Genomic DNA, 72,089 nt, shown 5'->3' with positions numbered 1-72,089 from the left:
TGGATCCGTCAAGTCAGCGGCAGTCCTTAATTCCATCCTTATCACAGACTTAAATTCTGGATCTGGACAATCAACAAACATATAATGACAAATCAAAGAGAAGCACATTTAGATAAAAACCAATAAAATGAGCTATACAAAATCTATTAAAGGAAGGGTTGGTAATTTTCCCTCAGTGCTCCGTCTACACCCACCCTCTCCCCTCTGTGCTCCCTCAAAAGCCACGCCCCTCACTTACACACATGAGCGCCGACCTTGCTCCAGAAGTGGACCTCAGCTTATTGTTTGCATTGTGCAGAAACTAAATCATCTCATGTATCATTCTGCGGTAAGTTAACTCACAGTATAAACGCCGTCATCGGTGACACCTTTTGAGTGTGGGATAGTGCACGCAATGGGTAGAGAACGAGCAGGGAGACAGGAAGGCGTGTGATTGGTTCATCAGATTGGTACCTCTTGTCAGACAATGGTCAAAATTTTTAGAGACTTACAATTGCTACAGATGACAGATTCTCTTTGTTTTTTTCAGGGCAGCTTAATTATTCATTTCTGTCAGAACCAAAAGACAATTTCAACCAAAATCTTAAAAAGTGTATCTGGAGGAAATTGCCATCCCTCACATAATCAACATATTTTAGGTTTTTTACTCTACTCTTAAGGCATATTTTAATTTTAGGTTTGTATTTATATCAGAGTTCACCTCGCGTTTTGAAAAGTTCCACTCGATATTCCGTAATTTACAAGCATCAGCAGCAAGTAGCTGTACATTAACATTTTTAAAACAAAGCCATGAGATGCAACAGTTTCATCAGAGCAAGGCAATCGCTGCATTTACAAGAAGGGTGTACGGACAGTGGGCCTTCTCTCTATCTCTCTCTCTTTCTTTGAAGGTGATGGGATTCTGCTCTTGTGATTTTGCTTTTTAACAAGAGTTTTGTTGCTCGGAGCCGTGAGGCAAATTGCAAGCTCCTGCACTCTCTTGCACGCTCTATTTCTTCCCCGTTCTCGCGCTATCATTCATGCAGCAATTTTATGAATAAATGAAAAATGAAATAAAAAAAGGTCGGCAATATACTTGGGTGGCCAGAAATGTACTTTGGCGGCCCGCCCAGGTATCGTCTATTGTGTTGGAAACACTGATATCAAATGCAACACACAAAATTTCATGTTTGTGTTAGCAGGCTTGTGCTCGCACATTTTTGTTAGCTCGTAGCTTCACATTGCTTGTACATTTACACAGAATGACTGTGATCTAAAAACTCTTACGTGACAAATAAGCAGTGAGTAGGCTTTGTTATCCTCTCTTTTCTCCTTAGTCCTTGACTAAAACAGCTTTAATACCCCAGGGGAGGAGCCGGCTGTCCCGTCCATGTTTATACACCTCGGACAACACAGCCAGCGAGACTCATGCTTCTGAAAGCAATGTCCTACTCCAGTTGTAATGTTGCCCTGAATTTAAGCTTGTTCTGATTATATTTGGCTCTCAACCTGTGGTCTTGTGCATACAACTAAGTCAAAGCTGATATCAAGTTCTGCATCTCTCCCTGTCGAGGTATATTGCCTAATTTGTGATGTATTGAACTATTACCTTCTTGGCAGATGAAAGAGAACTCAGTAGCACAGGGAACATCTACCCACAGATGTTCAGGAGTCTCAACCACACAGTATTCATTTCTACCATTTGGTTCTCCACCACGCCAATTTGTGAATGAGCTGCTGCTGTTATCAGACCAAGTCCATGGCACTCTGTACAGACCAATCCAAGCAGTAGATGAGGAGTTTTTTGCTTGGTAAGCATTTGTGTTTTCATCTTCGCTCTCAATCAGAGCCAGGTCCTTGTAGTTTTCTCTGCAGTAGTCACGAGCATCGGGCCATGATAGCGGGGTTGAGATGTGCACGTAGGTTTTCAATCCTCCCGTCTCTGCAATAAAGTGAAGCAAGTGTTAAATAAAAATAATTTAATTGAATGCAATCCACTTCTTGACAGGTATGTTTAATGAAAAGCTCCACTGTGATACTATTAAGGACACAAAGCATTTAAGTGCTCCCAGTTCAAAATATCTGAAATTTCAAAAAGGCCATTGGGCCATCAAGGTGACGGGCTTACAGAGCAAAAGTTGTCACCCTGGTAACCAAGATATGCCTGCACTGGCTTAGCCTATTATAAGGTTCAATAATTCATTAATTTGGACAGAAAGTTGCATTAATTGAGGCGGATCAACTTTAATCAGTACTGCACGGTCGTCGTGTCTTTTCTGTGTGGAGGTTGCATGGGAGGGGCGTCTTAAAGAGACATCGGCTGAAACAAACTGTTTCAGGCAAAGGCTAAAATGAGGGTTTTTACTGGCACCAGTATTAGGTAAATAAAGCCTTTATTTTGAGCTGCAAATCATGCAAAGCTTCTCTATAGGTTTCACAGACTGACGACATGAAGGGTGAAATTGAAATTAGATATGGGATCTTTAACGTTAAATATAACAAGTGAGTATTTCTACAGATATTATTTGGATGATGCTTTTTAAGAGTGCATCACTATTTAATATCCTTGTAAATGGACTACCTGATTAATTGATTGGTAAGGTCAGAGGGTCAGAGTAACTAAAAAACAAAACACATTTTCTTACCAGTATAACATACGAAACTCAGCAACGTGTCACAGTTCACATCATTCCATGTTGCGGCACCATCTATCTCAACGCAGTACTCCAAATACATATTATCTGGTGCTGTGGAAAACCAGTTTTGGTAACCATTTTGGCTCGTTTCACCGGTTACCGACCATCTCCAGGAATTGGCGTCAATGCCCATGACTTTGAACCAAGAATTTGGGTCATCTCTAAGTCCGATCCATGCAGCTATCCATGCAGAAACTTGAACTTGGTTTTTCAGCTGGATTATGTCCTCCATGCTTTGGATGGTAGCCAGGTCGTCGTATTTCTCTCTGCAATAATGCTGAGCATCCAACCAGTTCAACTTTAGATCGATGTAATGGAACTGACGAAGGACTTTGCTTGAGGAAATGCAAAGTCCTGGGAAATAATGACAGAGAGCATATATATGATCATTAGATATTTTGTCTGTTTTAAATAAAGGTTATAATAATTTGTAGAACAATTGGCTTAGAAACAAGTCTGCATACAGTCTTGGTGTTACAGACACCACGCTGCAGTGTTTTAGAAGTTAAACTCTGTATTTTAGATGCTGGGTTTCTCCTCAAGCTTTACGAAGGTGTCCTGCAACAGATCCTTGACCCACTGACCAGACAGTGAGTAGAGATCAGGAAGCATTGCTAAGAGGTCACAACTTATATTCACAATCAGCTTTACTGGCAGGTATGCTCACACACACAAGTAATTTGACTTGTGTGAACTGTGCTCTGTACAACATTTTTTACAAAAAGTAACACATTAAATATCAACAATAAACACAAAATAAGCAAAGACTAAGGGCGCGGTCATACTGTCCATCTGTACCTTTCCACACTGGCCGGCACAGCCTGCGGTTTCACTACACAGGAGGTAATCCGTGCTTAAGCACGATTACCTCTTGTACATAATGTTGTAATACAACGCATGCATGCTTCATATTATTATGAAGTGTGCTCAGTTAACAAACAGGCAGATGAGAGAGCAGACGAGAGGGAGAGAGAGAGAGAGAGGAAGGACGCACATCGGAGAACAACTCAGAGAACATGACAGCTACTTTGTAGCTTATGTTAAGTCATTTTAGTCAGATACAGCCATGAAACTCCGGATTTCTCCATAATGAAGGCTATCAGCGTTGTGTACCCGCGTGCTTGTGCTCGTGCATGAAGTGTACCGTGCCGAAGCGCACCTCTCTGAAGTGTGCCAAAGCCAAGGAAATGTACACGGAGCGGTCACATTGACCAAACGAACTGGACTTTAGGGTTGAAGTGTGCTTTGGCACGGTACGGATGGCCCGTAATATGTTCAAGACTAAATATAGATTTTTAAAATTTGGTTCAGCAACAAAGACCACGCCTCCAACACAACCCATTTCTGTTTCAAACGTATTTGAGCACGCCTTAATTACTTCCATTCCTATGTCGCTGATTTCACATCCCTCCCCCCAAACCCCTCTGTGATTTTTCACTTCTCTCTTCATCTAAATAAAGGAACCACAGTGTCCATAGAGACAGCAACGAAGAGAAGGCTTCACCACCTAGAGTCTCGACCCCTCTGGCTTCCTCACGTCGTACCTACAAGTCCATTATCCTTCAACTTACTTCCCGTCTCTTACATTTATCCATTCATCCCTCTACCTTTACCCTAATCCCTCATTCCACATATCTTCACCCTGACCTCCATCTCTTTGTCCCTCAACTCTTACCCCCCCTACCTCCATCCCTTCGACCCTTACCTTCATCTCACATCCCTTGACCCTTACCCACATCTCTTCATCCCTCAACTCTTACCCCACCTACCTTCATCCCTTCGACCATTACCTTCATCCCTTCTTCCCTCCACCCTAACCTTCATCCTCTTCATTCATCCACCCTCAATCTTCTGATCATCCAACCTCGCTCATCGTTTCGATCATGCATATTGTAAGAAAATCTTCTAAATCAATATTTTCTTGGTGTGGTCTTTGTTAGTGAAATGAGACAATAGTACAGTGGTGGATAGTGCAAAGATGCTGAGGGATGATGATAAAATATGTCATTATGTAACAGATGGGTTAACTTACATGAGGTGGAGAGTTTTTACAGTATCTACAATAATCCTTCACTATTATCGTCTATTTGCCATTCCTGAGGTGTTGAGATCCTCTCTTCAGGCTGTGTTGCAACAGGCGGCTCATATTCATAGCTCATTTCTGTATGCAGATGTTTGTTAACAATTTACAATACTTTAAATTGTGGCTTTGGAGATACATATTGTTTTTAGTCCATGAATAGTTCAAGTAAGAAGATGTATATGTTGGTATTATCATTATCTTGTGTTAATTAAAAGTTGATGCATTTAGTGCAGACAGGAGGGGTAAAGGAATGCTCTTCATTCAGCTGTGTGCACAAACTTCAGGCCCAAGTCAGTGCACCAATTGGCCCAGCCCAGTCCAAAAAGTCTGGACACGCCCCTGATGTAAAGAATCTCAAATTTACTTAGAGTCTACTTTAAATTATTAATTTATTCAACCTTTATTAATGATTTTAAAGATTAACCTCTTTAAAAAGTATTTTTCTTTTCTGCAATTGGGTTCCAGTTACTTGTTTCCCAATATACGTGACATCCTCTTAAAAGCATCCAACGAAAGCAGGCTGTTGTTGGTCTTTTTAGATAATATAAGAGTAGAGTAGCATCTTTTACCTGCTCTTTTATGTCTTGAGTGTCTTGAGATAACATTTGTTATGGATTGGAGCTATATTAAAATTGATTGATAAATTTGATCGTAATATTGAACAAAAGTCTGATGTACTTGTTGGCTGAGAAGTAACAGGACATCATGGTGCTGATATGTGGACAATCTAAAATCAATAAACCAATCAGTTACTCTGAACAATTAGATTAGGTAAATAAAGCCCCTGAACTTACCGAAGAAGAGGAAGATCAATGACATGAAACGATCCATCTTTACTTCTGAAAAAGGAGATAACTGGTATGGTCAATGTGTACAGTATATCAAAAAATGGTTTTAGTTATTCTAAGTTGCCAGGTATGACAAAGCATTTATGGCTGCTCAACGTGAGTAAATAACACCTAAACAAATAACAAAAGCCCTGCTCATCGTCAGAGAACATGTAAATGGTTTATTGCTCCCCTAAACTGCTCTGCATAGCAAATTATGTCTAAGGGATCTTGTGCAGTTTGCATGAATTTAAATCGAGAACAATTTACATTTAATATTAACATTTTTCCATGCTGATGAGCCCAGTGCAACATATACCCAATTTCAATAACAGCTGATGATCACTGGCAGCAGAAAGCGGTAGATGCTGCGAAAATTGTTATTTAAGTATTGCTGCCGAAAAGCTGTACCTTTGACTTTTAGTTAGTTTTTTCACAAGCTGTGGGTACATCATGAATCATGAACAATTGAAGCTGCGTGTGCTGAATAGAAATGGCAACAGAAACCATATCAAACTAAAAACAAGCAGTGTCTAAAGACTTAAGATGGTTTGCTTTTGTTCTCTGGGAACTATCAATGGTTCAGAGTTATCATGGGCTTGTTCTTTTGCAAGTAAAAAAAAAATGTATTTATCTAATTAAACTACATCAGTCACCATTGGTAAAATCATTGTCATTACCTGTGGGTTACCCCTAGACGCAGTTCTTGAACCCCTCGTCAAATGCTTCCACTTGGTAGTTTAATCCGTCCAGGGTGTGTCTCTTTTCTTCGCTATGCGGAAAACACAGTTTTAACCTCCACTAACACACAATACTCCTGAACGCCTTGATTCTCTCAGAGACTGCCTCAAGTTTATAAAATTGGTAGATACAACCAAAACACACTTCTGATAAAGGGAAGCAAGACTGTTTTTGTCATCTTTGGGCAGTAAAAAAAAACAAGAATAGATCAGCAAATGTCTTGCCAACAGACAGAAATTTAGGATTCGACAGTGACCTTTCCCTTTGACGGGCAGAAAGTTGTGAGGTCCTGTTTTCTTCAGCACAAGAATCTTTCTGAAAATTGCAAAATACTTCTGTGCCTTGCTGATTAGGAGGTGATTCATGACTTTCTTTCATTTCCTCTGGTCAACTGCAACTCTCAATATACCTCTTAATTCAAGGAACTGCCCCATGTCTCATTCTTGTCCAAAATGCAGCTCTAACATTTGTAATTTGCACTCAACATGCAGACCATTTGTCAGTTACCTTTACAGTTTAGTATTGATTGTTAAGATTGCACTGATTTCTGTTAAAGAAACAGTGAATGATCCTCAGTATTCTTCAGGTAGAGACATAAAACATGTCACCCTTGTATAGAAGTTTGTAAATGTAAGACATAAAATACTGAAAAACATATATAAATGGTCTTTTTTGTTTTTAGAAATGTAAAATGATTCCATGAATGAATCCAAACTGGGAGTATTTTTTTTATAATAGAAAATACATTTCGATGTCAACACTTAAGTCAATCTAGGACAAAAAACATTTGACTGGATTTTTAAAAGTTTGCATTTAAAGCTTGCCCTCTTTCCCTGGTCTTGACAAAAAATAAAAAATCATGAATCATGAATCATTAAACTGCATTTCATGTCTTCCCTGGCCGTCATAAAGTCAAGATACTTACAGCTTTAAAACCAGGCTGTTGATTATCACGTCTAAACTCTTGGCTGTAAATCCTCTAAATAGATGAGAGCTAATGTGTTCAGATTCACACTGCTGATATTGAGTGTGGGTGTGTTAGCGGGAGAATGGCAAAAGGCTTTTTCCATATGCAAATCATATTACCAAATTACCCATTTTATCAAAGCAGCTAAGCTGAGAAGCAGCCTCCGGTGTTGAAGAAAGAAGCCAATGTGGAAGTGCAAAACTCTGCAGTTCTTTGGCCAAACATGTTAACATGTTTACAGTCTGGTTCAAAAAGCACTTTGTTCGGAACAGCTACATTCTTTATCAGCTCACACTATAAGTTGTTGATTTCCGTTTTGCATAGCCTTTTTCTGGAGAAATTCCAGAAAAGGGTTATGTAATTCCCTTCTGCCCAAAGAGTTTAAATACTTCAACATCCAGAATGCACTGGGCGTGTTGCCTTCCACTCCCAGGTTGTTCCCCATTGGACAGACCAGATCTTCCCCCCTCTCATCACCAGCTGGTGTTGCTTCAACCTCTGCTGGAGCGGACCTTTTGATCCTCTGCACTCTGTGATTCTTACGCACTGTTTTCTGACTCATTTAAGTCTTACTTTAAAATCAAAAACTTGCATTTATGGGGTTAACTTTCAGAAACACAATGAATATTTGCTATGCATGATGAGGACTGCAGTTAATAATAGTATCCATAAAAATTGGAATTATGCATCACTAGATAATATTGCTATGGCAGTCTTTATTCAAGCATTTCTCTGGGATGTTAGGTTGAAAGGTGTGACACAAATCCTAGGGTTGTAGGAGGGTTAAAGAAACATGCTATGTTGAAGTGCTGGCTTCTTTGACAACAACGCAGCAGCCAGTATGTCCTCCTTCTGAGTTTAGATTCTGGTCCTGAATGATCTGTGTGCCATATATGAGACCAGTTATCAAGTCAAACCAACAGGTGTTGCAGCGATGGAAGCGGGCAAGAGAACTAGTTCTGTCACGGGTGTGGAAAAATCAGGAAATGGACCCAAGTGCAGAATGAATAAATAAAAATATTTATTTAAACAAAAACTTACTTTCTTGAAAAGACGAAATGCAATAAAAGGTAGCCACGAGGAATCACTGGGCGCACAAGGAAAACTAACATCTGACATAACTCCAAACAACACCGACAAATGACAATGAGCTGACAGAGGGCAAGAAACACAGAGACTAAATAGACATGGGGTAATCAGACACAGGTGAGACTAACGACACAGGTGAAGACAATGAGGGCAATCAACACTGGAGGGAAACACAGAGGCAGGACAAGAAACACTGAGGACAACTGTGACAAATACATGAAACGCTGAAGACACTGTTAAACATCAAGACACACTAGAACAGAGAGGGTCACAAGGATTTGAAATTACAAAATAACACAGGAAACACTGAAGACTAAACTAGGAAACACACAAGGGAAAACCGGACCATCTGCCTCCGGACCGTCAGGCGGGAGGCAGGGCACATAGCCTGGAAAGTTCAGGTGGACGGCCAGGAGGCCGACCAAACTCAGAACAGCTCTGGTGGACGGCCGGGAGGCCGACCGAACGGGCAGACTAGTTCAGGGGGGAGGCCGGAGGTTTCATTCTGGACTCCGACAGGCCACAGGGACCTCGGATGAGGACACAGGTGTGGGCAGAGTTAGTAGGATCTCTGACGAGGGCGCAGGAGTCAGCAAAACATCTGACATGGGCGCAGGAGTCAGCTGGACCTCAGACGACGGCGACGAGGGCGCAGGAGTCACCAGGGCCTCAGATGAGAGCGCAGGATTCGCCAGGGCCTCAGACGAGGGCGCAGGAGTCGGCAGGGCCTCTGACGAGGGTGCAGGAGTGGCCAGGGCCTCTGACGAGGGTGCAGGAGTGGCTAGGGCCTCTGACGAAGACACAGAAGTGGGCAGGACCTCCAACGAGGGTGCAGGAGTTGGCAGGGCCTCCAACAAGGAAGCAGGAGTTGGCAGGGCCTCCCACAGAGACACAGGAGTGGGCGGGGCTGGCAGGACCTCCAACCAGGAAACAGGAGTGGGCAGGGCCTCCCACAGAGACAGGGGAGTGGGCAGAACCTCCCACACAGACACAGGAGTCAGACGGTGCTCTGCCGTAACAGGGGGCAGACGGCGCTGGGCCAGAACGGGGGGCAGACAGCGCTCTGCTGGAACGGGGGGCAGACAGCGCTCTGCTGGAACAGGAACGGGGGGCAGACAGCACTCTGCTGGAACAGGAATAGGGAGCAGACGGCGCCCTGCCGGAACTGGTGGCAGACAGCGCTCTGCGGGAACAGGAATAGGGAGCAGACAGCTCTCTGCCGGAACTGGTGGCAGACAGCGCTCTGCTGGAACAGGAATAGGGAGCAGACAGTGCCCTGCCGGAACTGGTGGCAGACGGCACTCTGCGGGAACACAGGGAGGCTGTGGCTCTGAGGCACAGGGAGGCTGATGCTTGAGCTGAGGCTTGAGCTGGGCCCGGGTTGAGTCCTGAGCTGAGACTTTGGCTGAGGCTGAGGCAGAGACTCTGGGGTGCCGAGCAGTGGAGGAAGGAGAGGATGACGGGTTCCGTGGTTTCTAGTCCTTCTTCTTTGGCCTCCACGGGTTCCATTAAAAATAGCAGCCGAGTCCCAGTCCAAGGAGACTGCTCGGCCTGAGCGGTGTTTCTGGACAAAATGAAAAAAGTTCTGAAAATAATTTATTTTCGAAAAACAATCCATTTCCACTGAAATCACTACTATAAATTAACAACAGAAAATAAAACAAATGCATTATTATAAAACCTTTCCCCATCTATTTAAATAATGATGAAAGCTAAATAAAAAAAATGGGTGAATGCGGCCGGTTCGGGTAACGTAAATGACGTCACTTCCTTACTGAATGAATCAGACGAAGTAGAAACAAATATCTGCCTACTGTGCGTGCCTACTGAATAGTAGATCCTAAACAGTATACAGCACGGATAGTAGGTACTGCCTACTGCCTACTGCCAGATTGAGTAGGTACTTGGCAATTCAGATACAGCCACTGTTAAACATCAAGACACACTAGAACAGAGATCTAGAAACACAGATCAAAAACATAATAAAAAACAACAAATCAATTGATCTAATTTTATTTGTATACAGGGATTAAAGTTCTCTGTCGCTACGATGGAGAACCGTCAATTTCAAAATTGTAATATTTTCAGTCAGTGTCAATCAAACAAAAAAAGTCAGAATGTGGGTTAGTGACAAACGTGCAAACTGCTGTTTTAAATGTCAGGCATTTATCTGAACCCTGTAACACAAGTGTAGTTTTGCGTCTGTGTGGCATTTCAATGTAGTCAGAACTTTTATCTGCTACGTGAAGTCCGCTCTGTGTAGGAGGCTTTTATTCTGGTAGTGAGCAACAGCGTGCACAGATATAATAGCTGAAATATCTTGAGCACATTTTATTGAGCTTCTTATGTTGAAATAATAATGTGACTCTAAAATAATAAAGTGCACAGCAGACTGAAGTCGACCCTAAAATAAGAACCTCTTCGTAACAAATAGGGACTGTATTGTGAATCTGGAATCAGTTTGAAGCGAAAGTCAATTCTGAACTGAATCGTGAACCCAGGAATTGAATTGAAGCGTGACAATTTGGAAGTTTCATAACCCTGGTGATGAACCCACTGTAGAGAAACTGGAGAAACTAAAAGGGAAGTTCACCTGAGCCAGAAGCTTTGCGTTGATAGCTGGATCCGTCATGTCAGCGCCAGTCCTTAATTCCATCCTTATCACAGACTTAACTTCTGGATCTGGACAATCAACAAACATATAATGACAATTCAAAGAGAAGCACATTTAGATAAAAACCATTAAAATGAGCTATACAAAATAGCACATTTAGATAAAAACCATTAAAATGAGCTATACAAAATCTATTAAAGGAAGGGTTGTTAATTTTCCCTCAGTGCTCCGTCTACACACACCCCCTCCCCTCTGTGCTCCCTCAAAAGCCACGCCCCTCACTTACACGCATGAGCGCCGACCTTGCTCCAGAAGTGGACCTCAGCTTATTGCTTGCATTGTGCAGAAACTAAATCATCTCATGTATCATTCTGCGGTAAGTTAACTCACAGGGAGGAGGGAGACAGGGAGGCGTGTGATTGGTTCATCAGATTGGTACCTCTTGCCAGACAATGGTCGAAATTTTTAGAGACTTACAATTGCTACAGATGACAGATTTTCTTTGTTCCTTTTTCAGGGCACATTAATTATTAATTTCTGTCAGAACCAAAAGACAATTTCAGCCAAAATCTTAAAAAGTGTATCTGGAGGAAATTACCAACCCTCACATAATCAACATATTTTAGTTTTAGTTTAGGTTTGTATTTATATCAGAGTTCGCCTCGCGTTTTGAAAAGTTCCACTCGATATTCTGTAATTTACAAGCATCAGCAGCAAGTAGCAGTACATTAACATTTTTAAAACAAAGCCATGAGATGCAACAGTTTCATCAGAGCAAGGCAATCGCTGCATTTACAAGAAGGGTGTACGGACAGTGGGCCTTCTCTCTCTCTCTCTCTCTCTCTCTCTCTCTTTCTTTGAAGGTGATGGGATTCTGCTCTTGTGATTTTGCTTTTTAACAGGAGTTTTGTTGCTCGGAGCCGTGAGGCAAATTGCAAGCTCCTGCACTCTCTTGCATGCTCTATTTCTCCCCCGTTCTCGCGCTATCATTCATGCAGCAATTTTATGAATAAATGAAAAATGAAATAAAAAAAGGTCGGCAATATACTTGGGTGGCCAGAAATATACTTTGGCGGCCCGCCCAGGTATCGTCTATTGTGTTGGAAACACTGATATCAAATGCAACACACAAGCGCAAGCTGCTGGAACAAAATTTCATGTTTGTGTTAGCAGGCTTGTGCTCGCACATTTTTGTTAGCTCGTAGCTTCACATTGCTTGTACATTTACACAGAATGACTGTGATCTAAAAACTCTTACGTGACAAATAAGCAGTGAGTAGGCTTTGTTATCCTCTCTTTTCTCCTTAGTCCTTGACTAAAACAGCTTTAATACCCCAGGGGAGGAGCCGGCTGTCCCGTCCATGTTTATACAGCTCGGACAACACAGCCAGCGAGACTCATGCTTCTGAAAGCAATGTCCTACTCCAGTTGTAATGTTGCCCTAAGCTTGCTCTGATTATATTTGGCACTCAACCTGTGGTCTTACATACAACTAAGTCAAAGCTGATATCAAGTTCTGCATCTCTCCCTGTCGAGGTATATTGCCTAATTTGTGATGTATTGAACTATTACCTTCTTGGCAGATGAAAGAGAGCTCAGTAGCACAGGTAATATCTGCCCACAGATGTCCAGGAATCTCAACCACACAGTATTCATTTCTACCATTTGGTTCTCCATTTTTCCAATTTGTGAATGAGCTGCTGCTGTTATCAGACCAAGTCCATGGCACTCTGTACAGACCAATCCAAGCAGTAGATGAGGATTTTTTTGCTTGGTAAACATTTGTGTTTTCATCTTCGCTCTCAATCAGAGCCAGGTCCTCCTCCTGCTTTTTAACAGGAGTTTTGTTGCTCGGAGCCGTGAGGCAAATTGCAAGCTCCTGCACTCTCTATTTCTCCCCCGTTCTCGCGCTATCATTCATGCAGCAATTTTATGAATAAATGAAAAATGAAATAAAAAAAGGTCGCCAATATACTTGGGTGGCCAGAAATATACTTTGGCGGCCCGCCCAGGTATCGTCTATTGTAGTTTTTCTGCAGTTTTCTCTGCAGTAGTCACGAGCATCGGGCCATGATAGCGGGGTTGAGATGTGCACGTAGGTTTTCAATCCTCCCGTCTCTGCAATAAAGTGAAGCAAGTGTTAAATAAAAATAATTTAATTGAATGCAATCCACTTCTTGACAGGCATGTTTAATGAAAAGCTCCACTCTGATACTATTAAGGACACAAAGCATTTAAGTGCTCCCAGTTCAAAATATCTGAAATTTCAAAAAGGCCATTGGGCCATCAAGGTGACGGGCATACAGAGCAAAAGTTGTCACCCTGGTAACAAAGATATGCCTGCACTGGCTTAGCCTATTATAAGGTTCAATATTTCATTAATTTGGACAGAAAGTTGCATTAATTGAGGCGGATCAACTTTAATCAGTACTGCACGGTCATTGTGTCTTTTCTGTGTGGAGGTTGCATGGGAGGGGCGTCTTAAAGAGTTTCTCATGGTTAAATGTAGACCTTTCTATCAGCCAAGGGAGCTCAGCTCCACTATTGTAACTGCAGCCTACATCCCCCCTGATGCCGATGCTAAAGCTGCTATGAAGAAACTTTACACCGCTATCAGTAAACAACAGACTGCTCACCCGGAGGCTGCATTTATAGTTGCAGGTGATTTTAATCACTCAAACTTAAAGACAGTGCTCCCTAAATTTCACCAGCATGTTTCCTGCAATACAAGAGGAAACAAAACTCTGGACCATGTTTACACAAACATCGCAGGAGCCTACACCACGACCCCCCTCCCCCACCTGGGACAGTCAGACCACCTTTCTTTGTTCCTCATCCCCAAGTATTCCCCACTCATCCAACGTGTGAAGCCATCAGTGACAACGATTAAAGTGTGGCCAGTGGGGACAGACTCTGTACTTCAGGACAAGTTCCATCACACAGACTGGAGTATGTTTGCTTCTCAGGCTACCTTGGGCTCTCACACAGACATTGACACCTACACTTCTTCTGTGCTGGATTATATCAACACCACCATCGACAGTGTTACAACATGGAAGCAAATCACCACATACCCAAATCAGAAGCCATGGATGAACAAGGAGGTGCGTCTCCTGCTGAAGGCCCGCAACACCGCCTTCAGATCAGATGATGCAATGGCCTACAGCGTATCCAGGGCAAACCTGAGGAGGGGCATCATCAAGGCCAAGCACTGCTACAAGCTGAAGGTTGAGGAACACTTCTCCAACTCCGACCCCAGACGCATGTGGCAGGGCATCCAGGCCATCAGTGACTATAAACCCAGAAACTCCACCCCGATAACCACAGATGTCTCCTTCCTGAACGAGCTAAATCACTTTTATGCTCGTTTCGATAGAGACAACAGGGAGACGCAGACCATGACCAGACCTCCTGCAGACAACCAGCCCCTCTCACTCACCTCCACAGACGTCCACGCTGCACTGAGCCGGATCAACGCTCGAAAGGCTGCTGGTCCAGACGGCACCCCCGGGCGCGTGCTTAGGGCATGTGCGGAGCAGCTCACTGGGGTTTTTACGGACATCTTCAACCTGTCCCTCGCCCAAGCAGCTGTGCCAGCATGCTTCAAAGCCACCTCCATTGTCCCAGTGCCGAAAAACTCCAGCCCGACAGGCCTGAACGACTACCGCCCTGTGGCACTCACGCCCATCATAATGAAGTGCTTTGAGCGACTGGTCCTAGCACACCTGAAAAACTGCCTCCCACCCACACTGGACCCATTCCAGTTTGCCTACCGCAGCAATAGGAGTACAGAGGATGCAGTCTCCACTGCGCTGCACTCTGTGCTCACTCATCTGGACAATAACAACACATACGCACGAATGCTGTTTGTTGATTTTAGCTCAGCATTCAACTCTGTCATCCCCTCCAAGTTAAACACTAAACTCGGAGACCTGGGCTTCAACACCTCCCTCCGTCACTGGATAATGGACTTTCTGACCAACAGACCCCAGTATGTTAGGTCAGGACACACCTGCTCCACCACCATCACACTCAACACAGGCGTACCACAGGGCTGTGTGCTGAGCCCATTCCTCTACTCCCTCTTCACCCACGACTGCAGACCTGTAAATGGATCCAACACCATCATCAAGTTTGCGGACGATACAGCGGTGATTGGCCTCATCAGCAACAACGATGACACAGCCTACAGGGAGGAGGTACAGCATCTGGCCGCCTGGTGTGCTGACAACAACCTGCTCCTCAACACCAGCAAGACGAAGGAGATCATTGTGGACTTCAGGAGAGAAAGAGGAAGCACGCACAACCCCATTCACATCAACGGGATGGCTGTTGAACGTGTCTCCAGCTTCAAGTTCCTGGGGACCCACATCACAGAGGACCTCTCCTTGTCCACAAACACCTCCAGTCTGGTTAAGAAGGCTCATCAACGCCTCTTTTTCCTGGGGACACTGAAGAGACACCACCTGTCTTCAGCTGTACTGATGAACTTCTACCGCTGTGTGATCGAGAGCATCCTGACCAGCAGTGTCTCAGTCTGGTACGGAAACTGCTCTGTCGCAGACCGTAAGGCGCTACAGCGGGTGGTAAAAACTGCCCAGCGCATCACAAGGTGTCCACTTCCTGCCATTGAGGATGTCCAAAGAACACGCTGTCTGCGGGGAGCTCATGGCATCCTTAAAGACTCCTCCCACCCTGCCCACAGACTGTTTACCCTCCTGCCCTCTGGCAGGCGCTTCAGAAGCCTCCGGACCAGAACCAGCAGACTGAGGAACAGCTTTTTCCCCAGAGCTGTTTCTCTACTGAACTCTACCCCCCGAACTCTGAACTCTGTCTCTCTCTCTCTCTCCCTCTCTCTCTCCGCACCCTGCTGACCCCCCTTTCCCCTGCATATCACCTCACACCCATCATCCCCCCACCACTCCTCCTGGTCACACACACATCTCTCATCCATCTGTATTATTGTATTATAGTATGTTCATATTATGTCCATATTCTTTATATTATCTGTAAACTAGTATAGCATGCTCACTGCATCTTAATCTGTATATTATTAGTATAGCATGCTCACTGCACCTTAATCTGTATATTATAATCCTAAGAACACACTTATTTTGTAGCATTACTTATTTATAGCATTTATTTATATTTATTGCATCCCATTAATCCAGCCATCCAGATTTACCTAATAATTCACTTTTTTTGTCTACATCTGTAAATTTTGCAATTACTGTACATAGCACAGACTCTTGCACTTTCTGCTTATTTGCACTTCTGGTGAGATGCCAAACCTCATTTCGTTACTCTATACTTGTATATGTGTAATGACAATAAAGTTGAATCTCATCTCATCTCATCTCATCTCATCTCAAAGAGACATCGGCTGAAACAAACTGTTTATGGCAGAGGCTAACATGAGGGTTTTTACTGGCACCAGTATTAGATAAATAAAGCCTTTATTTTGAGCTGCAAATCATGCAAAGCTTCTCTATAGGTTTCACAGACTGACAACATGAAGGGTGAAATTGAAATTAGATATGGGATCTTTAACGTTAAACATAACAAGTGAGTATTTCTACAGATATTATTTGGATGATGCTTTTTAAGAGTGCATCACTATTTAATATCCTTGTAAATGGACTACCTGATTAATTGATTGGTAAAGTCAGAGGGTCAGAGTAACTAAAAAACAAAACACATTTTCTTACCAGTATAACATACGAAACTCAGCAACGCGTCACAGTTCATATCATTCCATGTTGCGGTACCATCTATCTCAACGTAGTACTGGAAATACACATTATCTGGTGCTGTGGAAAACCAGTTTTGGTAACCATTTTGGCTCATTTCACTGGTTTCCGACCATCTCCAGGAATTGGCGTCAATGCCCTTGACTTTGAACCAAGAATTTGGGTTATCTCTACGTCCGATCCATGCCTTTCCCGAAACTCGAACTTGGTTTTTCAGCTGGATTATGTCCTCCATGCTTTGGATGGTAGCCAGGTCGTCGTATTTCTCTCTGCAATAATGCTGAGCATCCAACCAGTTCAACTTTAGATCGATGTAATGGAACTGACGAAGGACTTTGCTTGAGGAAATGCAAAGTCCTGGGAAATAATGACAGAGAGCATATATATGATCATTAGATATTTTGTCCATTTTAAAGAAAGGTTATAATAATTTGTAGATCAATTGCCTTAAAAATAAGTCTGCAGACAGTCTTGGTGTTACAGACACCACGCTGCAGTGTTTCAGAAGTTAAACTCTGTATTTTAGATGCTGGGTTTCTCCTCAAGCTTTACGAAGGTGTCCTGCAACAGATCCTTGACCCACTGACCAGACAGTGAGTACGGATCAGGAAACATTGCTCAGGGTTAGCAATGAGGTCACAACTTATATTCAGAATCAGCTTTATTGGCAGGTATGCTCACACACACAAGTAATTTGACTTAAATATCAACAATAAACACAACATAAGCAAAGACTAATATGATCAAGACTAAATATAGATTTTTTAAATTTGGTTCAGTAACAAAGACCACGCCTCCAACACAACCCATTTCTGTTTCAAACGTATTTGAGCACGCCTTAATTACTTCCATTCCTATGTCGTTGATTTCACATCCCTCCCCCCAAACCCCTCTGTAATTTTTCACTTCTCTCTTCATCTAAATAAAGGAACCACAGTGTCCATACAGACAGCAACGAAGAGAAGGCTTCACCACCTAGAGTCTCAACCCCTCTGGCTTCCTCACGTCGTACCTACAAGTCCATTATCCTTCAACTTACTTCCCGTCTCTTACATTTATCCATTCATCCCTCTACCTTTACCCTAATCCCTCATCCCACATATCTTCACCCTGACCTCCATCTCTTTGTCCCTCAACTCTTACCCCCCCTACCTCCATCCCTCGACCCTTACCTTCATCCCACATCCCTTGACCCTTACCCACATCTCTTCATCCCTCAACTCTTACTCCACCTACCTTCATCCCTTCCCTTCCCTGACTTTGGAGATACATATTGTTTTGAGTCCTTGAAGAATTAAGGTAAGAAGATGTATATGTTGATATTATCTTGTGTTACTTAAAAGTTGATGCATTTAGTGCAGACAGGAGGGGTAAAGGAATGCTCTTCATTCAGCTGTGTGCACAAACTTCAGGCCCAAGTCAGTGCACCAATTGGCCCAGCCCAGTCCAAAAAGTCTGGAAACGCCCCTGATGTAAAGAATCTCAAATTTACTTAGAGTCTACTTTAAATTATTAATTTATTCAACCTTTATTCATGATTTTAAAGATTAAACTCTTTAAAAAGTATTTTTCTTTCCTGCAATTGGGTTCCAGTTACTTGTTTCCCAATATACGTGACATCCTCTTAAAAGCATCCAACGAAAGCAGGCTGTTGTTGGTCTTTTTAGATAATATAAGAGTAGAGTAGCATCTTTTACCTGCTCTTTTATGTCTTGAGTGTCTTGAGATAACATTTGTTATGGATTGGAGCTATATTAAAATTGATTGATAAATTTGATCTGATGTACTTGTTGGCTGAGAAGTAACAGGACATCATGGTGCTGATATGTGGACAATCTAAAATCAATAAACCAATCAGTTACTCTGAACAATTAGATTAGGTAAATAAAGTCCCTGAACTTACCGAAGAAGAGGAAGATCAATGACATGAAACGATCCATCTTTACTTCTGAAAAAGGAGATAACTGGTATGGTCAATGTGTACAGTATATCAAAAAATGGTTTTAGTTATTTTAAGTTGCCAGGTATGACAAAGCATTTATGGCTGCTCAACGTGAGTAAATAACAACTAAACAAATAACAAAAGCCCTGCTCATCGTCAGAGAACATGTAAATGGTTTATTGCTCCCCTAAACTGCTCTGCATAGCAAATTATGTCTAAGGGATCTTGTGCAGTTTGCATGAATTTAAATCGAGAACAACAGCTGTGGGTACATGTGGAATCATGAACAATTGAAGCTGCGTGTGCTGAATAGAAATGGCAACAGAAACCACATCAAACTTACTTTGGTTCTCTGGGAACTATCAATGGTTCAGAGTTATCATGGGCAAGTAAATAAAATGGTATTTATCTAATTAAACTATATCAGTCACTATTGGTAAAATCATTGTCATTACCTGTGGGATACCCCTAGGCACAGTTCTTGAACCCCTCTTCTTCTCCCTACAAATGCTTCCTGGTAGTTTAATCCGTCCAGGGTGTGTCTCCTTTCTTTGATATGCGGAAAACACAGTTAGAACCTACACTAACACACAATACCCCTGAACGTCTTGATTTTCTCAGCGAATCAAGGCGTTCAAGTTTATAAAATTGGTAGATACAACCAAAACACACTTCTGGTAAAGGGAAGCAAAACTGTTTTTGTCATCTTTGGGCAGTAAAAAAAACTCGACAATTGATCAGCAAATGTCTTGCCATCAGACAGAAGCAGTGAATGATCCTCAGTATTCTTCAGGTAGAGACATAAAACATGTCACCCTTGTATAGAAGTTTGTAAATGTAAGACATAAAATATTGATCATACATAAATGTTGTTTTCTTTTCAGAAACAAAATGATTCCATAAATGAATCCAAACAGGGATTCTTTTTTCGTAATAAAAAATATATAGTGTCAGCTATCGTTCAATGTCAACACTTAAGTCAATTAAGGACAAAAAGCATTTGACTTAATTTTTTTAAAGTTTGCAGTTATAGCTTGCCCCCTTCCCTGGTCTTATCAAAAAAATCTCATAAATCACGGAACTGCATCTCATATCTTCTCTGGTTGTTATAAAGTCAAGATACTTACAGGTGTAAAACCAGGCTGTTGATTTTCACGTTTAAACTTCGCTTTAAATCCTCTAACCAGATGAGAGCTAATGTGGTCAGATACGCACTACTGATATTAAGTTTGGGTGTGTAAGCGGGTGAATGGCAAAAGGCTTTTTCCATATGCAAATCATGACCAAATTACCCTTTTTATCAAAGCTGAGCTGCAGCCTCCGGTGTTGAAGAAAGAAGCCAATGTGGAAGTGCAAAACTCTGCAGTTCTTTGACCAAACACCCTGGAAGTGACATACACACCCAATGTCGTTTGTTTACAGCCTGGTTAAAAAAAACATCAGTTTTCATTACAAATCAGTTTCGCATAGGTTTTTTCTGGAGAAATTCCAGAAAAGGGTCATGTCATTCCATTCTGCCCAAAGAGTTCAAATACTTCAACATCCAGAATGCACTGGGCGTGTTGCCTTTCTCGACTACTCCCAGGTTGTCCCCTATTGGACAGACCAGCGCTTGAGGCAGAGCTTCCCCCCTCTCATCACCAGCTGGTGTTGATTCAACCTCTGCTGGAGCGGCCCTCTTGCTCCTCTGCACACTGTGATTCTTACGCACTGTATTATTGTGTTTTACTGTACATATTTTGACTACATTTCAAAGTTCTAATCAAAACTTGCATTTACAGGTTTACATTTCAGAAATACAATGAATATTTGGTATGTATGGTGAGGACTGAAGTTAATAATCTTATCCATTTAAATTGGAATTATGCATTACTAGATAATATTGCTATGGCAGTCTTTATTCGAGCATTTCTCTGGGTCATTAGGGTGAAAGGTGTGACACAAATCCTAGGGCTTTAGGAGGGTTAAGGAAACATGCTATGCTGAAGAGCTGATTTCTCTGACAACAATGCAGCAGCCAGTATGTGGTCCTGAATGATCTGTGTTTGTTTGGACTAGAGAAGGTAGGCGGATTTAAGGCACCACCACATGGCCGTTTTGGACGCCCCTCGGTTTGCCAGATATGAGAGCAGTTATCAGGTCAAACCAACAGGTGTTGCAGCAATGGAAGCAGGCAAGAGAACTGATTCAGATAGAAGATATTGTACCCGACTTAAAAAGCCTCTGCATGTTTCTAATAAGCTTTACGAGCAGAAACGTGCTCAAACTAGGATATTGGAGATACTTTTGAAAAATGGAGAGAGGTTAGAAGGCAGAAAGGTTTACAGACTGATGCAGAGCTGGCTAAACACTGAAGTTACAGTGTCCGTGACATGACAATCTGTGTGCACATCGACTCTAGAGAGGAAGAGGCGGGCTTGGTCACCTCTCTCCAATGATTTGAATTTTGACTGCAGTACCCATTTTAAACACTAGGTGTCAGTTATACATTGCTCCTTTAATACAGACCAAAAATGTAATAAAAACAAAAACAAATCAACCGATCTATCTTTTTTTTTATTGCACCAATTCAAAACACATTATCTCGTGACACTTCACAAAAAGAGCAGCTCTAGAACGTACTCTTTGTTATATCATATTATACATTATGATATTATTATTATCTACCAAGACCCAACATAAATCCATGATGAGTACTAAGCTACATTCAGCAAAGTTACAGTGCCAAAAAAAAAACGTCCTTTAGGAGGCAGCGATGTCTCGAGCTCCTCCCTCATTATAGAGACATTCACAGAGGATATGCTAGATTTCTATTCATGTGAAAAATATCGCACATTCTTCCTTTAAAACAAGATCACACCCGGGCTAGGCTTCTGCCTTCAGTCTGTAACTCAACAAATAACAAGCAATAATGAACAGTGGATTCTTTATGATCCCTGAATGTCACACAACAAACCATTGATCATAAATGTTGTGGTAATCTTCCTGTGTGTTGCTCTCATCAGGTGGACAAGTATCTTCATGAAAAGATGAAAGAATGTAGATAGTTAGAGATTCAATTTGTGCGTGTGTTTGTACATGCGCAGACGCTTTTTGTGATTACCTTTTTCTTGTTGCTGCTCCTGTGTTTTCACTGGTTGAGTCCTCCATATCAGTTTCACATCCAGTCCCTGCTCAGCAAATGCTGTCTGCATCTACAAAAGGGAAGAATTAAGTTCCATTTTATCATGAAAATATTATATATTATAGGGTCACAAATACCGGATATTTGCTCGCTGATTACTGACTGAAAGATCATTTTGTGTTTGTATGTGTGTCTGTTTGATTAGAACTTTTCAACCAAAATAAGTACATGTTAGTACTGATACTTTTTAACACACTGATGTGTAATAGTAGTCTGCCATTGATGGCAATACATGCAGGTATGATTTTAGCAGGTGTTTTGGTAGAAAAGGACAGACTACCTTCCTCATGATTGTAAGAATAATTTAATTACTCTGCACTCTCCACTCTGCACGTTTGAGTGTTATTGCATGGCCTTGCGGAACAGTCTTTTACATTTCACTGCACATCTGTATGAGCATGTGACAAATAAAAATCTTGAATCTTGAATCACTCTCCCTGTGCTGTGACCTTGCCGTGGTGGAGAGGCTTGCGTGCTTATGATCCTGAGAGCTATGCTGGAGGGAGCCTATGGCTCCTGGCAGGTTCAACCATACCAGACTGGTCTTGGGTGAGGAGTGAGACAAAAGGCGGCACCTGGTCCTCCAGGTTGGGGGTTGGGCGTGGCGCTAACAACGCAACCCCGTAAAAAAACCTATTGTTACAGAAACTAAAATGAGAAATCCTATTGACATCAGGCCCATTGTAGACCCCGGCAACCCAAACTCTTATGCAGTATGACCACTTCTGATGAAAGCCGAAAGGAAGTAAGGAGTGCGAAAGAGGGCCTACTAGGGCCTAAAACCAAGATGTGCATTGGAGCATGGAATGTCCGAACCATGTTTGAGACCACCAAGACAGCACAAGTCCTCAGTGAGAGGACCACCTGGACATCCTGGGGATAAGTGAGAGTCACTGGACTGGCCCCGGTCATCAATTCAATTCAATTCAATTCAATTCAATTCAAAAAACTTTATTTGTCCCGGGGGCAATTCAGAGGCACACAGAGCAGTGAATTAACAACAGTGCAAGTAGACGAAACATATTAACCTAAATATAAAGTGTCAATTTAAATACAACTTAAAGCTTAAACTTAACTTAAAAATACAAAATATAAGGAGTAGATATGAGTGGACAGTTTGCATTTGATCGACGGAAATAAGTATTTGATCCCCATGCAAAACATGACTTGGTACTTGGTAGAGTGCCCCTTGTTGGCAAGCACAGAAGTCAGACGATTGTTGGAGTTGGTCACCAGGTTTGTACACATCTCAGGAGGGATTTTGTTCCACTCCTCTTTACAGATCTTCTCCAAATTCTGAAGGTTTCGAGGCTGTCGCTTTGCAACTCGAACTTTCAGCTCCCTCCACAATTCTTTTAAAGGATTAAGGTCTGGAGACTGGCTAGGCCACTCTATGACCTTAATGTGCTTCTTCTTGAGCCACTCCTTTGTTGCCCTAGGCGTATGTTTCAGAATGTTGTCATGCTGGAAGACCCATCCAAGACCCATCCTCAGTGCTCTGGCTGAGGAAAGGAGGTTCTTGTCCAAGATCTTATGGTACATGGCCCAATCCATCGGCCCCTCAATGCGGTGAAGTTGTCCTGTACCCTTAGCAGAGAAACAGCCCAAAAGCATAATGTTTCCTCCTCCATGCTTGACGGTGGGGATGTTGTTCTTGGGTTGGAATTCAGCATTTCTCTCCCTCCAGACACAACAACTCCAGTTTTTGCCAAAGAGTTCAATTTGGTCTCATCTGACCACATCACCTTCTCCCAAGCCTTCTCTGAATCATTTAGGTGTTCATTGGCAAACTTCAGACGGGCCATCCTGAGCATGGGGACCTTGCGGACACTGCAGGATTTAAATCCATTATGGTGCAGTGTGTTTCCAATGGTTTTCATGCTGACTGCGGTCCTAGCTGCCTTGAGATCATTACAAACCTCCTCCCGTGTAGTTCTGGGCTGATCCCTCACCCTTCTCATGATCATCCTTACCCCCGAGGCGAGATCTTTCATGGAACTCCAGACAGAGGGTGATTGATGGTTATTTAAAATTTCTTCCATTTTATTATAATTGCACCAACAGTTTCTCCTTCTCACCAAGCTTCTTGCTGATGGTCTTGTAGCCCAGTCCAGCCTTGTGCAGGTCTACAATCTTGTCCCTGATGTCCTTTGAAAGTTCTTTGGTCTTGCCCATGGTGGTGCCCATGGTGGTGGAGTGGTTGGAACACCCCTAACAAGGTGCGCTGGACGGAGGAGTGTGACAAAACGTTCAGAGGACTCAAGAAAGCCATCTGCACCCACCCTGTTCTTCACAGTCCGGATTTCAACCAACCATTTACACTGCAGACAGATGCCTCAGGAGTGGGCTTTGGAGCGGTGCTCCTGCAAGAGAAAGATGGGGAGAGAAGGCCGGTGGTGTTCCTCAGCCAAAGTTTGCTGGACAGAGAAACAAGGTACTCAACAGTTGAAAAAGAGTGTTTGGCGATGAAGTGGGCAATTGATTCCCTCAGATATTATCTGCTGGGACGTCACTTTTTCCTGGAGACTGATCACCGGGCCCTCGAGTGGCTGAATCGTATGAGGGATGCAAACACTCGCATTGCAGGATGGTACCTCTCCTTGCAGCCATATGACTTCACTGTCCACTACAGGCTAGGGAAGGCTAATGTGGTTGCTGACTGTTTGTGTAGAGTAGCAGAGGAGTGAGGTACTGTGCTCCTACTGGGAAAGGGAGGAGGAAATGTAACAAAGAGGTACTCTATTTAGGCACCTTTGCACATTAACTTACACACTGCACTTTAAAGAAAACATATATTTGCACAAGTTAGCTTATTGATTGTTTACGTGTTTGTGTGTAGCGCATGTCCTCCAGGTGCTGCAGAGGCTGCTACGCATCTGATGGACAGCGGCCTGTTAAACAGAGATGACGTTACCCGCGGAAAATTAATTGATTGGCGTTCGGTTAAGTAGTTTCTGTGCAATATATTATTAGTGCAATACACGTGTATCTTTAACAATTTAAGTGTTTGTTCAGCGCTCACTTACCTGTGTCTCTTGTATTCTCTACAGCCGTATCCGGCCCGACAGCAGGTTTCATCCGGCCCGCGAGACGTTTTGGGAAGAAGGGGGAAATGTATTTTAAAATATTTTGAGGTTTTTTATAAATTAAATATTTGTAATACGTATTTTCCCTGAATTGTATTAAAACCTATGTAAAATGAGCAACGTAAAGGTTGATATCATGATACAAATATTAATTAAACGGGGCACTTTGAACTATCTTCTCAGCAGGGAGTATCATAAAAAAAGACGAGTGGCCAAGCGCACGAGCTGCTCCTGCATTACGCTGGTAATTCAGCACATCAGAAAACAGACTGAACACCTGAGAGAGGTGACACAGAATGAAATTTCAAGAGAGATCGAAGGAGCGATACTTCTTTAGTTTTATTTGCTCACAAGTTGCCAGAATTTCATCAAAGCTACGAGATTTAACTGCTGCACTGCGCACGCATCATGACGGTCTTCAGTTCTGTGCACACTTCTTTCCAGTTTCTCCCGTCTTGACTGATGTAAAACAAAAGTTTTACTAATGATAACAAAGCTTCCTATGGACTGAGCCACAAAGAGCAGCTTGTGCAAATAAAAAACAACCCTCTCCGCCCTGCGTAACGGCCCAGACAGTCTCTACACATCCAGACTAAGTATAGGTTGCGGACACCGGCGTTGAGCCTGATTTACCTCTGGTTATTGTAAAAACAGTAAATTAAAATTAATAACTGATTTTAATTACAGATGGTTCATTTTTAGGTCACCCAGAGGTGAACGTGTTGTGTTGATCACCTAAAAGTTTCAGCGCGACATCACTTCTAAATGCAGTAGCCTGTTGTTGTGACTTTATCACCAGCTTTCATCAGACCGTAAAAATATAACTATTACTGAACATTTCATTCTTATCCAAAAACGATATCACACACAGGCTGCCTGATCATACAGAGGTTCGCTGGTTTCACCGTGGAGCAGCGCACTTCCTCGAATTGCGCACGGAGATGACACAGATTCATGGAGCATAAAAAGTCAGTGACAGAGTTAGATTACGATAGTGCGGACACGTAGAAGAACTGACTGCCAGACTCATATCAAAAGTCGTTTAAAGGAGTTTACTTAGTTGAAGAACGTGCACTCCACATGGAGCTGATCAGACTGCAGTGCGCAACGCTGAAGGATCAATTCAAGTCTGTTGGTTTGGAAACATGTTATCATTTTATAATGCCTAATACTAAAATACCCGAAGATGCATCAAAGACACTCTGTTTGTTTGTGATAACTTATTCATGTGAGCAGGTTTTATCTGTAATGAACCTTAACGAGTGCAAACTGTGCTGTGGCCTGACACACACAGATCTAAAGTTTCTCTCTCGTAATGCACTGATCCCAGGGCAGGTAGAATAACCTGTGTCAAAGTTTCTATAACCTTGAACAGCAATATTTAAACATAATATAATAATCTCAAACAAAACATAATTATTGATATTTTCTTCTGTCATGTGGTACATTTAAATATTTCCATGTGCCAACCTGCAGTTTGCAATGACAGTTAACCCCTCTGCTTAATGTTAAAGTTTTTTATACAATCATACATTAGCCTATATATCCATGTGTTGAGTTATAGTGATGTTGGCAAAATTAGTCCGACCCACTTGAGGTCTCATTTGAACAAATCCGGCCCCCGACCCAATAGGACTTTGACATCCCTGCTCTACAGGGTGTTTGGGCAAATGCGTCCCCGGGGTCTGAGCACCTATTCAAAGGCTCCAGGAAAGAGACTACAGGAGCTGATAGTGTAGGGGGTAGTGTGCATCGTAGTTGGGTGTTTAGTTTGGTGTTAAGATTGTATTATCTTATTGTAAATTGAATATTTATTTTAGGTATTTGGCAAATAGTTTTATTATATATTTAAAAAAATATTTCTAAAAAGGTGGCATGTTGTTTGACCAGTTAATAAAATGCAGACATCCCTGTGGAGGAAAAGTGGTTTGCTCCAATTAGTGGAAATATTTATAAAGGCTGTTTGATGCTTTATGTGGGGTTGTTGCTTGTGGGAGCCGCACTCCACAGCAAATCATGTGTTTCTGACGCTGTTATGCAAAATAAATTATAGCAGTTGATTTGTACCATACTTTGCCTCTTCCTTCATCACTACTATCTAGCTGCTCAATGGTCATTCTTCACAGGAAAGGATGATGGTTTGTTTCGAATTATTCAATTAAAGGAATGTGGGACTTTTTGATCGAGAAGATGTCACACTTGAGCGCCAGCATGAAAAGAAAACAAACTGCTGTTTGGCCACCCCTCCTCCATACTGAAGCCTCCGCTCTCCTCCAGTGACACACCTCCAAAGTCCCTCCACTCGCGTTAGCACAAAGGGGTTTAGCTCAAGCGGCGGACAAAAGTGTCCTTGGCTCAAGCTGCAAGTACCTGTGCCCTGCAGTGTTGTGTTAACAGGCTAATGCTAGCACTCTTTAGTTTGCTCATAGCTTCAGATTGCATGCAAATTTAGACAGAATGACTGTGATCTTAAATGCTTACATGTCATCCCAAAGCGTGTGTTTTAAGATTCAGCCTGCCAGTATTCAGGACTAAGAGACTATGGAATTAAGTTGTCCTGGCTGCCATCGTCTTTTTAAACGAGTAACTGTGTTGCTTTTTTACCTGTTTTTCTCTATTGTATTTGATGTCCATTGGACTTTTACTTCCTTTATCGTTCTTATGTTGTATGTTGATTATTGATTGGATGTATGTGTGTTTTTACTGCTGACTGCCACACAAATTGCCCTCTCACAGGGATAAGAAAGACAACCTTGCCCCTTGGACTGCAGCAACTCAGTTTTTACTCATCTTTAAAACAAACTATACCTGTTGCACCAGCTCTGCACTGACAGCTGGATCTTCCAGGTCTGCGCTGGACTTAACCTTCATCTTCACTGTAATTTTGCGGTTCTTGTTAGCTGCATCTGATCACAATCAACAGACAGACATACACAGACATACACATTAAATGTTATAATTAAATGTTCATTTATTCCAAAGGTTCCATCTTTGTGTGGATTTGCATCTTCAGTTTTTGGACTGTTGGTTGATCAGTCATTTCCAAGACGAATGCTTAATCAGTTTATTTATAGGATGATCAGCAATCTAATAACAGATTAATCTTTTGTTGCAGCCCCAGTTAAGGCCAGTGGCAGCATTTATTGATTTAGTAGTTAGCTAGGGTGACCATACTTCCCAATTCGACTGTCCCATTTTCAAGCTACTGACTCCGGAGTCCCCACAAATATCTATTTTACTATAATATGTCCCGATTTGGAACAGTCCCTATCCCAGTTGTAATCAACCAAAATAATACGCTGTGCTAACAACTCTGATTTGTCTGTTTTCAAGTCAATCAATGTCATTGCCAAGGCTGTTGCTGTTTAAAGCAATAGAAAAACATCACTAATGTAAGACCAGGTAAAGTTCCATACTGATTTGTCTGTGCATGTGTCAATCAATCTCAGGGTTGCAGCTGTTGCTAAGCTAGCTTAGTTTATCTTGCTAACAGGACCTGCTGCATAACGACAGATCGGCGAGCTGTCATACTGAACAGGATGTCAGCGTTTTCCATAGAGCTCCAGGAGAGTAACTGCTTCCTTTGAAAAGTACCAGGCTATGAATATGCTGCATTTTGCACACACTGCAAATGTCAATTTTCAGTTGCCCACAGTGGAAATGCAGAGATAAAAAGGCATATTAAAGCAAGCAAACACAAACGGTGTGTACAGGCTGGAAGTTGCACTGTGAAGACCCACTTCAGTGAGGCAAACGACGGCAATAACCAACTTAAACCGGCTGCTCAGGAGAAAACCTTTACCTACCACCTTGTGTGACCAGAGCAGGTCGCCAATCCGTGGATCCATCCTCCTGTCTCAGTTCTTCCCCTGTCTCCACTACAGACCTGGACTCCAACCCCTCCTGTCTTGTCAAGGCCTGCCTTCTCACCCTATCCACACTCATTATCTAAACAGTAAACTCCTCCCTATCTACTGGCTCTGTCCCACTTTCCTTCAAACTTGCTGCTGTCACCCCCAATTAAAAAAAACAAACCCTGGACTCAATCCCGACAGGCCCAGTGTGCACATGGTTTTGTGTCCCGATTTGCAGGTTTGAGAAAATGCACACCCTATATGACTGACTCCACTGTTAAACCTACATGTTGAACTGAAGCGTGTCATCGGGAAAATAATGCTAATGCTAACTCAACATTAAACCTGACCAATATATCATCAGTGCTGTGTTCAAAGAAAGAAGTTCTGCAACAGACAACTCCAGGATGTTTTAAAAGTAACACGAGAAATGCTTTGGTGATTCCTACCTCCGGAGCAGAAAAAAGGTAATTGTTTTTCTGTGCACCCCTCGTCAAACCAGGTTCCATCTGACACCTGTGCAGCTACACAACTATCTACATCCCGGTTGTCAGGTTGACCGATCCTCCAGTTTTGGAATGAGAAGTTTCCTCCTGGTTTGGACCAAACCCAGACTTCAGCCTGGTAGAGGCCAATCCACCCTACTGACTCATCTGGCATCAGATGATGGATACGTAAATCTTCAGCTTCATTGGGGACGTAGGCCAGAGTTGAATTTTGTGAGTTACAGTAAGCTTTAGACTTGTTCCAACTCATTTTTTTGGGACCAATTTGGTAATCCAGTCCTGTTTAGATGAAGACAATGAAAAGGTGAAAGATATAGTTATACATACGGTGGATTATCAGTTTAAATATTTTTACATTACAAGTTACATGCATCAATTTTGTGCAAAATTAAGAGGCTAAATGTATGAAAAACTTTGTTCTCTTTGAACAATTTTGTGCTCTTGTAGTGCAGAAATTGTCAAAACATAAAATCCAATGCCCATGGAAGTTAAAGGCTTTAGGTTTGGCCCATTGAGACCCTCAAGAAGGCATACTGTTCCTACTCCTCTTTCAGTTATGATTGTCGCTCCTCTCCAGCCTCTTGTCCACTTTTGGATTATTCCTTCACAACATGCTTCTATTTGATGACGTCATACAATTTGCTGCGCAAAATCATATTTTATTAATTAATTGTAATGTTCAGTATTATAAATATTGAGAGTATTAACAGCAGCTCAAACAATTTAAGAACATTTCAAAATCAAAACGTTCAAACGGTTTATGACCAGTTTTTATAGTTTTTAATAAGGAGGGAGGGTGACGTGCAGACGCAGAGACAGATGACCGCTCAGCACACATTGAGCAGTTTGGACGCCATCAGTCTGTTAACAGAAACTGCAGTCTGCCATGTGGTTAACATGTAAACTGTAGAGCAATGATCAATTTAACTTTTTGTTTGTCCAATTACATGCGCAATGACACGTTCCCGGACTCTCGCTCGCCCATATAGCTCTCTCTCTCTATCCCGTTCAAGTGCAGTCTGCGGACCAACCTTTATCTTTAAATGCACGTTTTTGACATAATGAGGAAGAGTAACTCTCTGGTCTGATATAATGTTTAGACTTAAAAGTAAACTTTGAGTGCAGTTTTTCAAGACAACAGGTGAGCAGCGGAGCTGCGCGGCGTCTTTAGGCGAAATGGATTTGTTCCGCTCTTTCATTTGTTTTGCAGGTTCTAGAAGAATATTCAACTAGAATCTCGATATTTAGGTTTACAACTAGTTATGCTGCTTTGTCTGACAGGGTGATCAAACGTCTTTGATTGTGTTTAAAACCTCCGAAACCTGCGCAGCAATTGAAAAGTAACACTTGTAACACTCTGCAGGAGGTAAACAAGGTACGGTCCGTTTTAGGGAACGGACAAACAATCACACATTCCGGTATAGGCTACTGCAGCCACACATCACATTTAATGGGGTAAACTGTACTTTAAATGTTCTTGGAAAAGAAAAAAAAACTTTAAATGTTCTTATAGCCTAGTTGATAATAATTCCCTGATGCTCGCGGGGCAAATTAGACTATGGCGGAACAGATTAGTGTATGGCTGGACAGATTAGACTATGGCGGGCCGCCACAGTCTAGTTAATGAATGGGAAACACTGACTATAAACTCCACACATGGGGTGAGCTGAACGGCGCAGCATTCTCTTGGTTTATTTTTATTTTTGTCGCTCAGATTTCAAGAGTTAACTCTGTGTTTGAGTGGTTGTGTAAGATGTTGTTGATTCCAAAGTGTTGGATGGAAATAAGCGATGGGCCATTCATGCTGCCATTATTGTAGCCTTTTTCTTTTTTGCGGACTGAACCTACACCTTAATGGACCTCCACCGTAAAGGAAGAATATGCGATTTTTCACACTTAAATGTAGCAGAAATCAAGTCTATCCTCTGAAAATAACTCTGTGTCATGACTATCTACAATGAGTTTGACACCCGAGTTCCGCTGTCTGTGATGCTTTCCGGGGCTTTCCAAGCCGTAGCTTCACTTTGTTTCTTCTCATCCCCTTGCATATTAAAGTTGTTTAATTGAGGGACTAGAGAAAAGAAGAATAACATATTGTACTCACTGCATATTTGAATGTCATGTAAGGGTTTCTAGATCACGGTAATTTTGTGTAAATTTACATGCAGTGTGAAGATACGATCGCTAGCATTAGCATGTTAACACAACAATGCAGTTTTGGTTTCAAAACAACCAATCAAAAAATTGCATATTCTTCCTTTAATGGACCTCTACGTCATCCATTAATTCCTGATAATGGACACCTCGTCTGTTCTTGATCCTCGAAAACTCCAAGTAACTTTAATAATAAGGCTCATACTCACCATCATAACAAATTGGATATTTCAAAAGAGAGCAGGTGTTAGCTTCCCAGAGACCTCGGTTTCCTATGGCCACACATAACTCATTTCCGTTGAGTTTCCCTTGCTTACTATCTCTCCAGTTATAATATGTCAGTGGTTGTCCATTCAGCCAGGTCCATTCAGAAAAGTCATTGTACAGACCAATCCAGGCCTCTCCTGTGTATCCATTTGTTGGAGTCGCCATCATTGTGGTCACGTTGTCTAGGCTCAGTATTTGAGCAAGATCGATGTAGTGAGAGACACAGTACAGAAATGCATCATCCCACGTCATCGCCTCTGAGATGAAAAAGAAGGCGTTTTGTAGGGATGTTGAGGGAACGCAGAAACCTGGGGAGAAAGGGAATATTTTCAAAATGATGAATCATCTTGTTTGCTAGGGGGGGGGCCAACACAGAACATACAACACAAGTGGCACAGACACATTCAGCAACACAAACAACGGTTCTCATGCACCAACCCATCCTTATTCCCGTATCGCCACTACACCCACACAGTGTAGTGAGAAGAACTAGATTTCACATCACATATTAAACTAATAACATTGATAGTATCGACAGTAGTGGTACTACTGATGATGATAATAAAGGTTACAAGCAGAAGCCTCATGATTAAGGGGGCAGGAAGACATTACTGTTGTCATGGTGATTTAAGAAGTCATAATAGGGCTCAACTGTGTGGCTCAGGAAGTAAAAATCCCAATTATTTTCTCCATAGCCAATTTGATAATTAGACATAATGTCATAACCATCACAGGTAGACTGACCACGAGCTACCCGAGTGGGAAACGATGGTATATGCTCCTGTAGGAGACACAAGTTTGTCTGATATCAACCTGGCTTTAAAGAAAGACATGATTCATTTGCGTTATCGGGGGAAAAGGACTACCGCCCCTCAGCACCATATGCAAATGAGTAGTTTTGCTCGCCGGCTAGTTGGTTAGTTAGCTAACAGGAAATGTACCAATAACCTTTATTATGATGTCGTGAATGTTATTTATTCAACAACACAAACTACCACAAACACAGTATAAACATGATAACAAAGACTGAAGTTACATTTAAGAAGAAACTATATTCACAATGGATTGTGGGATGGGTAGTCTACACTACCTACCCACTACGCTCTGCCAATGAAAGGCGTCTGAGCCAACCTTCACAACAGGGCCCTAAGACTCTAACTAGACTCTTCTCCTCCTTCGCCCCCCAGTGGTGGAACCAACTTCCAAGTTCAACTCGATCTACAGAGTCCCTTTACACCTTTAAGAAAAAGCTAAAGACCCAGCTGAATGATGATGACGATAGTTTTTATATTATTGATGATGATAACGATTGTTTGTTTGATAACAACGATTATAGGTTGGTTTTGATGCTGATTAGAGCTCTCAAGAACAGCTGTAGATGTTGTGCTTTCCATATTTGCATTGCCTGTCAGCACGTGTGTGTCTGATCAGACTTAAAGGTCCCATATTATGCTTTTTCTGGTTTATATGCCCTTTAGTGTGTCTTCCAAGTGTCCTGTGCATGTTTAGGCACATCTATGTGCAAAAATTCAAAGTCCGTGGAAATGTGGCTTCTCCTACGTCCTCCTGTTAGCTGTAGCATTAGCTGCATGTAACGCTCGGTTCTAGTCCCCCTCGATAAAAGATTGTCACTGCGGCGTCATTGTCAGTGTGAGATCATTGATCTAAGCCCATTGGCTCGTTGTGGCAAGCCCTGCAGCTCATGTTGAAATTTCCGAGAAGCGTGCTGAGCAACTGACCAATAACGACAGAGCGGATCAGCAGACCAGTCAGAGCAGACTTGGCCCACGTGGGGCTCTGCAGTGGGGGCTCAGCAGAGCGTAGCTGACGGACTCAGAGCATAGAGGGAGCAAGGAGGAGCAGTACATGAAAACAGACACTTTTTTCGAACTTTAGCCATTGTGAACGTACAAAAGTAGGTACATAGATTAAATATACAAACCCCAAAAAGGGCATAATATGGGATCTTTAAAGCTTTTCGTTTGAACTTACTGACGTTGTCTCCTTTCTAGATCCTTGCTTATGTTGTTTTTACTCTCTGATGTTCGTCCTTTTGGATAAAAGCGTCTGATTAATGAATTGTAGCATTGTAGGGTAGTTCCTTGACTCTGGACAAAAATTATGTACACAGTCTTGTACCTTTGCCCTTTTCTCAGTTTTTAAATGCAGTTTTGGCGCCGAAGCATATACTTTAGTCACGAGTATTGGGGTAGCTTGTTGTCTTGGTTCAAGGCTTAAAACTCTTAAAGTAAGGCTCTTATGTAATGTCAATGGAAGATTTGAATCGGGAAATGTACTTACGGACCCAGAGCAGCAGAAAAAGTAGGTGGTGACTGTTAAGCTCTATAATGTGTTTTCAAAGGTAAGAAAAGGGGTAGCTGTTCTTCTGTTATCTGGCAAATGATTCCTGTCAGAAGGAGCTTTACATTTAAAGGCACATCTGCTGTTTTCTTTTTTTGGTAAAGTTTGCTGGGTGTGTCTGAGTGAGTATGAGGATGTGTGTGTTGAATTAAACTTTATAAAAAAAGATTTATATTCAGTCGGTCATCTTACCTGCTATCAGGAGAACCACAAACTTGCTGTTGTCCATTTTGATTTTAAGTAACTGTGGATAAAATCAAATCAAATACAAATGATAAATTACAATAACACATGGTTAAAAAAAAGAAAGATATGTGATTTATTGATGAGATGTCACTTAGTGAATCTTCTGTTGATTTTTTATTTGTTTGTAAGTCTGATATTTATGCATCTAGCAGCTAAACAGAGTTTATTCTTTAATAGGATAAAGGCCTTTGCACAGCTTTTCCCGGATGTGTTTTTTTAAGATCCGTGATCCGATGCGTACAGACTACATGAACACCACCAATTGCCCCCCATGTGATGACGTCAAGTCGGCAAGTCAGGCACCTAATTTTGTTCTAGTTTCAGAGGTGTTTCTCCGACTTGAGTGGGGAGTTTATGTACCTTTTCATAACTCAGAAACTCGTTTTTCCTATGTGTCCGACACCTCACGAATAGACCAATTGGACCTCGACTTTCCGTCACATTTGTCATCACATTTGGGGACGAAACATGTTTTGTGAATGATAATATACTTATGATTAATTCACGTAGTGCACAATAACTTTTTGCTCAAATATAACTTGTAACAGAGAGATTCCTCACATCTTCTTCGTAGCATCCACATTCAGACTTCCAAAACTGAAATCACGTGAACGCATTGAAGTCGGAAAAAACTTCCCAACTTGGAAACCAGGACCAGGAGCACATGGATGCAGCATATTTCAAAACTGTCAGACTAACACCGAACTTCGACCGGATAAGTGTGCATTGCGTGTCCGGTCCGTTTCGGCTGCGTGCAACCCCGTCCGACAACACCCACCGGCTGCGTTCGCAGAGCACAGCCGTCAGCTGCAGTGCCGAGACAAAGGAATTCCCGCGATAATTTAACAAACTAACTGGCGACAGTGCAAGATAATATGATGTATGTGGTATAAAACTCTATATAAACCTTATAAACACATAAACAAACACACAAACGGTCATTTTTCTGAGCCGTTAAAACGGAATGTTTTTTTTTTTAATTAACCGGATGTTTTAATGTAGTATTGGTGTCTAACTTCCCGTCTTGCTTGTTCAGCGCACTCTCTACGTTTGACACTCTTGTTTCTCTTTGTTGCTCAAATTAAGGGCGCGGTCACACTGGCCATCCGTACCGTGCCCAAGCACGCTTCAACGCTAAAGTCCAGTTCATTTGGCCAGTGTGACTGCTCCGTATCTTGCTCAGGCACGGTACACGTTCTTGACTTTGGCACACTTCAGAGAGGTGCGCTTCAGCACGGTACACTTCATGCACGAGCACAAGCACGCGGGTACACAACGCTGACAGCCTTCATTATGGAGAAATCCAGAGTTTCATGTCTGTATCTGACTAAAATGACACAATATAAGCTACAAAGTAGCTGTCATGTGCGGGCGCGGACTTGCCCGCGGACTCGGCCACGCGTCTATTTTATTTATTTATTGCTGTGTCTGATTAAAATAGCTTAAAATAAGCTGCAAAGTCAGTAAAGTAGCTGTCATGCTCTCTGTGTTTTTCTCTGATGTGCAGACGCGGACTCGACTGCACGTCTCTTTTTCTCTCTCTCTCTCTCTCTATCTCTCTCTCTCTCTCTCTCGCTTCATAATAACATAAAGCGTGCATGTGTTGTATTACGACGTTATGTACAAGAGGTAATCGTGCTTTTAGGCACTTAAGTCCCACTTAAGTGGGAATGGCGCAGTGGGGGCCAATCGTGCTTGAGTATGGCACGGTACAGATGGCCAGTGTGACCGCGCCCTAAGACAATGATGTCAAAGCACCTCACTGCAGTGTGTGACTTGTTCTCTTTGTCATTTAGTTTGAGCTCTTTTTTTGTAGCTCTACGACATCGTAAATGAGGGAAACATCGATGAATTTTTAGGCTTAAATAAAGGTTTGAAATTAAATTAAATGTAATGGTTTATTTTTTATTTTTTATGTCACTTTTTATCTGATCACTTACTATGAAGCAATCTGCACACAAGTATGACAAATTTAGATTTGAATGTTTTTGCATTTTGACGCACTGCATCGAACCTCTGAGTCAGACTTGGAGGACAATGCAGTGCGTCAAAATGCAAAAACATTCAAACATTGTTTTGCAACTTTGTTTGCACCAAAATGACTTTGCCCTAAGTGATTTGTGTGCTCCAGTATACTCTCTTTGGATTCTCCCTGAGAGGAGTCCACTGACTTATAATTTGAACGTCTAGGTTCTTTCTCTGAGATCACCGACCTCCATTTGTGGAGCGGCTGATGCAAAGAGTTTCCTTCTACCATAATATTTTTGCCTTCAGCTCACAGAAGCATATGTTGTATCCTGTATTATCTTTATTTTTGGGCTTTTTATGCCTTTACTTTAGAGATAGGACAGTGGAAAGAGTCAGAAATCAGGGACAGAGAGAGAGAGTGGAAAATTACATGCAGGAAAGGAGCCCCAACAGAACCTGAACCCGGGCCGCCCGCCTGGAGGACTATAGCCTCTGCACATGGGCTGCCAGACAAACCACTAGGCTATCGGCACTCCGAAGCTGCTCTTGCGCTGTTTAAATGGTAGTTAGCATTGCATTTACAGTATCATATCATATTGCTCTGATGTAAGGAAAAGGGAGAATAACATTCATTTGCAATGAAAGATAAAAACTAAAACCTAAAAAATATCCACAAGACACGAGAGTACTTGTTTTTCAATAAATCCACTTACCTGTCTTTGCTTTTCTTCAGTCAAACGACATACACAGCGGCCCCTCTTCTGCAGTGTCTGACTGCTCATGTTGTGTGTGAGGATGTTTTTAAAGGATGATTCAAATCAGCACAGTATGATCCTCGGTCGAATGACCACTTTGAATAAGATAAATTGAGAAAACATAACACACCCTCCCTGGGTAAAGTCCAGTCCTCACCCACACCAAGCCCTGGCAGCACATCACCCCAAATGTCATCCGCCTCCAGTGACTCCCAATTAGTTCCCCAATCAAATTCAATTTTGCAATTTCGTTTGTCTAATTTTATGGTACGCATACGTCTCAAAGGTTTCTTAATCTTAGGTTTAAATGGTGGGAAAAAACTTACCAGCCATTGTAATTGTCCCCCCCTCCTTTCAGTCTTTATGCTAAGCTAAGCTAGCAAGCTGCAACAGCTGTAGCTTCAAATTTGACATAAGCACATGAGAGTGGTATCAATATTTTCATCTTATGCTGCAAAAAAGAAGTGAGCTTTAATACCAAAATATATCACAAGCTGCAGCAGTATCACCAATCAAACTGTATTTATCCCAGACATCTGTAGAAAATAAAATATTATTCATGTCAAAATATTTGACTAGGAATTTTTATTTACCCTTGCCTCTCTCTTTCATGGGCACATTTACATCATCACTTAGGCCTGAGTCGCTCTTGACATGTTATGGTCCTTGAGATTTGAATGAATCATTAAAGGACTGAATGCAAATCAGTATGAAGATCGTAACATGTCTGACCGCCTTTCCTGAGATCAGGTTCCACATGAGTGCACAAGGGCGCACTCTCACTCGGCAAAGATATTCCCGGACCTTGTTTAAGCATTATTGTGCCCCCTCCCCATTCCCCCGCTGGCCTGCACTCACACCGCTCCAGGACAAACCGGGCCTGAGCACGGTTACCTCTTGTACATAACTTCATAATACACAACCATGGCTCTATGTAATAAGGAAGAAATGCTTAGTTTACAAGACAGACGGACTATAAAAAATTAATAATAATGATAAAAGCGATGCGCTGTTGAGTCACAGAGAACATGACAGCAACTTTACTGACTTTGTTTAAACACCACAGGACAACCTTAACTTGTAAAATATCGATTCTTGCTCTCATAGTTTGGGAAATCTTTTGTTGTTTAAACACATAAGAGGGATTATGAATAAAAGAAGTATTATTAAAGACAACACCAAAAACTCCAAGGGACTCTCTTTAAGCAATTAAAAAGTTGAAGAATTTAACTTTATTTGTCACCAATGTGGAGAATTGTCTTTGGCCTCTCAAGAAGAAAATCATGATGACAAACACGACAGTATTTGCAGATGGATATTAAAGAGTGCTCTGAGTTCTCTACAACATCACAGACGACACAGGCTTATGTTTTTGTAACTTTATAAATTAAAAAAAATGTATTGCAGTTGGGACAAATTATTTAAAAATATATATTGTGAGTTTTTTTTTTTTTTACTTGTTTTGGCATCAAGCATTCATCAGGAAGTCAAACAAACAGATGGTACTCAACCAACAGGAAGCCTCCACTCGAGCATTGTATTGTGGCCTGCAGAGGATGTGTAGACACAAAACATCCAGCAGATGGCGTTATCCCGCCCAATGGAGATATAGAAATTCATCTTTTAGTGTTCCGGTGCCACACCCACCCAAGTATCATGGGGCGTGGCACGATTCAAGGCTTATATCAACCGATAATTTGTCCAAATAATCCTCAAGTGTGATGTTAATGTGGTTATTTTACTGTTTGCGATCATGACGGAGCCTCACCAATCTGGAATCGTAAATAGTTTATTTTTTATTTTATTGGCCAAGACAGGCAGCAGCAAAATAACACAAAGTTACAGACAGAGACACAAAGAGAGACAAAGTACAATTTACAAAATACGACAAAATGAGACTGCAGACAAATGATGACTGAAAAAGATTCCTTTCGGGCTGCTTACCCACTTGTCAGTGTGGTTTGGCCTTTTAATGTTTTCTCTCAACAAGGGGAGGTGATTGGAGCTTCTCATTGTGGTGTGGATTAAATGCTGCATCATGTTGGTTGTGCTATTTGTGTAGGTCTCTGTCTTCTTTCAATATTTGCACACAGTTTTTGTCTCGTCTGTTATCTTTAATTTTCTGTCTTGGGGAAGCCAAAATGCTTCCACACCTCCGATTTAAAAGATGGTGGTGCATCCTCAATTTCTAAATCTAGCTCTGCAGCAGCCAACCGCCTCTGCTCTACAGCTGCCGACGCTCACCATGTTATTGCAATTCATTTTTCAGAGTTGCGATGTGAATCTTGACACCTTTGAATCGATTTATCACGATTTTCCGATGAATCTTTTTCATCCCTACCAACCAGATGTTGCATACTTTTCAACTCACCTTCAGTTTCATATAAGCTGTGCCTATACCATCTTCTCGGCCAGGATTTCCCCCATTTTGTTTTCCTCCATTTCTTGTTTTTTGCTGCAAAACAGAACGCACACCAGGATTTTCAGCCTACAACATCCATTGTCCATCATATTTGTTTTTCTTCGGAAGTCTCGATAGATCGCGCAACTTTCTGTGAGATCTCGTGTCTGTGGAGTCGTTACTTCAAAAAGCAGGTGTGTTGTCTCTTGGACACACCAATTCATCTAATGTGGGTGATCTGAGAATTCTAATGTTAAAAATCAGTTGAAACTGTCCTCATGTCTGTGGTCGACCATGTTTTTAAAACCATACTTTAGACTTCAAAATTGTCCATAGTGTCAGCCGTTAGTCCAGGGGGTTGGTGGCCTGAAGTGTATAAATCCAAACGCTTCCTGTTGGTTGTTTCTTTTGTTTGTCAGCATTTCTTAAGGAAAATCGGATAAGGTCAAACTCAGATGTTTGTAATGTACGCAAGCAGTGTTAAATAAAGATGTATTTTCCCCTAGTATTGTTAGAGGTCATTTAACTGTATTATTATTGAATTATATTAACGTTGAATTTCCTGGAGGAAACTCAGATGAACATGTTTTGTTACAGAACATTTCTCTTTGAAAGCATCCTTCCTATCATCATACGTGAGTGGATGTTTTGGATTTGAATAAAACATTTAAAGAGTTTGAATACCAAAACAATCTGGTCCTGTTGGCAGTCATGTGGAGTAATCAGAGGTGGGTAGAGTAGCCAAAAAATGTACTAGTAAAAGTAAAAAAAAGTAAAAGTACTGTTACTTTAAGATAATAATTACTCAAGCAGAAGTAAAAGTACTCATGAAAATAATTACTCGAGTAAGAGTAAAAAAAAGTATGCAGTGAAAAGACTACTCAAGTACTCAAGAGTACAAGTACTGAGTTTCTCCGGATTTATTTTTGAAATATTCAGAGCAACACAAATGGTACAAAATAGACTCAACATAATAGAAAACAGCAATGTTCAAATTAAGATATGTTAAATAATAATATTTTAAATAAAACAATAAATAAGGTCTTTAAAATAAAATAAATAACCCTTGAACTAAAATAATAATAAATTAATTATTTGGAAAATTAAATACATCACCCTTTAACTAAAAGTATAATAAATTAGGATTATCCAAAATCATATTAATTAAAACCAATACATTTATTACATTGTTGCAATTATTTTGCACATAAACATTTTTAAACCAATTCCTAGGTTACAATATGTGACAGGCCCTGACAAAATTATCTGGGTTGTGTTCAGCCCAAAAAATATAAAACACCAAAAATCAAACTTTAATACACATCAAAACCTGCTGGCAAACTCACTTGCCAAAAAAGAAACACAACTTTAACTAGATTATCAGGTGAAAACTACAGAGAAGCTGAAAAAAAGAGTCCACTCAGACTCTCATACACCCGGACTCACATGCAAAGTAAACACAGGGAGAAGAGGAAATGTGTCAAAGAAAAACAGTGTCTCTGTGATTGTGAGTGTGTGTGAGTTTGTGTCAATGTGATTGTGAGTGTGCGATTGTTAGTGAGTTTGTGTGATTGAGAGTTCTTGTAGGCTGAAATATCCACTTGTTTAGGCGTGCAAAGAAGGCAGCGCATGGTGTAGCTGTTTTCTTTGTCAGTTTTAAAGTCAAACATTCTTTGTATGTGAGGCCAGGGGTGTGGTTGTTGCTCCTCAGAATCAGCGGTTTCTTCCATTTTGTCGACTCACCCAGATAGTCTATAAAATCTGCATGTACGGACGGCCACGGACACAACATCGGCGCGGAGGTTTTTTTTGTTGTCAATGACAACATGACTACACTTGTCATGTGACTCAACTGGCTGCATTTCATTGGCAAGATTTTGTCAGCCATAGCCAATGTTATGTTTTTATTGGTTAAAATAGTCACGTTATAGAAATGTTGGCTGAAGACGTCCCTCAGGGAGGGAGAAATAGATCGCGCATGTAATGGAAAAAAAAGATATAAAAAAATAAAGTAACGACCGTCACTTAGCCAAATGGAACGGTGTAAAAGTACCGCTCTTTCTTCAAATATATACTCAAGTAATACTAAAAGTATGTTGCAGTAAAACTACTCCTAAAATTACAATTTATCCAAAAAGTTACTCAGGTATTTGTAACGGAGTAAATGTAGCGCGTTACTACCCACCTCTGGGAGTAATCTATGCTGATGCTAATAACGCGTGGGCACAACTCTCCCACAATTCATTTCACCAAACATACTCAGCTATCGTGGCTTCATTTGGACGGAGCCCGATGGCTGTTTCTTCTTTTTTAAATAAGTTGGTACTTCATGTGATTGATTTATCATCATCTTCATTTACTGTGTCATACATTCATTAATGAATTCAATTAAACGGCTAATGCTTTAGCTACACAAGGGTTAAATAAGGGTATATATAATTTTATATACTGGTACCTTTATTGTTAGTTAGGCTAGGGCCGGTCCGTGGCATAGGCTGTATAGGCAAATGCTAGGGGCGCCGGCCATCCATCCAGGTCGTGAAATGAGTAAGGAAGAAAAGTTGTAGATAAGATGGTGGGAAAATGTGTTAAACTATCACTAAATGTCATTTTATCGATTGCAATTTCCATGCAATTATTCAGTAATATAACAATAGAAACCAAGACAACACAAGTACATCACCTATTCAAAAAGGCCCTTCTTTCTTGCTTTCTGCTTGACCCAACGTGGGGGAGGAGGGCGGACAAGTTATCAGAAGTGATTGACACTGACCGTACTGATAAATATGAGGTTTAAAAAACTGAAAATCTGTAAAACATAAAGCTGTGTGTCAGAACAGGAAAAGTGGTATAGATAATGGATGGATGTTTTGAAGAGTTGACTAAAGAAAGTCATTGCGCAGCCTCCTCATGGATCATTGGACACAGAACTCGTTCAAAGATTTACATGTGGAGAGCGCTTTGAATACAGAGACAATCTGTTCTTTAAAAACATTGAAGTCATGGGGAGGAGAGATGTAGATGGAGAGATAATATGTGAGCTCTGCAAAGCCTCCTCAGTTCAGTTTGAAGGGACTTGGGTGGGGCATCGGAGGGTCACCGGTTCAGGTCCTGGAGAGGTTCCAGTTCACTTGGTCCAGTTCACATGTTGTCCTGTTATGTTATTTGTCGCAGTGGAACAAATCTGAGTCTGTGAATATTCAGATTTCGAAGGGGCAACTAGAGTTAGTCGTCTCTCAACAAAGGTCGGGGGTTTGATCCCCAGATCCTGCAGCCACGTGTCCGATGTATCCTTTGAGTAGTCAGAATACTAGAAAAGAACTATACAAGCTCAAGTCCATTTACCATTTGGTAGAAAAAAGGCTGTCTAGCTATGACAAATGCTCAATGGACTTGAGCTTATATAGCGCTTTTCTACTCAGAGCTCTTTTTACACCGCAGGTCACACCTACACATTCACACATTGATGGTAGAGGCTGCTGTGTACAGTGACCATCAGAACTAATCCCATTCGTACACATTCATACTCCGCCAGTGAAGCAGAGGGAGCAACTTGGGGTTAAGTGTTTTGACCCAAGGAAACATCGGACATGAAGCTGCAGGAGTTGGGGATTAAACCCTCACCCACCGCTTGAGATGACCAACTCTACCAACTGAGTCACAGCCGCCCCCATCTATCGATCTAATTTGAACTTCAAGTTGAATTGAAATGCATTAAAGAAAAAAGTATATTTGCTCTTGGGATCACTGGCCTTTCCTCTGATGTTCAACAACTTGCAGGACAAACAGCAGAGCTTCATATCAAACTGTTGTAAATAGTTCCACCTAGTGGTAGAAAATAATCACTGCATCACTCATCCATGTGTCATGATCAATATTTACAGTCTATGGTCATGATCTGATTGATTCATAGTTTACAGATAATAATAAAAACACAAACCACAATGAGTATGCTTAATTTGTATTTATTCATACTATATATATATTCTATGTCCATCAGATATTTATATATATTTATAGAGTTATTTACATGTGGCAGTGTTGCCAGTCAAAGAAACATGTTTTTCAACAAATTTGATAACAAAAAAAAACAAGTTTCAAATTCAGTGCTATGCCGACATCAAAGTTTCATAAAAATAAAAAATAACAAAATCAAAGTCATAGAAAGTGAAAAGTGGGCAAACACTGCGGCGTGACTAAGATAACATGTAGCCTTTACATGATGTGGCGTTGCACGTTTGAGCAGATTTTGCGTTACTTGGTTTTTTCCCCGCTCCAGAACACGTGCAAATGTAGTGTTGCTGAAAAATGGCGTCATCGACTCCCCCAGAAATCACCAGACAGTGTGCAGGCAGTTTGCATGTTCAAAAAAAAACGAACAACAAATGTATTAAATAAAAAGAAAAGATACAACACTTTGTACACGCCTAAAAAAAACACAATGAACTGATGCTTTCTGAGGCAAGGGGAGAAGATCCAAGTAAAACATATTCGCATTGAGTACAGCCATGCATTAGCAGCGACCGTCACACATTCAGAGAGACGTTTTCTGATAGCCACTTCTCGGTCAGAACATTGGACCAAACGGACATGTGGTGTGTACGTTCTGTATCGTCTCTCGCATTCACCCGCTCAGCAGAGAACACACTTTGGAATTAAATGGATCCTCCACTTTAAGTTTTCCTGAAGCCAGTTAAGTACTCTTGTTTCACTCGCGAACAGAAACGCGCCTTGAACATAGACTTCAGAGACTCTCAGACACGCGCACTAGCATGTGTGCAACAAGCTTAAGCTATCTCTTCTATAAATACAGTACGTTTTATATTCTTCACCTCTCAGACCCCACGTGGTCAACTTAACAAAAATAGATAAAAAATAACTTTTAATACATTCTAAAAAAAAAATGAGACACAAGTAAGGGGTTGGTCGAATAACGAGGGGGTAAGTAAGAGGCAGGTCCTGGTGGAGGTTTGTGGATCAGGGTGGAGGGCAGCGATGGTTCCTCCCCTCAGGAAGCTTTCATGGGTGAACCTTGAAGGAGAGCAGTTCCTCTGAGTGCATGTTGTTGAGTGAACGCAGCTCTGGCAGCTTGAGCAGCAGCTTGGTGAAAGTGGTGGCCGACTCCTCGCCGTGGTTCTGCATCACAAGGTTTCGCAGGCCGCGGATCAGTTTGTCCTGCAGGGCCTCCACTGAGTTCAAGTCCTGGATACCTGAGCGGTCTGAGCCAAGACAAGGGAAGAGAAAGGGTTAATTTTTGAAGACAGAACAAGGCTTTCAAATTCCTGAGAGACACTTTCCTATCAGCTCTAACATTAATGTTTTTTAAGTACTTGGGTCAGATACCATGTGCTCAACTGTTTCATTTTTAGCCTAAAATCAGCAAATATTCCCACTGAAGTCCTCTTACCGGCTGAGACGAGCACCACGGCCGTGAAGAGGCTCATTTCGTCCGAGTCGAGACGCAGCCCGGCCAGTTTCTCGCTGAACTCGCACATGGAGTTGAGCAGCTCGCCAGCACCCAGCGACCGTAGCGTATTGAGGTTGTAACGTTTGCCACTAAGGAAGGTCACCGTCCGCTCGACCATGTTGAACAGAGAGGCGAATCGGACCATCAGCACCTGGAAAATAAAAACAAGAAAATGGTTTGTTAGCTTATGAGTTTTAATTCTTGGATAAATCTGTGTTGAAGCAAAATGTGGAGAATATTCTAAATCCAACCAGCTACATTGTGTGTACTTCAGCTTTTCCCAGAAGAAACTAATATTGAACAGTCTCAATCACACCCATTTATAATTTATTAAGTCTTTTAAATTTCCATTTCCAACTGTTATCAGAGCAAATATTAGTCAGCAAACACAGAGAGGATCGTCTGCTTTGTTTAAGAAAGCCTCAGTGTTTGAATAGGCCACCATGTTTGACTTCGGAGCCAGCACAAAATAACAAGCTGTGTTTGTGTTTTCGCTTGTTTGCCCTCTAACCTCGAAAGTTCCAGCTTTCAGCAGGCTGACTTGGTCGTGCTCTGAGAGGTCACGGAAGCCCGGGATCCTCTTGGCGAAGTCGACGACCTCCCGCACAGCGGGGGTGAAGCTCATGGAGAACTCCTCCCAGATCTCCTGGCTCGGCTTGGTGGGGTCCACGTAGGGGGATGTGTTCATGGGACAGACCTGGAAAACATCAAGACAGGAGGTCAATAAGGGAGGGGGATCCAAACTGTCGCTCTGAATAGTTTTTAAAAATGATGTGAATTTTAAGAAGTAAATAAGATAAATAAACTCACCAAGTGTGCCCTGTTGTTGACACAGTGTGTTGGTCCATTGTAACCACTGGAGGCAGTTTGTGTGTTAAATTGGCTGTCTTCTGATGGCTCACAGCTAGGGGTGCTGTTGAGCTGCTGCTGAGGCTGCTGCTGGTAGACTTCACTCTCCTCCCTGTAAACAGAGTTGGTGACGTGTTGGCTATTGCTGTATGAGCAATGCTGGAAACCTCTCCCGGCCGCACTGTTGTTCCAGCTGTTCCAGCTCTCCTGCTGCTCCTCCATGCGGCTCTCGCATCCCGTCTCCAGGGCGACTGGCGACGGTGAGGCCTGGTCCTGCCTCAGTGACCTCTCCTGCTTATACGCAAAGGCATTATGGTGCCGCCTGTTCACAGTGACAACCGATTCATCCTCGCCGCTGTCTGACCCGCAGGACGAGGCAGAGCTGGAGTTGGTGTCCATGGAAACGACAGATTCTGAGTCCTGGGGGCACTGAGGGGAGGAGGGGCTTGAGCTTGAGGGGGAATCGGAAGCAGAGCAGGAGGAAGAGGAGCTAGAGGAGCTGGAGTCGCTGGTCATGGCCTCCATGGGCAGCGAGGGGCTCTGGTGACCATGCAGCATGCTGTGCAGCTGGCTGTTGTTACTCATCATGTTGTTCATAGCGTTCTGCATCTCAAGCAGCATCCTCTGCTTCTCCCGTTTTGGGATACGTCCAAATCTGACAGCTGAAGTTAAATAAAAATCACGATTAGTAAAATTATATTATATTATATTTAGCCGTATATATATATATATAAATGAAGTAGACAGAAAGGTGGCCGAGACTAAACTAACTGTCCTGCTCACCGTCTCTGGACATGCCGACAGCCAAACACTTCTTGAAGCGACACTGCTGGCAGCGGTTCCTGTTGATCCTCATGATGGTGCAGTTCTCCATCTTAAGACACTTTTTGTACTGGATGTTCTGCTGGATGCTTCTCCTGAAGAAGCCCTAAAGAACGACAAGAGAAGCATTAGTTCTGAAACACTAGCAAGAGGAGATCAATCCGACTTGAAGCGAGAGGATGTTTCTCTGCAGGAACTTGTCTCACCTTGCAGCCCTCACAAGCATGGACGCCATAGTGGAAGCCCGAGGCCACGTCCCCGCACACCTTGCACAACAACACCATGCCGTTGATTTCTGCAAAAGAAAAATCAGAGATAAGACGTGACTCATGAGCACAAGAACAGACATTTTAATTATCAATTGGATAAAATGTTAACGACCACGACTCTTGATGTTGTGCTTACTTGTGATGCTGCTCTTGGCGGACGTGGAGGAGCGACCTGCTTTCTCCACGCCGTGTCCACGCTGGCCGTTCTTGAACGGCGGACAGATATCCACCACCATGCCCACGGCCCTGCTAGGCAACGAGGGGCGGGGCGGCGTGGGCGATGTCGACAGGTAGCTGCTGCTGCTGCTGGAGCTGGTGCTCATACAGGACTCTGGGCTGGAGGCGGAGCCAGAGGAAATATAGGCGATGACGCCTCCTGTTGAGAGAGAAAGATGGTGGCATGTTAAAACATGCATCAAGCAAAAAGTCTGTTTATGATTGACAGAAAGACACAGAAAACCAACTTGATCTATCACAACAACCTTGGCAAAGTGCAGCGTAGGCAGAGATAACAGAGTGTGTAAAGAGTGGAACAGCGAGGTTAAAAAAAGCTCGGTTCGCTAAATAAACACTCCTTTCCGTACAGTAGGAACAGGTGCCTCTGACACGCCTGTGTGTGTGTGTGTGTGTGTGTGTGTTGACATTGACCTGCTTTATCACCCCCAGTGCCTGCTGGTTGGATAACATGTTACGTAACACGACTGGGACTCTATGGGGAGTGTGCTCCGCTGACTGACGACCAGACAGGGTCACTGAAGCACTTGAGCAACATCACAGTCGTAGGAACAAAAGAATGTGAAAGGGAAAACAACCAGCGGCCGCTTATGCAACAACATGTTTGGCAGGAGAACACTTCCGGGGACTTTTTCCTTCAAATTAAAACTTTAATTAAAAGTTTGGTCAACCTCAAGAGCCCTGCATCCTTGTTATGAAACTTAAGAAATATATATGTTTTTTTTTAAATTTATTGTGCATTTGTTGTCTGAGTGACAAGTCGTGTTTAAAACCAAGAATTCTGGTTTATTTAACTTTTTGAAAGAATGTCAATATTTGGGATTAAATGCCCTTGAGCAAGGCACTTTAACGCAACCGCAAAGTGCTCTCCAGTGTGGGCGTGACCCCGTGTCTAAATATGTGGACTAAAGTAGGGCAGTGCGCTTTTAAAAACCCGAGCATGCTCAAAGACTTTCCATTTAAAATTAAAAGAACACGACGACGAAGTGCCGCTCTGTGCGCCTTTATTTACATATTTGTGACGACTTTTTTCTCAATAAAGTCTAGGAAAAAAATCCTACATGTAGAGGCTCCAGTGAGCCATTACCTAACCCAGACCATGACTGTACCATTTCACGGCCCACCCACACGTGGACCTGTCATGAATTTCTGTGAAAGCGAGGCGCGAGGAGGAGGAGGAGGGGGGAAAAAAAGAGAAAAACTAGGTCAGCGGCTGTTGTCTCACCGCGTCTCACGTGTACTTCAGCGGGCCAGCCTCGCGTCGGCAGCGGCAGAGTGTACAGTGAATTATGCAATGCGCCGCGTCACGGGCTCCCCATCGGCCAATCGGAGAAGAGTTCCAATTGAAGCGTGCGCCAGAAGAGGAACGCCCCCTCGACCAATCAGCGCCGTGTTCTAGAACTCGTGTACACACACACAGGCACATGGCTAGCTACGCTGTCCATGTGAGAGGGGACCGGGGAAGATAAACACTGGTTGTTGTGTCAAATGTAACAGGCAGCTCTGGCACTCCTAACCCCGATTTAAAGCACGGAAACACGGGGGAGAACAGCGACTTTATCACGGTGCACGCAACTCCAAATCACAACTAGCGCCCTCCTGGACATGTTCAGACAAAATTAAGACACTAAAAACACGAATGTGATGCTGATTTCCAGCAACAAATAGAAAAGTATACTCAAATTCTAGGTCGCCATTCATTGCTGTGGTTTCCTCCTTAGTGACTTCATTAATACCAGGATCTTTTACTTAATACTAGTTGTGATACAATCATTCAATATAAGCTTATACATTATGTTTTCATACAATTTTAACACCTCAAATTCTGTAGTTTGTCTGCACTTCACATGTACCAATCATAGTTGGTATAATTATTAATTTTATTATAAGGTTGCTTTATGTGTTAGGTAAGCATTTGTGTTGGACAAATTAATCACTAAATGTCCAAAAAAGGTCAGTGCAACAACCTGCTTTTAAAAACAGCTGATAATGATTTTGGTATAATAAAAAAAGACAATGGCCATTTCAGACAAAACATCACTTGGTATAAGGTTGCTTTATGTGTTAGTTAAGCATTTGTGTTACTCACTAGATGTTCAAAAGGGTCAATGCAACAAAGTGTCTGCAGATAGCATGCTTAGTATAATTTAAAAAAAACAGAGTTGTCATCTTACCAGGCTTGGCTGTCCCAGCGTCCTCAGGCATGTCTCCTTCTCTTTTTTTTTTTTTTTCCGAGGAAAAGGAAAACAAAATGTCCAAACTGATGTTTAAACTAAACTCAACCGTGAGTCACGACTTCTTCCACTGTCACGGAAAACCACTAACAGTGAGCTAGTCCAAAGAGTGTACAGACGGTGCTGAAGCTCATATTAAAAAAGATTGCGATTCAAGGAAATAATGTACACAGCCTCCAAGAGAACAAGTAGGTATGCGTCTGTGTGAAAGGAAGTCCCCCTCGGTTGTGTGTGACTGCGGGTTGAGTCAGGAGGACTAAATGTTCTCAATAGTGGGCTGTCGGCCACGCCCCTCCGCAGCCTCCTTCAGCCCGGGCCACTTTAACCCAGTGACACACTTTTAGGACACCGGAGGGGGCGGAGCTAAACGCGTTTTGTCGACGTAACAGCGGAATGGTAACACAGCGGTCACGTTGCACAGCACAACTGTGGGCTGCAGCCTGAACAGGGAGGTATGGCAGTGCCGCGTGCGCTCATGTCCCGACAGCAGACATCAACAGCATGTTTTTTTATTTATTTATTTATTTTTCCCATAATCAGATAAGAAGCTGCAGCACAATGAAGTCAAATTAGAGTGTAGTTAGAGTGTATAAAGTTAAACATACTGTACATTATTATTATTATTATTATTATTATTATTATTATTATAATAAGAAGAAGAAGCAGGTACTTTATTCATCTCATGAGGGGAAATTACTTTTGCCCTCACATGGATGGACATGCACTAACTGAGAGATGTCAGCGTGAGGGGCTGCACATTTTGTTATTTTTATTCTGTATTTTAATCAGAATCAGGATCAAGAATACTTTATTAATCCCATGAGTGGAAATTACATTTACACCCACATAGGGTGAAATGCACACTCATGCACAAACAGGATCCTTTGGAAATATTCCTTATGTATTTTTAGCCCTATGTGTTTCCTCATTTCTATGAAATCCCCCCACATCAAAAAATAGGCCCTATTTTCTCTCATCCTGTTGTTCCCTCAAGGATTTACCCCCAAATTAGAACCTATGTTCCCTCATTTCTATGACCCCCCCCCCCCTATGTAAGGAATGGGAGCTGCAGAGTGAACCGATTTATGAATTAAGAATAAAGTTACAGATTGACAAATTTATGTTTACCATGTGCCGATGCGTTTGTTGCGTCCCCCATTGCCCAGTGTTCCCTCATCCCTTTTTTTCCTTCAGGCCTACATTCCCTAAGCATCAAGGCTGGCCAATTCTATAAAGCACATAATGTGCTGTTGCACCCCCGCCTCCCACCCCCCATCCCGTCTTATTTTATGTTTTGGATATGTGTCCTTGTTTTCCTTGCTGCATACTGAGGGAAAATAGACACTCTGACGCTCCTGTTTCCATCTGCAGTCTTTGGCCGGATAAAGGAATAGGCTCCCCAAAAAGAACCAAAAATCACACCTGGGGCCCTGACTTATGCAGGGGTGGCATGATGTTTGTGGGCACACCCACCCTTTCTCTCCACACTAATGATATCTAAGTGACACACAAGTTTTAACATGGACATTTTTATGGAAAGAGCAAAGACGCCCATTTATGTAGAATTGAAAGAAACAACCATTAGCCTGTTGAAAACAGCCAGAATACGTGTACATGACGAGTCCATCAGATCGAAGGCTACAGCTGCGGGCTGCGTTAAGGACTCAGCAGAGAACAGAAGGAAGAAGGCAGGTCATGTAGTACGGCCTTCTAAAGAAACACTTTATATTTGCCCCGTCCTTCAGTTGCACAAGGAAGACAAACCTACGCTCTCACACAAGACACAATGACGTGTATGAAAACTCAAACCAGAGAGTTACCGCAATGCATCATGGTACACTGAGTCCAAGATTTTCTTTGATGCTAAAACCCGAGCTAAAGGTGTATTAAGTTGTGATCAGAAGAAATTAATATCTTACAAAATCTAGGATTCGTTGAACATTCACAGATTAATGTATGTAGCCCCAAGTATTGGGTCACCAAAGCCCTCAAAGGGGGGGGGGGGGGTGCAAGGCATTGTCTGCTCTGAGATTTGAATGTATTAAGTCAAATCATGACAACACACAAACTGGATAGTTTAAATGTGGAGGTGAAACGACACTTCTTCACGCCTTTTTGTCGCGGTCACTGAGTCAGAGCCAGACTTGACCCACAGACATGACAGACTACACGGTGGTACCCAACAAATCATTACAACCGACATCACGAGGTTGGAATGAAGAGGGGCGGAGCTAGACGACACCCAGACAAGAAGACAGTCAGCAAACGTTTTTGCCAGAGCTCCACAAACTTTTCCTCTGTCTCATAGTTCCATCTCACAGCTCCAACGTCATCATTGTCCTTTTGCGTCACCATTATGTTTGTGACTTTTGCACGTGCAGAGCGCTCTGTGCTCTCATTGGTTAATGACCCTGACATGACAGCACACGTCATTTCTGTCAAGAGGTTGTGAGGCGTCCCATGTGTGGCCTTGATTGGCGTTCACTTTGAAACACTACACGAGATAAAACAATTGGTTCCCAAGACCTGTAAGGGTTAAGGTCATGTCAACATTTTATTTAAATGTCTGTAAAGATATTTAGACGTCACAGTGAGAAAAGCAACGTGTACTCTATCGAGAACAAACCTGAACACAGTGTCTATACTCAAATGGATATATTTTAATAATATATGTGATAAGAACACTTTGTTCTTTATATCAAAGGTCACATCAGGTACTCTGAGTGCTGCGCTCGACTCAGAGCCTTTACCCAGACATTTTTGTAGCCAGGAGAACCTCTTTTACCAGAGTGTCCCAGCAGAGAGGCGCGGCAGACATAAAAACACAGATCAACATGTCCTGAGTCACAGAGCAGAAAAGTCATTATTCAAAGCATCTACAACCTGAAGCATCATCCGCCAAGACCTTCAATTGACTTTTAAAAAGATTTAAAGAGACAGATCATCCTGCAGGACGTCCAGGCCGCAGGCAGCGTACCTGAAGCTCCTTTTCCCCGTTTCAAGACGCACTTTGGGGACAGACAACAAAAACTGAACGTAGCGTTTGCTCAGGCAGGCCGCAGAGTCACGCTCTACTATCATGCCAGAGTTTTTGGTAGCAGCTGATCTCATGGAAGCCCTCATCAGCTGATTTGCTTCAAAGCATCCTATTGGTCAAATAGTAGTCATGCCGCCTTATTTAAACTGCTCAACTACTCTTTGCTGCTCCGTCTGCAAGCCACATCTGCAACCCTCCTCCACCCCAGCGCCTCTTTTTATGCTGTTTGGACTTTATCTATGTCATGCTGTTGTCATTGATGCTCTGTTTGGGGGTTTTGCTGCTTCTCTCGCTGTCTTAGGCATTCCTTGTATGCACAGGAAGGGCAGGAATGTGTGCTGTTCCCAAGCGGCACCTTCCGGTCTTTAAAAATGAAGCCAATGCGGAAGTGCAAAATCCTGCAATTCGTCGAGTTTCTGCTTGAGGCTGGCTCCAGGAACACAGGAAGCCACATACATGACATGGCTGACATCACTCAGGCTTCGTCCATTAATATTTACAGTCTATGACTATTCCTGCCTAATGCTTTTCCACTTAAGCATGTTGGAGAGCATGGAGATCCCAGAACAGAGCCATACCACCAAATATAAACAATTGTAATGAAGTATTTTTTCTTGACAAAGTGGTCCTGACTGAATGAAGTTTTGTGACTGGGCCTTCTGGGCGAAGACTGCCCTTCCAGCACTTTTCACATGAATACAATTACACAAGTATGAGGGAAGCAGATTAAAGGCAGGGTTGGTCATTTTCTCCAGATCCACTTTTTAAGATTCTGGTTGAAGTTGTCTTGAGGACCTGACAGAAATTAATAACTCATGTTCTCTGAAAAAGGAACAAAGAAAATCTGTCAATCTGTATCAGTTGTAAGCCTGAAAAAACTTGTCTGCCATGAGGTACCAATCTGATGAACCAATCACACGCCTCCCTGTCTCCCTGCTCGCTCTCTACCTCGTGTGCTCTAGCTCACACTCAAAGCGTCACCGATGACAGAGTTTATACTGTGAGTTTACTTACCGCTGAATGAGACATGAGACGATGTAGTTTCTACACAATACAAGAGATGAGCTGAGGTCCACTTCTGGAGCAATGGTGCTCGTGCATGTAAGGAAGGGGGCGTGGCTTTTGAGGGAGCACAGAGGGGAGGGAGTGGGTGTAGACGGGGCACTGAGGGAATGCTACTTTCCTGCCTTTAAGTATAGCCTTATAAATAAGGACATGCCAATAGACAACTCATCATGATATACAGCATCCAAAGATTAACACTCAGGATTAAAACTTGGAAATATATGTTTAAATGATCTGTAATAGTTATGTTCTGATTTATATATTACGCTCGATTTGACTTAGTGTGCACATGTGAAAACGGCTACTGGTGGATCGGGACCCAAAGGTGGGTCGTGCAGCCATTTTCAGTGAGTCACACATGTATGGACATGGATAAAAACATGCAACGCAAATTAAATGAAATTGAACATTTCTTGTTGTCTTCACAGGAGAGTGAGAACTCTGGGATGTGTAGAGTTCAGGCCTCAGTGGAACAGTTCTCCCGCTCTCTCTCTCTCTCGGCAGGACAAGACAGGACGTCGCATCCTCCCGAGCTTTCAGCCGCCAAAACTATTTTAAGAGGTGAACAGTGAGGCTCAGTTTTAAAGTTCAACCCAAGCTTATTATGTGTGTTAATGATCTGTTTTCATGTCCCACCACAGCAGGATGTTTAAAGTTTTAGCAGATAAAATAATAATCACTCAAGTTTACAACGACCGCACCAAATTGTCAAACAAGATTTATTCAGAGCTATAATAAGTCTTTGACGTTTTCTAAAGTCTTCATGAAAAACTTCTCGTTAAAGTTTCGGTCAGGAGGAATTTTTTGAGTTACTTAAACTCGTGCGTGTTCAGGACGGGCTCACTGAAGAGATGAGACATTCTGCTTTTCCACAGGGGTTGCCAAGATCGTCGCAAAAGGAAAATAAATTCTTCCCAGCTGCGTTGTTATTCTCTCTGAAATGTCAGCAGATGCAGAAGGACACAGAAGTTTCTCTGAGCGGCTGCAGACAGAAACCAAATTAAAAAAAATCTTTGTCTAGGGCGCTGGTGGCGCAGTGGTTAGTGTGCGCACCCCATGTGTGGAGGCTTTGGTCCTCCAGGCGGACGGCCCGGGTTCAAAACTCACCTGTGGCTCCTGTCCAGCATGTCGTTCCCTACTCTCTCTCTCCCTGATATCAGACTCTATCCACTGTCCTATCTCTCCATTAAAAAGGCACAAAAATAAATCTGTCTTCTCTTTGTTAGAATGAATGAGATCCTACCAGGGCTGCAGAACATGTGAAAAAAAACTGCCAGTGTTTTGTTCTTTGTTGTGTTTTTGTATGTTTTTACTGAAGCACTGTTTGCGGCTGATTATTGAATCCTTACATGAAGTGAAGTCGTGGCGAGGACTTGGCTGTTTTTTAAGTGATTGAAGTTGTGTCCCGTGGGCTGTATGAGGGTCACAAGCGTCCTAAACTTGCAGTTCATCTTCATATCTCTTTTTGTCTGAGGTTGTCATGTGACTTGAACATGCAGCGTTTTGAAGGGATAGAAATTAAAACGCCCCTGCTGCAGTTCCAGAGTGTTCAAAGGTGGACGCCACATTCCTAAGCACTTTTTGCCCTCCAGTGACTGAAAACCATGAATATGCGTCAGGAGGTAGTTCCTAGTCCTCTCTCAGACATTATTGGGTTACCGTTACGGGTCATTTGTCCAGTCGGGTTTTGTTCCATCCATCATCCATTCAACAACGGGAAAGTAAAGCAGAGGCGGGGCCAGACTTTCGTCCATTGTGTTCCTTTATTACCATATTTGCAGAGATAACTTAATCAGGAAGCAAAAAATATACCAGACAATAAAGTACTAAAAATCTGAGATACAAATAACCCCCTGACACAAACCACCCTGAGCCCCCCCCCACCCCCTTCCCCTCCCCCTCGCCCTCCTGTGATAGTCCTCCGTGGATTTATGTGGCGTATCTCTTCGTCCACTGTTTGGCTGTTCGGTCATGTTCCGCTCTGTTAGTCGTGTACTGGGTGGCGATGCTTCCCACCAGGGGATCGGCTGAGGGGGGGCAAAAAAAGTTTACAGGTCAGTTTATCTACACGTAGAATGATTTTTTTTTTTTTTTACACACACAAAATGAGTGAAGCAGCAACGTAAAGGTTAAGTTTTGTTTGCTCTGGAAGTTTATTGAACAAGTTTGACTCTTCCTGCTTCAAATCATTCTTCTAAAAATCCTTCCATTGATTGTAAATTTTAGTTAGGGTTGAGCGTGATACCCTCACCCTCGCTAGCATTAAAGGTCACATATTATGCAGCTTCACCATGTTCCTCTAACTCTAACATGTGTCTCTAGTCTGTCTTCAAACCCCCCAATGATGAGAAAAGTCCATCTCTGTCTTTAGCCTGCTCCACTTTTCAGAAAAATGTGTGCTCAAACAGGCCGTTTGGCGATTTCCCCTTCATGACATCACAAAGGGCAGTAACCCCTCCCCCAGGTGGGTGACACTCCCACAGCTAGGTGTTTGTTCTGCCCTCCGAGTCTGCCTTCTCACCGTAAACAATAGGACGCGGAGGGAGAAAGCCCGAGTACACCCAAGCCCTTCCAGAGAGGAGGCGTGGTCAGACACAGCTCATTTACATTTAAAGGTACAGAAACAGCCTGTTCTGCGCAAAACCGTGGTGCTGACGGAGCATGGCGTGCATAGACTGAGGGAATTGATGATCAGCCTTTGGTGAAAGTTGTTGAGTATAGATCAGCAGCTGCTGCCCAAGAGCAGGATTTGAAAATCACAGTAATCTTCCCATGAAGTTAAATAAATCATGCTCAGTTTTAACTGTTTTCAGACTCGTCTGAATTTAAATATCCCTTTAATTACCTGTAAATGAGTCGTTAGGGACATCCCTCGTCTTAAAAGGGGACTTAGGCTGAATCAGAAAGTTGACTCAAATGTTTAGAGAGCTGCAGTTCGATGTTGAACCCAAAACAATGTCTGCTTTCACTTTTTGAAGCAGAGTACGTTGACACAGAAGAACATAATGTCCACATGACGCTGGATTTCCTGTCAGGGTTACCAGCAGTTCCATTTAAGTTTCAGGTTTCTGTTGTTTCATAAAAACCACAGAGGAGCCGTTTAGCGAGGTTTAAAAGTCGTACAAAGGTCAGCTCTGAAGACCTGTTTCCTGACTCGCCATATTGTCAGACTGTAAAAAGTAGGTGAAACTCCTTAACTTCCTCCGGCTTCTCTGCATTTATTTAAAAATATTTATGAATGTTTATTATTTAGGTACTTTTACTTTAAACAAGTATCATTACTCTGTTTATTTTTATTTGTTTATTTGACATGGACATTCAGTAACATCCTGTCCTAACAGGACACGGCGTGAGCGACTAAATCAGCCTGATTCTTTTGTTTCCTATCAGAGCGTCCAAACTGCCCCGAGCGATGCAGTGCGACGCTGCATGCTGTTTTTACCTCGACGCCCTGATTCTATTTTCCTCTACAATGTCCATGCAGCGGTGTCGCTCTTTTAGTACCATCAGTTTTCGCTTCGTGGCATTTGCACTTCTACCAGCTACAGTATGGTAGAGGAGCTCTCCGTCTACAGTGAAAGTTCTGAAGTACAGACAGTCACCTCCGCTGGTCAAACGTTGCTTTTAATTGAGGAATCTTTAAATCAGTCCAGCACTCAACAAGATTTATTTACTGAACAGTATACCACTGTTTTCATTAAATGCAGGATTTTGACCAAATGATGTTAGAAAGTGGCGCCCCCGGACTGTGTGACCCCACAGCTTCCATGACACAAAGACTGGAGGTCATTTTTAAAACATCTCAGGTGGCGGGCTGCACTCTCACTGATGACAGCGTGTTTGTCAGCATTTTATACCGGGATATAGGACGCAGCCATTTTTTAGATGAATAAATAGATATTAAAAGTGTGTCCTGAACACCGGATTTGACGGTACATTTTGCTGACCACACAGCGGACATTTTTACATACAAGCTATTTAAGACTAGTCTTTTTATATCATGAGATCAGACGTTTATCCGGCATCGTGAGGTGAATGTGGCTCAGATTAAGTTTAATGAGATCTTCGGCCTCCATCTGCTGCTGCAAACGAGCAGTGCACTTAAATAATCAGGATCGAATGTTGTAGTCCCACCTCCGACTCAACTTATCATCCTGCTGTTGATACAACACCGCTGATCCACCTCAGGTCTTACCTGGGTTGCAGTCTGTGAGCAGGGAGCAGATGGACAGCAGCACCTTGGAGATGGTGAGGGCGGGGCTCCAGTTGTCCTTCAGGATGTCCAGACAGATCACGCCCTGACTGTTGATGTTGCAGTGATAGATCCTCGTTCGAAAGGTGACCTGCAGACACACAAACAAATAACTGTCAAGATGCAGAAGTACCTAACCATAAAATGTAGTAGTACCCAATCGTTTTTGGCCACTTTTTGAAAGTCTTATCTCTGAATAGAAAGGATTTTTACTCAGTCTTGTCTCGGTCTCAGACTGGGCGGACTCCAGATTTCAAATCAAGACTACCACTGACCGGCTGTTTGTCCACCTCATTAGTGCGATCAGAAGGAAAACGCCTCTTTCTAAAAAAACAAATAACTTCAATGTATTTGTAGTTTGATTTGTATCCCCGAGTCACAGCTGCAACCTTCCCGGTGTTACGGTCTAAGTGAGTGACACGCCACCGACACACAAGATGATGTTTTTTCAGTGATATTTATGGTTTTAGCCCTGCCTTGGTCTTGGTCTGGACTTGGTCTCGACCCCTCAATGTCTTGGTCTCGTCTTGGTCTTGCTCTTGCTCCCTGCCTTAGTTTTGGTCTCGTCTCTGTCTCAATCCCTAAATGTCTTGGTCTTGTTGCAGTCTCCGGTACGTCTTGGTCTTGACAACAAGAGGGTTGTCAAGAGGGTAGCTCCTACATTTTTTATTTTTTAACCTTTCCTGTAATGCACTTTTGAGAACATGGGGATAAATTGTGCAGATTGTCTTTGATTTATTTATTTAACCAGGAAAAAAACCCATTGAGATTTTTCAAAAGTGTCCTGGCCAAGAGAAGCAGCAGCACAGGTAGCAGATTTTCAGACAACGATGCCTGTCATTGTAGAGATAGGACGGTGGATAGAGTCAGTAATCAGGGAGAGAGACAGAGTGGGGAATGACATACAGAAAAGGAGCCTCATGTCGGATTTGAACCCGACTGCCCGCTTCGAGGACTACAGCCTCTGTACATGGGGAGCCTGCCCTAGCCACGTGGCCACAGGCACCCCGAGAGATACATAATTATTACATGTTTTAATTTCTGACTGTTAAAAAGGCTGTCATTCAAATAAGCTTTTCAGTGATCACACACAAACATCAATTAAAAAAAAAAAAGGCTTTTCAAACTTGTGAAGTTTCCTCTTCACTCGAGCTCACTCTTAAAATAAGTCGACATCACACAGAAACTCTAAACTCCTTTGACACGATCTGGTCTTTAAACAGCAGTCAGTGCTTTACCAAACACTGCTTTGTGATCAGCATGGGATGGTCGACCTCTTGTGGTTGAAATGAGGTACTTCCACATGACAGTATTTAAACATTGCAACCTTCTATGCCAGTGGTTTCCGACCTTTCTATGGCTCGTGACCCCACTTTGACTTCCCCAACCTCTGGTGACCCCAGACAACAAAAACATCAAATTAATTTATTTTGTCATATTTTCTCTTCTGTGTTGCACGTAAACATAAATTTCAGAGCACATTTAGGCTTTTTGGTGTTTCTTATTGTGGACAGAGGAGGAGAGGCCGGGATGACGGACCGACAGAGACTCTATCGGTTTCTAGTTTTGGCATTGGCCATGGCCCACAGAAGCCTGTTAAGACATCACACGCTGTCAGTGAGGAGTGTCTTTGGTTGACCTTTGACCTTTGCCCTTCACAACAGCGTTTCCTGCTCATGTTTACACCATTGACCACATTTTCCATCCACGACAGACAAGAGAGTAAACACGCGTCTGCATGTGTTTGAGATGTGTGTTGGTTTGCGAACTCGATACCTCCTCACTGTACAACACATGTTCACCCTTAGAGAGTTTGTGTTTCCTGATACAGCTCGTTGAAAAGAATAAAATCCTGCACACTACTCTTGCTCGGCCTCACCAATATGTTTACGTTTCGGCCCCTCTGAACACTTCAGAGGGACAGAAACGTTGTGATTTTATCTTTTCAATGTGACAGTTTGATGTCTAAAACAGAAGATGTCTCTGTCTCCTGCCCGGGGACTACAGATGTAAACTAGCTCAGAGCTAACAGCTAATTGGCTGTCCCTGTCAAAATAAACAAATAAAATGAGCTTCACTGAAAACACTGTTTTTACCTCTGGGACTGGCGCTTTTACTGCCAACATCGTGAGTGTGTTTGATACATAAAGTAGCTTAATTAGAACAAATGATCCTGCAGGGACAAAGAAGTGAACCATCAATTGGTTTAAAAACTGTCAAACTCAGAAATGTGCTCTGAAAACGTTAACTCAACGTACTAAATGGACGGGGGATAGTAGCTCAGTCTCTAGGGATTGGGGTTGGGAACTGGAGGGTCGCCGGTTCAAATCCAGGTACTGACCAAGTCTGGAAATTGGTCTGATAGCTGGAGAAGAGCCAGGTCACTTCCCGAGTACTGCCGAGGCGCCAACCCTATCTGCTCGGGCGCTCTTTCATGTGCAGCCCCCTCACTCTGACATCTCTCCATTAGTGCATGTCCACAGGATCCTGTTTGTACGTGTGTAGATGAGTGTAAGTGTCTACTTCAAAGCATCTTCTTCACGCCTGTCACAACAGCAGACATCAGAAATGGAAGATATAAAGTTCCTCCTGAAGTTGGGAGGACTCATCATCTTCACTCTGTGCCGTTTTCCTCCGACGCCACACTCCGTTTGGAGGTTTAGGCGCTTTTGTGCTGTAGTTTTGTTTTGTTTTGCTCCAGGTTGTTGCTTTTGTAAATGTTTCCTGTCTGAGTAGTTCTTATGGTTTCTCCTCTTCCTTGTTGATCGGCTGCTGCGGGGTCAACGTGGAGCGGAGTTCTGACAAAGTGATCTCTTGTTATTTCTGAGCGAACAAATAATTAAGGCACTTCTCCTTTTTGTTTCCTGGTTCATACAGTTAGGATCCCGTTCAGGAATGTAAATCTGCGCGCAGACTGCAGAGGGAGAGTTTTCCAGAATATCTTGTATTATCGAGGTTAGGGTTGGGCAACATGTCAGTACGTACTGTGCCACCATGTGAACTATTTGAGGCAGGCTGTGTCGCAAAGCAGGGCTGGATTCTCACATGATATTGTGAGCTGAGCTTTGCATAGCAGCGTCGTTGGTGCTGACATGGAGGAAGAGAAGGAAGTTTTAAACACAGAGTGGGGAGGGGGCATCCTGACTGAAACCTTAAAACCTGCAAGACTGCGAGATCTGGTGCTCGGAGGCAGTGATGATTTAGGCCACTGTCTTGGTCTTAGGACAAAAATGCCTATTCGTTAAAATCACATTTTAGTCATTGTTTAGTTTAGTACGGACTCGCAACATTTTGCATTTTTTTCCAATGATCCCGCGGTTCACAGGATCAAATTAACTTTCTGTGAATGGCAGCTCATGTTTTTAAGTATCTCCTCATAAAACTGAAATCAGCTAATTAGCTTGCTTTCCTACTTTCTCACGGAGGAGAATCCCTTTAAACAGCGTCTCTTTACACTCTGCACTGCTCTGCTGTTGTTAGGATATGACGATTTATCTCATGTAAAAGGATACCTTTTTTTTTTTAATTTCAATAAAAAATCCTGCTCCGTTAGTGAATCGCTTTATCCCCCAGTTTTCTGGGGTCATGTGCAAAGGTCATGTGCAGTGTGTGATGATGGCGGACGCACTTGCGGTCTTGATGCTGCATGTCTCAGTAGTTTATACTGGTATATTGGTTGCACTGGTCTATAGGAGGCAGCCCACTCAGGGCGGCTCTCTTCAACAAATACCAGTAAAAGAACGCGATGAGAAGTGGCATCAAATCAGGAAAGCTCTGGTCAGTACCCATAAAACAGACAGGAGAGCTGAGATCAGTACCTTGGGGGGTTTGAAGGGGTAGTCGGGCGTGAAGGCGATGTCCAGGAAGAAGACTCCTCCCTCGTACACGGAGCCTGGGGGTCCCAGGATGGTCGACCTCCACTCATAGATGTTGTCTCCTTTTGGGCCAGCACTGCAGGCGGAGACATTGAGCTCACATCAGCATATTCAATTCAAAGAACACAAAGTGAAGCATCGAGTGAGAGCACATGCATACAGGACTGATGTTTTCTGCTGACTTATCCACAACAGGGTCGTCGGGATAATACATTTTTAAACGTCTGAGTGTTTCAAGTAAAAATCTGAGGCAGCCCCTCTGACATCTGTGGGTGTGTTTGTCTTTGGGATTTATATAGTATATCTTTGAATGCCAGCACTGTTTATTTCCTCTACATATGGTCTGATCCCTTTTCTTTTATCGTCTCTAGCTGTTGTCATTCTTGTTTTATTGTTGCATCTTCATCTTTAGGCTGTCGTCTGCTTGTTTTTCTGCGTGTTTTGTCTCGAGTGTGTTCTGTTGTTTTCTCGTTTGTATTTATGTGTTCTACTCGAGGTGATACCCCTCAAGGAGCATATCCTGATACAATACAATACAATATTAATATTTTTCCTTTTGAATGTGAAGCTAAGGACGTTTATTTCCCCTCGTGCATCGTTCAGTTCAGAGCAAATCCCCCGCGATGTGTCCATGCGCCATGATCTGTAATCTGTATTGATTTCCCCTCAAAGCAGAGCAGCCTTTATCCCTCATACATGCAGAACATGTGGCCTTGAACCCCTTGGGGTCATGAATACGAGACATAATAGTATTGATCCGAAACCCTTTGGGGAGGGGGGGGGGGGGGGAGTGCAGATGTTGTGCTCTGCTGTGCTTTTGGATCGGCGTTAACACGGGGCGTTTGGCAGAGTTTCAGCTCCAGCTACGACAAAGAGCAGACAATCAATCCAGAAGGAGCAGTTTGGGATAATTAACCACCACTTCAGAAGATCTGATTTCACAGAGTTTGATTTTTAATGATTTGAACACATTCCTCCAAACACCAATAGACTCTTACGACAGCCCATTAAGGGATGAAGGAGTCTGACATCAGATCAGTTAATTATATTTTATACAGATTTAATTTGAACTAAAACACACACTGATGAAAACAGGCACACACAAAAAAAAAAACATTTAACTGTCAGAGCGATGTTCTGCAGCATTATTTAGGACAGTGGATAAGAGTCAGAAATCAGAGAGAGAGAGAGTTGGGAACGGCATGCGGGAAAAGGAGCCACGGGCCGGATTCGAACACGCACCGCACACTCTCAAGGACTTTAGGAAGCGGGGTAGTGCATTAGCATAAGATGCTGGGTGCTGCACTTTTTCTCTGGGTGACTGCCTGCTGATGCAAACGCTCTCTATTTGGACACAGGGCACGGAGATCATTGACTAGTATTTGCAGGAAAAAGTCATGAAGATCGTTTTTTCTGACGACCAATAACCACGCCACAAGTACGTGACGCTAAACGGGAGAGAGCGGGGGAACCATCTCGTCTGTTTCATTAATATAACCGTCATTACGTCTCCTTCCGTAACAAGTCAAGCTCGAGTGCATTAACATCTTTGTAATAATAAAAGACATTATCACATACTACAAGGAACTCCATTAAACATGGCGTTTAATCCATCATGTAGTGGGCAGGCAGTACTTTAAGCTGTCACACCTCACTGTTGTAATTAGGCGCTCCATTATGAATAAAAAGGTAAAAGCCTGTTTCTTAAACCTGCCGCCGCCGCTGCTTTTGTTCTTTACTGTAAAACCTTCTCGCTGCTGTCATCCATCTCTAATGCACAGATTAAGCTGTTAATGTAACAGAGAACAACATCAACTCTCTGCAGTCATGACACAGACAGACGCACTCATCATCTCGTGATTGTTGTTCAAAGCTTCACTGAAAAGTCTCAAGGTCATTTTGGGAAATTTAGAGAGGCTAAGAGAGGCTAACGCATTCATTGGGAAACATTCAACCCTTTTCTGTTGAAGGCAGAATGTGCGACACGTTACAGATAAATAAATCTATTGTGTCTTGTTTTGGTTTTCACGCTGGTGCTCAAGGGTGATGTCTACTGGATCAAAACACATTCTTCCTCTAACATTTAGTAGCTGAAATAAACCCTTTTTGTGCAAAAAACGTGTTTCACAACGATAAAAAATGTGTTACTTATTTTAATGATCAATAGCATTGAAAAGTTACAACGCTTACAAAAAAAAAAAACAACACCTAGAGATCCACAGTCATATTTAAAGCCAAAGCTGCCACGAGAAAAAGAGAGAGAGAAAGCAATCCTAAATTGAACAAATACATTAGCAACATTTCTATACCAACACTCAGCCAATTGCAGAAGTGTGCGGGAGTTTGCTTGCAGTTTCTGTCACTTAAAAACATGAAATGACCGAGCATTGGGGACCAAGGACTTCTATTTTTGTTGTTGTGGTATCAATATTGTTTGTTTTTTTACTCGTGAAGTACGTTACTTTAAACTTCTGTTATCACGACAACCTTATTGTGCGGCTGAGTAAAACATCGGTGCATGACATACGCCTGCAGTGAACAAACAGCTTGCTCTCTGTAAACAGATTGACAGACAGACTGCAGGCTGGAAGGTGGCAGGTAAAGACAAGCTGATGTTTTATACATGAGACGGAGTCTGGAGAAAAATGTCAGCAGCAACAAACAAAAAACTTGAAGCAGATTTTTTTTTTTTTTTTGCAGCTCAGAATAAATAGGTTTTCTTTCAGTAAGCAGCAAATATCCAGACGGTGTTGATTTTCGAGCCGGTCTGTGGCCTGAGGTAGCTCCTTTGATCTACCGAGTCAGTCTACTGTTTTTTTTTCTTTTCTCTTTTCACCGCGGGGTCAAAGATCAGGCTCAGCTGCCGCACAGCAGCCTGCAGCAGCGGGGGAGAGATTCAGTGATTCGCCTCAGGACACCGCAGGAGGGGAGGGAGGACACCCCACTATGACGGGAGCGGGGATCCAAACCGTCCAGTTTTTAAAGATAATCTATCAAATCCCAACGCTACAGCAAACAGAGCTGCAGAAGATCCGTCATACTCAAGTCCTCATGGTGAATACAACACAAAGCAACAGGGCAGCAACACATGATCGTTTTCATGACCATTTTATCTGATTATTATTTTTATCTGTCAATAAAACGTATTCCGTTGTTATTTGTTAAAAGCTGCCAATCAACTCATTTGAGACTCTGAGGCTCCTTGTGTATAAAAGCTGTTTTAGTCAAGGACTAGAACAAGCAGAAGAACATATTCACTGATTATATGTGTTTTTAGATCACTGACATTCTTTGTAAATTTACATGCAATGTGAAACTATGAGCTAACTAAAGAGCGCTAACTTTAGTCCGCTGACACAACAATGCAGGACACAGGTGATTGCAGCTTGTGTCAAGGACAGTTTTGTCCGCCGCTTGCGCTAAACTCCTCCAAGTGAACATGCGGGGAGGGGGGTTGGAGGTGTGTCTCTGGAGGAGAGCGGAGGCTTCAGTATGGAGGAGGTGTGGCCAAACAGAAGTTTGTTTTGGTTTAATGCTGGTGCTCAAGGGCGACATATACTGGATCAAAACGTTGCACATTCTTCCTTTAAATAGGAAAACTACAACATTTTTTTGACATATCAACTCCACTATCGACTGAATTGTTTTATTAATTAATGAGCATTTCCTTTGAAATTTGAACATCTGTCTTGAGATCCGTTCAAGGCGAGCTCAGAGCAGCGAGCTCTGTGAGAAAAAGTTTTAATTTAGAAGTCAGTTAAGATTCTTTAACTGACCATGAAGCAATCTGATGCTCCATAAAGTTTTACGTTTAAATAAAACGTTTTCGTGCCCTCTCTCTAAATGTTTCCCTTCGTCTTGATGCTTTTGATGTCTTGTGTGAAACACTTTGAATGGCCTCGTTGTTGAAATGTTCTCTTCACATAAATTCACCCACTACAATAAGTGTCAGGAGAGAGACTGTCAGGTGGGAGTATTCGTTATGAGCATATTTTTTGGACAGCGGACTGACAGACTTTGAGCAGAAGAAAGAAACGTACCTGCAGTTTGGCGGAGGGTCCAGTGTGATATCAGCCAGCTCTTTCTGAATCCTGCACACAAAAAGGACAAAAAAAAAAGGTTAATTGGGCAATATGTTAAAAAAAACGATTCAACCATTGGAAAATTCAAAAACTTTAAAAGGACGACCTTACTGTTATCTGTTTCTGAACCTTTTTGTATTTTAATGTAATGTAAGTCATATTTAAACCAGGTCTGTCAGCATTCACTCGTTTCTTCAATCGCAATGAATCACACACTATTTTGTCCCTTCAGGCTCACCGTAGATTGTCGTCCTCAGTGTCTCCATGTAGTCTCAGTGATGTAGAAGAAGGACACTAATGCATCTTTGAATGTCTCATTTCCCTTTAACAAACTCTCAGACAGCTCTGCTGACGAGTCCAAAAATAATATCCACCTTATGACATCACACATTGACCTTTGTTACCCTTCCTTCGAGCTGTTTGACTTTATTTTGGGATCCCTCACCTCTTCCTGTACTTAAGTCACACCTTTGATCTACCAGAAGGTCCTTACTTTATTTCTACATCAGTACCATCATCTTTCAGTCCTTAAAAAGCCTAAAATAACCTTCTTTATTATAGTAACTTCTGGTGTTACATTATTTGTCACGATCATACATAAACTAAAAAAAAAGAAACGTTTTCATGGCACCTGTTGCACACTTTCGACACACTGAATTTCAACTTCTTCTCTGAATCAGCCGAGTGTGTTAGCTTCTGCTGTCTGTGTCAAACCACAAAAAACCAACAATATTCGGGAAGCACAGAATCGGTGCAACACAGTGAATTAAAACGTCTGCTACATCTGCCTCAAGGGGCGAAGGCATCAAACACAGGTCGAAGGAAAATTAATAGCTGCCCTCGTCTCCTCACTTTTAGCACTTAGAGAGAAACGGATGTAACAATTTTATTCTCTTTAATTAATACAAAGAGAGTGAAAAGTTTTGTTTTGTCTTCAGGGGAGAAAGAGGAAGCTTGGAGAGGATTGTGTGACTACAAGCTACCGTCTGAAGAGAAGTAAACATGAGTTCCTCTTTGAGAACACAGCAGAGTGGAGGGGGAGTCTCTGATGTTTTTTGGGAGTGAGTACCAGAGGGTGGGAGCGGCATTGGAGAAGGCTCTGTCCCCAGAGGTCCAACAGGGGCGGGACAGGAGGTTAGTGTCAGCAGACCTGAGAGTGCAGGTGGAGAAGCTCAGACAGGTAGAGGGGAGGAGCCAGGTTATGGAGGGCTTTATAGGTGGTGATGATGATGAGGAGTTTGAAGTGGATACACTAGAGGATGAGGAGCCAGTGGAGGTTATGAAGGACGGGGGTGATGTGGCCACGGGTCGGGGAGTGTGTGAGAAAACGAGCACCAGAGTTCTGGATCTTGTCAGTATGAATGAAATCAGGGGCCTGTTGCAGCAGCTATGTATAAGTTAAGTTTCCCGCTAAACGCTACGTTGAAACTAGTAAGGTCTGAACCTCAGGGCGCACTCACACTACGCCCAGTTGATCCATACGGAGCCCAAGAAAGATTGTCTCCTCCCCACAGTCTCTCGGACACTAATCATGAGGGTGGCGGTTATAAGTCATGTCCGTGCCGCACCTACTTGCCTATTCCAACCCTGCCAGGGCCAACAAAGTGTACCAGGGTTGAGCACGGTACGGAGCGCTTACACAAGTCAAACAAACTGGACTCTGGGGGTGAAACGGGCTTGGGGTTGCCTAGGATGTGTCACTGTTTGGCTGCCGAGAGATGTTAGGTTCATCTTAACTTGTAGAGCGAAACGTCCTAAATATCTCACAAATTATGTTTTCACCGCCTGCGGCCAATCATTGAAAAACCATTTCCTCTCGTGTCTTATTGTCTCTACTGCCGTTAATAGACAAACAGCGATGGGGTGCTGATGGCCTAGCGGTTAGGTTGCACCCCCAAGTACAGAGACTGTAGTCCTCCAAGTGGGCGGCCCAGGTTCAAGTGCGACCCACTGCTCATTTCCTGCACGTCATTCCTCACTCTCATTCCTACTCTATCAACTGTACTATCTGAATAAATTACTGTAAGATGTATCCTTGGGTATATCAGGGCTGATTATTCAGTAAACAGTCTGCGGATTTAGTTTCACCTTTTGGCGCTGGTAGAAAGCAGCTTGGAGGTCTTGCTCATGCTGACTTTGCTCTCCCGTTTCTTCTTGCAAAGAGAGTCCCTCTGTCTGGCTTGGCTGGAGGAAGGCGGCGATGAGGAAGAGCTGGTGCTGGCACGCGAATCCTCATCCGACATACCGGTTTGGATTGGAGAAGAGCCGGGACCTGAGGCGGAAAGCAAAGAGTCACACCACAGCTGAGAGGCGGGGCTGTTTGGGAATCATTCCTAACAGACGCCAACTCGGCCTCCAAGTGGCCGCCAAAGCTGATAGGTGTCATAATTCCTAAACAACCTTTCACTATTTATAAACAATCATTGACTCACCACTGAAACACGATGACAAACTTCCTACTTATATATTAAACCTGAATTGTTCTTTTGATAAACATCTAAGAAGTAGTCAAACATTGTGGTGTACAAGCAAACAGAACCTATTGAAGAGTAGAAGAAACAGAGAAGAAGAATAAAAACATTTCATGCTAAGTATGAGGTTTAAAGTTATAAATGAATTACCGGTTTGTCAAATGAGATAAGAGTTCTTATTGTAAATAGAAGGGTGTAAATTGAGTGATTAAGTTTCGAAATTGTGATTTTAATTTTATGTTGTTTTTTAATTCACAAACAGGTAGTTTTTGTAATTTTTCATACAGATGTTGACATCGTGCAGCTGTTCATAAAAGTGTCTGTGTGACATGTGGATTTGACATAACTGACTTTGTTTCTTGTTATTTCTGTACAAAAAATCATCATTAGGACTTCTCCTACTCATAATCTCTTCTTTTTACTTCATAATTATCTGAAAAATTACTCTTTAAACCATAAATAAGTCTTAAATTGTGATTTTTTTTTATTATTTTATGTTTTTCCCCTTTTACCTGCGGATGGAGACTTCTATAACAGTTAATATTAAAAAAAAAAAAAAAAACAAACAAACAAAAAACAGGTAAGAAATAATCACAAATTGTGGTAATATGTTCAACTGATCGTGTGAGCGCAGTTAACGCAGGAAAAGTCGTGATTTTCTGCGCTACGTTTTTGTTTTTGTTTTTTTTTTAGCTAAAGTTTACGTGACGGTTGACGCACTGTCTTTTAGCGCACGAGCTAGCCGAGTTCCCACGGAAACGTAATGAAGTTAACCGTTCATCAACTGTAAACCGAAGCTAGCATCTTACGTCGTCATTAAATGATAATAAATGAAGCTGTTAGTGTCGTTATTAATGGTGATCTCCGCTCTTTAATACGTAAAGATAGAGCTACCTGCGACCACCACCAACAACACCACCACCACCACACCTCCTCAACTCCAACTGGCACCGACACCCAGGCCCGAAGACTTCAGGGATCAGACTAATTCTTGGACCGGCGTGAGGTGAAGCTGCTCGCTAAGCATCCTTTATAAGTGAAACCCCGAAAAGCCAGTCACCGTAACTAACAGAACAAACATCCTTAGTCGTGGTCGTTGTACACAACCTCACGACTATGTTAGATTAAAACAGAGCGTTCAGAGACGTGTTTTTTTTAACACTAAACGTGACATCGATTCGTTTAAAAGACAAGCAGTCGATAACCACTCCGATCCAGCACGTAGCCGGAGCCCATTTTTCGTGCGACCTACTAAACCACGAACCGTGTTGTTTGTTTGTCTTTTCTGCGTGTGAAGCGACAAAACAGACCTTCAACTTCATCTGGAAACACACGCAGGCATCTGACCTACTCGTATACTCACACCACTGGGGGAAATATCGGCGTTAAATAACCCATTTAGGTCAGTAATTAAACTTACCCAGTCTATTGTGTCTGGACCTCCGCCACAGTCTTGGCTGGCTGCTGCCTGTCGCCCTCTGCGGAACGGAAGTAGCCTACCGCGGCTGCAGTGGGCTGTGCGGCACCGGTCCTACTCTGGAAACACGACCGCCTACATCAAGTGAGTTTAACAGACACAAAGTTACCAAAATGTGTATTTATTTTTGAGTCGTTTATCATCACCACTTGTAATTCAACGTCGTATTGTTCGTAAAAAATGCGATTCTTGACTTATAATGTTTCAACAGGAGGAACTTTGAATCATGAGATTTCCTCAAGTATTTCATCTGCTAATTAACTTGATTAAATGCTTACTAAAAATCTGTACTTGGTTTTAACAACGTAGATAGATAGAGGCTTTATTCAAATATACAAAACACAAACATGACATTAAACATGTATTACATTTAACAACACCTGCTGCACCCCCTTTGCATTAAAATGTAAAAGAAACCCCACAGAGATAAAATTAAACCCTACAATTAAAATTAAATTAAACCTGCATGATTAAAAATTAGACACATAGACCAAGACAATGTAAATCAACCTGTGCAGGAGTAAGAACAAATTTATATATATAGCTACAATTTAAATCACATATTAAAATTAGACCTGTTAACCTGTTCACAGACGTCTGTATACACATGTGCACTCACACATTTCTCCCAAATATAACTTTACTAATTAAATCGTAACTTGGATCAAAGGCTGACAAAGAAAGGACGGATTAATCACAATATGCATTTATTACAGTAAACATCTGAAGAAACTACAGATGTGAAGAGGGTCAATCAGTAACATGAACAGATGGCTTATTTATTCAGTTCATATCATGTTTGTGTGTTTTTAAGCCGCTACTGGTTGTTTTGAATTTCAATTAAGTATCCATACATCCATCCATCCGTCCATCCGTTTATCCATCCATCCGACCTTCTGTCCGTCCATCCATCCACCCACCTATTCATCTATCCATCCATCTGTCCATCTATCCATCAATCCATCCGGCCTTCTATCCATCCATCACCCATCCAGCCGTCAGTCAGTCCATCCACCCACCTATTCATCCATCCATCCATCCATCTATCCATCCATTTGTCCATCTATCCATCAATCCATCCGGCCTTCTATCCATCCATCACCCATCCATCCGTCAGTCAGTCCGTCCACCCACCCATCCATCCATCCATCCGTCTGTCCATCCGTCTATCCATCCAACCATCACCCATCCATCCGTCAGTCAGTCAGTTCGTCCACCCATCCATCCATCCATCCATCCATCATCAACCGTTTATCCATCCATCTGTCCATCATATAGGTAGCAGAGATATTTATCTGTGTTACATGATCCGGACAGTTTTCTAGGTGAGGCTCTACATTTGACAAACAACCATAAACTTCAATAATATATGAAGTGCTGATCAACATCAAAATCATGCCACAAATGCTCTCAAAGAAAAGAATTTATGAAGTGTGACGTGCTGTTTACTTTATTCAGGAGGTCATTACTGTAATGCTTACTTCAGCAATGACTAAACTGCTGCTTCACTCGCCACAGAAACTGAAAAACAACTCAAATGAATCACATCTGTGTTCACATCCAAGAATATTATGACTGATATTATCAAAGGTTGAGCCAGTGGGAAAAAATGAATTGCATGCAGCATATTTTCAGAGTTTAAAAGGGCCCAGTGTGGATGTTGGTGTTATTTAAAGGACACCCATCGTGTGTAGTTACAATCTTCTTTTTTGGACTGTTTCCCGCGCAATGACTAATAAATGACACATTTGTAGGTGGAGATAGTGCCTTCTTGCAGGTCAATGAGCTGTGAAGTACACTATGTACCTTCACCTGGTGGAGGATGTGTGAGTGTTTGAAAGGTTAATTGGGTAATCTTGTCACATTGTGAACACTGTTGTGTCAATATTTTAACAGTAACGTGCTCACCTTTGACCCCTTTTAAGTCCTGCTTTATACATAAAGGCTGGCTCCAAGAACACCGGTCGTCGCATACACACCACAACCAACCAAGCTGTTTTTACAGCATAAATAAAAATGTTTACAGCCTGGTACAAAAAACAAAATAGGTCTGATTAGTTATTGTCATCACTGCTACACACTGTACGGTGGGGTTATCATCTTGATTAACTACCTAATACTGACAGCCCTGATTTTCAAACAAGATGTCAGGGCACAGTTAGTGTTAATAGATTTATCCTTACATTTTGTTATTTCAGCGCGCACTGATTCAGGTATGGAGGCTTTTTATTCACCTTGCTGTGCAGCCTGTAGACTTCTGTTTTGCAGGATATAACTGCCATCCTTTTTTATCCATGCACAACAACAACCAATCAAAACTTACCTTATAACAGCTTTGTGTTTTTCTTTTTCTTCTCGGGTCCAAACTGGAAGGTAAAATCTGTAAAAATAGAAAAGAGAGAGAGCGAGAGCAGAGAGGTCTGATTGAAGAGCCGACTCGGTGCTCTCCTTAAAAGCTTTCGCTGAATGACTAATTTATGAAGCC

The 72,089-nt window shown here is 42.4% G+C and overlaps 3 protein-coding genes across 4 annotated transcripts; all 3 read right to left on the bottom strand.

Annotated features, from left to right (window-relative positions):
* Positions 1 to 21,228: 21,228 nt before the first annotated feature.
* LOC136179868 (macrophage mannose receptor 1-like) lies at positions 21,229 to 34,342 on the bottom strand. Its single transcript, XM_065958117.1, has 6 exons — positions 34,293 to 34,342; positions 31,682 to 32,047; positions 29,262 to 29,597; positions 27,767 to 27,864; positions 21,792 to 21,882; positions 21,229 to 21,705 (listed from the first exon to the last, which is right to left on the bottom strand). Exons 1-6 carry the CDS (start codon positions 34,327 to 34,329, stop codon positions 21,632 to 21,634), a joined length of 1,002 nt encoding a protein of 333 aa, XP_065814189.1. The 5' UTR covers positions 34,330 to 34,342; the 3' UTR covers positions 21,229 to 21,631.
* A 9,077-nt stretch (positions 34,343 to 43,419) lies between these two features.
* Positions 43,420 to 49,593, bottom strand: nr1d2a (nuclear receptor subfamily 1, group D, member 2a). 2 transcript variants are annotated; one of them, XM_020640425.3, is made up of 8 exons: positions 49,286 to 49,593; positions 47,014 to 47,253; positions 46,815 to 46,903; positions 46,570 to 46,714; positions 45,748 to 46,448; positions 45,449 to 45,634; positions 44,878 to 45,088; positions 43,420 to 44,689 (listed from the first exon to the last, which is right to left on the bottom strand). In XM_020640425.3, exons 1-8 carry the CDS (start codon positions 49,314 to 49,316, stop codon positions 44,490 to 44,492), a joined length of 1,803 nt encoding a protein of 600 aa, XP_020496081.2. In that variant the 5' UTR covers positions 49,317 to 49,593; the 3' UTR covers positions 43,420 to 44,489. The 2 variants fall into 2 exon arrangements, with proteins under 2 accessions (XP_020496081.2, XP_029134403.2); XM_029278570.2 differs by lacking the exon at positions 49,286 to 49,593 and adding an exon at positions 48,337 to 49,220.
* Positions 49,594 to 55,191: 5,598 nt separating this feature from the next.
* LOC109988818 (ubiquitin-conjugating enzyme E2 E1) lies at positions 55,192 to 69,697 on the bottom strand. Its single transcript, XM_020640388.3, has 6 exons — positions 69,548 to 69,697; positions 67,745 to 67,928; positions 65,615 to 65,665; positions 61,518 to 61,650; positions 57,643 to 57,790; positions 55,192 to 55,474 (listed from the first exon to the last, which is right to left on the bottom strand). The coding sequence occupies exons 2-6, from the start codon at positions 67,897 to 67,899 to the stop codon at positions 55,377 to 55,379; spliced, it is 585 nt and encodes a 194-aa protein (XP_020496044.1). The 5' UTR covers positions 67,900 to 67,928; positions 69,548 to 69,697; the 3' UTR covers positions 55,192 to 55,376.
* Between the last annotated feature and the right edge of the window lie 2,392 nt (positions 69,698 to 72,089).

This window comes from Labrus bergylta, chromosome 8 (genome assembly GCF_963930695.1).
Source record: "Labrus bergylta chromosome 8, fLabBer1.1, whole genome shotgun sequence".
NCBI lineage: Eukaryota > Metazoa > Chordata > Actinopteri > Labriformes > Labridae > Labrus > Labrus bergylta.
Note: the sequence above shows the minus strand (reverse complement) of the source record. Positions and strands in the feature narration are given on the sequence as shown.

Coding starts and splice junctions, on each gene's coding strand:
- LOC136179868 (XM_065958117.1), bottom strand. CDS start 34,329: ATGGACAACAGCAAGTTTGTGGTTCTCCTGATAGCAG. Junction 32,048..34,292: donor TGTGGTTCTCCTGATAGCAG/GTAAGATGACCG, acceptor CTTTCTCCCCAG/GTTTCTGCGTTCCCTCAACA. Junction 27,865..29,261: donor ACCTTTTTTCTGCTCCGGAG/GTAGGAATCACC, acceptor GATTGTGATCAG/ATGCAGCTAACAAGAACCGC.
- nr1d2a (XM_020640425.3), bottom strand. CDS start 49,316: ATGCCTGAGGACGCTGGGACAGCCAAGCCTG. Junction 46,715..46,814: donor ATGCTTGTGAGGGCTGCAAG/GTGAGACAAGTT, acceptor GTCGTTCTTTAG/GGCTTCTTCAGGAGAAGCAT. Junction 45,635..45,747: donor TCAACAACAGGGCACACTTG/GTGAGTTTATTT, acceptor GATGTTTTCCAG/GTCTGTCCCATGAACACATC.
- LOC109988818 (XM_020640388.3), bottom strand. CDS start 67,899: ATGTCGGATGAGGATTCGCGTGCCAGCACCAGCTCTTCCTCATCGCCG. Junction 57,791..61,517: donor ACCCCTTCAAACCCCCCAAG/GTACTGATCTCA, acceptor GTGTGTCTGCAG/GTCACCTTTCGAACGAGGAT. Junction 55,475..57,642: donor GCTCACAGACTGCAACCCAG/GTAAGACCTGAG, acceptor GCCCCCCCTCAG/CCGATCCCCTGGTGGGAAGC.